The following is a 64,090-nucleotide window of genomic DNA, read 5'->3' on the forward strand; positions in this document are numbered from 1 at the left end:
TGCAAATAAGAGATACAGCAGTGACAGAAGTCATAAAGTAGATTTTGAATTCACACAATGTGCTTAAAAATCTTTCTGTATATTCATCTTGGATTACAGAGACAGTACAACAGGTAGGGTGCATGTCTTGCATGTGACATACCCAGGTTTGATCCCTCACACTCTCTATAGTCCCCCCAAGCTCTGACAGACGTGATCCCTGAGCACTGATCCAGGAGCAAGCCCTGAGCATCACTGGGTGTGAGCCAAACACCTCCAAAACCAACCAAACAAAAGCATATTCATCCTGCTTCCATATTTTGTTCACATTCTGTGTTGACATAGATATGGCCACTTCATGGTTTTGAGAAAAAAATCAATGATACATCATAATGCTCATTTTCTGTGCTAGAAATACAGAAGAAAGAGAGTAACTTTTAAGCCACCTGTAAAAAGAAGACTATTCAAGTCTGACATAAATTATGTGGTTATTTTTAATAACCAGTCACTGTGGATGGGCACATGTAAGGCAGAAAGCCTAAATTATCTTATAAATCTGGGAGTACTTGTGATATTATGGACAGTCTCATCATTATCATGAAAAAGTTTTACAAACTGCCACCAAAGAAGATTTAGGGGTAAACCAAATCAAGAAATGTTCACCATATCATGTATAAAGTACACAACAGAATTTCTCATAATGTTTACATTTCTCATAAGACATGGAGCTTTTAGTTTTGGGGTGTGTGTGTAAAATTTTAATTAAATCTGTGGATTTTACAGGAATATTATGAGCAATAGCAGAGCGGGTAGGGTATTTGCACAGATTCAATTCCTCTGCCCCTCTCAGAGAACCCAGCAAGCTACCGAGAGTATCTCGCCTGCACCACAAAGCCTGGCAAGCTACCCATGACGTATTCGATATGCTGAACACAGTAACAAGTCTCACAATGGAGACGTTACTGGGCCCGCTCGAGCAAATCGATTAACAATGGGAGGACAGTGCTACAGATTATATCAATGTTTATTTCCTGACCTGAAATATTCAATATTTCTGGATAAAGAAGTTTCTGATGTTTTTCCAGGTGCAGGAAATAACTGAAGCATTTTCAAAATGAGGCAATGATAGTTTACAAATATATAAATGTTCACATATTTTAGGGATACAGTATTCCACGACACCACATCCACTACCAAACTGTTAATTTCTCTTCATGCCTTCCATGGGAACTCTTACCATTCATTCCCTTCAGTCCAGCCTTGGTAAACTTGATCCTGTCATCAGACTCTAAGAATTTGTTTTATTAGACATTGTCTATTCCCTTGATCGTTATTTTTTAAAAGCCCTTTTTCCCCAATATAGCACATATGAGTAAAATAATCTTGTTTCCAGTAGGAAGAATTCATAATTATTTTCCAATTTAAACATAAATAGCAGATGTGTATACAAAGTACATTAACACTTTATAAAGGTGTTTCTTTACAGACTCATCATACCTGCTTAAATAGGTGGAAAAGCTTTTGTTACATATTGCTGAAATGCCTAATTCCCATGTACATAGTTAAGTTAAGTGAATTTGATAGTTTTAATTTAATCTGTAGCATAGAACTGTGCATTGTTCTCCTGTTGTTCATCGATTTGCTTGAGCAGGCCCAGTAATGTCTCCATTGTGAGACTTGTTACTGTGTTTGGCATATTGAATACTTCACGGGTAGCTTGCCAGTCTTTGTCATGTGAACCAGATACTCTCAGTAGTTTGCCAGTCTCTCTGAGAGGGGCGGAGGAATAGAACCCAGGTCGCCTGGGTAGGCCACGTGCAAGGCAAATGCACTACCCGCCGTACTATCTATATAAATTATAATTATTGTGGCCAGAGATTAAGTACAGTGGTCAGGACATATGCTTGTGTGTTAGGGTACATGCATCCCAGGTAATACATACTTTCCTGAGCATCAACAGGTATAGCACTAGAAGCTCCTAGCAATGCAGAGGTGACCCTGGTAGAACTCTGTTCTTCATGGCCTGAGCCAACCCTCTTTTTCAGGATCTAGCACTAAACAATTGGCCAATTTGGTCAAGTATTGCCAGGAGGATCCCTATCACTTTACTTGAGAGCAATCCCAAATAAATAAATTTTAAACATATGAAAATTGTAACTATCCTAGGGCTGGATCGATAGCACAGTGGGTAGGACATTTGCCTTGCACGTGGCCAACCTGGTCTACCTGGCCAACCCAGGTTCAATTCCTTCGCCCCTCTCGGAGAGCCCAGCAAGGTACGGAGAGTATCTCGCCTGCACAGCAAAGCCTGGCAAGCTACCCTTGATGTATTCATAAGCCAAACACAGTAACAAGTGTCACAATGGAGATGTTACTGGGCCTGCTCGAGCAAATCGATGAACAACGGGAGGACAGTGACAGATAACTATCCTGAATTAAATATTAAATTTTAAATGTATTTGTAAATTATTCAAAATTGATAGACAGATTTATGTTTTAGAACATCACAGTTTAATTTATTTTTTTCTTCTCTTTGGAAATTTGGTTTGAAATTGAAAACACACATCTAGGTTTTGATTAATTTTATCAAGGATTATTTGCTTGGTTTCCTATTATTTTATTGGAAAAATGTGTCCTGTCATGACTTTTATTTTGTGTCAGTTATTATCCAAAATAAAGACGTCAAGTACTGTATTCATTTCATTGAACATCAATGTTATTTTTGACAAACAAGACAATTCTACTTGCACTATAAGACATCCTTCATCCTGATTAAATTCATTATTTGGATCAGTACAACCAAAACTTTACTTTGGTTCTTACAACAATGTTAAATATGCATTTTGCTAAATTTTTGTTCATTTTGTTGAAGAGTTGAGTATACACACTAGGTAAAGATATTACTCAAAACTGCTGGGTGAAGCCATAAGTTTGATCTTTTAAAAAACAAAAAAGAATAGCTGAAAACTAGAATTTTCACAAGATGTTATGTCTTACAGGAAAGAGGAATTTTAAAGAATTTCAGTAAGAAAGAATAGTCTAAATTGAGCTAATTTAAAGGGTAATAAGGCAATATAATTTCTGGGAAAACTATTCTCTTTTTTTCATTTGACTACATGGTTTAATAGGTTATTTTGAGTCCCCAAAAAGGTGAAAGTAAGACACAGAAAAAAATTCCAAAGTCTTCTATCTCTAGTTTACTGGTTAAAAATTTTATTTGTGGACTGGTATGCATCATGAATTTTCTTTTATATTAAATCTTTTCTTTTCTTTCTTTCTTTTTTTTATTGAATCACCATGAGCTACAGTTACAAAACTTTCATGTTTGTGTTTCAGTCATACAATGATTGAACACCCATCCCTCCACCAGTGTACATTTTCCACCACCAATGCCCCAGTATCCCTCCATACCCCTACATCTCCCCTGCCTCTATGACAGATAATTGACTGTACTCATTTGTGGTATATAAAATATTGTAATATGAGACTAACGTCCAAGGACAGTAGAGACAAGATCCAGTGTAGGATAACTAGCATTAAGATGTTGATAGAGTTATTGGACTGAGGAAAGGAGAAAAACACCTTAAAAAGTATTTTTGCCCTTGAGTAGTCAGGAAGAGCTTTGGAATACCTTTTAGGTGGTGTTCCCTTTGAACTTGGTGAGCCCTCAGGAAGGGCTTTCTTTCTTTTTTTTTTAAATTTTTATTAGTGAAACACCATGAGGTACAGTTGTAGACTTACACATTTTTGTGCTTGGGTTTCAGTTATGCAGTGATCGAGTACCCATCCCTCCACCAGTGCCCATTCTCCACCACCACTAATCCTAGTATCCCTCCCACCCCTCTTATCCCCCCCAATCCCACCATGCCTCTGTGGCAAGGCATTCTCTTTTGTTGTCTCTCTCCCTTTCAGTGCTGTGGTTTGCAAAAGAGACATTGGATGACAATCATATTCGGTCTATAGTCTACTTTCAGCATGCAACTCCCATCCTGGGAGGATCCTCCCAATACCCTTTATTTGGTGCTCCCTTCTCTATCTGAGCTGCCTTTTCCCCTAGCGTGTGTGGCTGGCCTCCAAGCTGTGGAGTACACCTCCTGGTACTTATCTCAGCTATTCTTGGGTGTTAGTCTTCTACTTTGTTACTTTATATTCCCCATATGAAGCACTGTTTACAATAGCTAGAATCTGGAAAAAACCTGAGTGTGGGAGAATGGATGACTGGTTGAAGAAACTTTGGTACATCTACACAATAGAGTACTATGTAGCTGTTAGAAAAGAGGAGAGGCTTTCTTATGTTGATTTTGCTACCAGACTGGGAGCTGTGTCAGCCCAGAGTGCTGGAGGAAGGAAGACAGGGGGATGAGAGAGAGATCAGAGCAGCAAGATGGACAGCGGAGAGACTAGTTATTTTTCTATGGACACAGTAAGAGATACACTGAGGCTTGCAGGGCAGCTCTCCTGGGATCATCTTACCACAGACTCAGACTACAGAGCTCAGACCAGATCAATCTTTCTTTACCCTAGCAGGGTACAAATCTAGTTATTACTTTTTGGATCATGACAGCATTTATCCATTACCAAGGTCTTAACTTATAGTTAAGCATTAGTCATTTTGGCCAGGCCAATCTCGATGCCAGGTTAGCACATAGCTTACAGCTTGCCCTGGTTCCATCTGGTTCCTTCTCAGAAACCTGCTTTGGGGGGCTCTAGGAAGTAAGAGCAGCTAAGAACAGATGCCCAGGAGAAAATAAAACTGAGAATCACATTACAAAAGCATACCATATACAGTCTTCTTTTGTCCATACAAAAAGGACATTGTTCTGAATAACCTATGCAAAGGATTTAGGGAGAAGAGAAAAACAATATTTACAAGTCAATGGAACAAAGAAAGAAGTTACAAATAAACACAGAGGAATGGAAACACTGATGGGAGCAACCCAATAAACCTAAGCTACCTGTGGCTATGGGCTGGAGCGATATAAGGCCTTTGCCTTACAGGTGGCCGACCCAGGTTTGATCCCTCCACCCCTCTCAAAAGCCTCGCAAACTACCAAGAGTATCTTGCCCACGCAAAGCCTGGCAAGCTCCCTGTGACATATCTGCTATGCCAAAAACACTAACAACAAATCTCACAATTTGTTGTTAGACATTACTTGTGCCTACTATAGGAAATCAATGAACAACAAGATGACAGTGCTACAGTGTACCCGAGGCTATGCAGAAAGGACAAAACAGTGTTATCCTAGAGTCCATGAAGATCACTCCACTGTTGGAAGCCTGTCTTATGAGCTGGGGGAGAAAGAAACTGGAATAGAGAAGGGATCACTAAGTCAATGATGGTTGGAAACATCGCTCAGGATGGGAGATGTTTGCTGAAAATTATTCCTTAGATGAGTAGTTATGAGTTGGTCAACTGAAACATACTAAGAAAGGTGAGGTGGAAGAGGCAGATTCTAACATCACATTCAAGAAGGAAAGGAAACAGTAGACACAAATACAAACATACACAAGGCCACAATGAAAAACAAATATATTTCATGTTCTCTTGTAATTCTAATATATTTTATGGACTATTCAGACAGTGCCCTCCACATCCAAGTAATCATAATAGTTAATACCACTTTAGAATCCATTATTTATTATTTTATATCCACTTCAAGGGTTTTTTTAATAACTTTTTACCCATCCTATGAATTTGCATAGTGAAACTCAGAAATTGGACATATTTTCATTTTTACTATTATTTCAAAAAGGGATAAATCCATAAGAAACAACAAAATATGAAAATTGTAGGAAAAAAGGTATTAGTATGAGAACTAGTTATGCTGTTAGCTCATATTTAGTTAAAATCACAAAGCAAGACTTGAAAGCAAAGACATAAAAACTGAATTCCAAAAAGAATTTATTCTCTCAAGTTACCAAAAAAAGTGTTTGTTCTTAAGTCAGTTTTTTTTGTTTCTCTGATATCCTGTATCATTGATTCATTCTCTCAGTGTGAATATAAATCTAGAGGCATCTGAACTTTACTTTCTTGCCCCATTTATTTGCAAATAAAAAACAAAAACAATTTGTACACTTCAAAATTTTACTCCCTCCTATTAGATCTTCCCTTTCTACAGTGTTGACCTCAATTCAATATCTCAGGACTTCTCCTCGATTGTCTCCTGACCTTCATTATCAGTTGTGTTTCATCACTACTGGCAAAAACTGAGGATGAAAAATAAAGGCTTTAGCATGATACTTTCGCCTATGGGATATAAAGTATAAGAATGATAGTCGAACACCCAAGAATAGTTGAGATAAGTATGAGGAGGTTTGCTCCACGGCTTGAAGCCAGCAGCACATGCTGTGGGAAAAGGTAGCTCAGAGAGAGAAGGGAACACCAAGTAAAGGGTATTTGGAGGATCCGCTTGGGATGGAGATGCGTGCTGAAAGTAGATTATGGACTGAACACGATGGCCACTCAATATGTCTATTGCAAACCACAACACCCTAAAGAAAAGAGGGAGAAAATGGGAACGCCCTGCCACAGAAGCGGGGTAGGGTGGAGGGGACGGGGTGGAGGTGGTGGGTGGGATGCTAGGATCATTGGTAGTGGAAAATGATGGGTACTGGAGCATTGTATGCTGAAACACAAGCACCAAAGTTTGTAGTCTGTAACTGTACCTCACTAATAATGAATAAAAAAAAAAAAAAGAAAGAAAAGGTCTTGCGTAACCTTACCTAATCCACATAATATACATTGCCAGCCCCATTTCTTACTCCCCCGCACAAGTTTTCAACATTTTCTTAGTATTTACTTGAACCAGACTATTCCTTGAACTTGTTGTTTATATAGCTTAGTGTTATCATTTTCAGATAATAGGTAATATTCTCAATTTTACGATGGCAAGAAGACAAATTCAGTGAAAGGAATATTCAAGAATAAGTAATTTATTGAGTTAAATTTGATAAAAATCTCTTAGTCATCTTTATTCGTGTGATACTTTAATGAAAAGTTTTCATTTTATTGTTTAATAATTTTCAAGAAATTTAAATTCTTATCACAATACAAAATATTTTTCCTCTTTATTTCTATGTTTTCAACAGAGAGTAAATCAATAGTAAAGAAGAAAGTGGGTCTGTTAATATGAAACTCCAGAGAACATAATTGATTTTTACAATTTCGACATATTTCCTAAATATATACTTGAGCATCATTATCAACAGTCTTTTAAAATTTTTCCCCCTTTTTTAGGAATGTTTATTGAGAAACCTTGAGTTACAAAGATTTTCATAAGAAAGTTGTTGAGGCATAGAACATTTCAGCATCAATCTCAACACCATGTCCCCACGTTTCCAACCACCCCCCTTGGCAAGCATGTGACAAATTTATTTCATATTACTTTGCCAAAGGGCTGGAGTGATAGCACAGTGGATAGGGTGTTTGCCTTGCATGCTGCCCACGCGGCCGACCTGAGTTCGATTCCTCTGCCCCTCTCGGAGAGTCTGGCATTCTACCGAAAGTATCTTGCCTGCACCGCAAAGCCTGGCAAGCTACCCATGATGTATTCGATATGCCACAGTAACAAGTCTCACGATGGAGACGTTACTGGGTCCGCTTGAACAAATCGATGAACAATGGGAGGACAGTGCAGTGCTACTTTGTCCAATAAAACTTGAAGGAATGGCAGATAAAATTATCAGCAAATAAATCAATAAAAGTAAACTTGAGATGATGAATTGCTGTAACCTTTCTTTATCTAGAGAGAACACTTATATGGGCCATCAATAAGTGCCATACTCAATGCTGCATAATGGAAAGTTTCTCTTGTTCTTTAAAGGAGTTCTATAAACACTTGTTTCAAGACTATGAATTCCTTAAGTTGTTGTCTATCCATGAAGCTCTGTATAGTTGCTTCAAATCTAAATGAAAATGTAACTTCTTAGTGAGGTGTTATTTAGTTCAGTTTTTGTACCATATCCTCTATATTCTCATGATTTATAGAGTTTCATTTGATAAATTTGCTGTATATTTAATGGAATTTTCTTTATATATTAGCTCCTTTTTTATATTTTGGCATTCAACATTATTTTTCTGTCTTGAATTTTGTTATCTTGAGTATGATGTGTCAGGGAATTTTCCTAATTGGTTTTATTTTTACCGGGACCCTTTGGGCTTTTTGGATTTCAGGGCCTATAATCCTCAACTCTGTGGGAAGCTTTTATTGATTTCTTTGATTATTCTTTGTCACCTTTGCTGTCCTCTTCTTCCAGAACTCTGACGATTCTTAGATCGTTCTCTTGAGCTCATTCCATAGTGCTCTGGTATGCCGTTGATTGCTTTTCAGCCAACTTTACAACTTCTACTGTTTCCTAGTGGTTTCCTTCTTCTCATCTTGGAAATTCTTGATCTTTTTCTCAATTTCTGTTTTTATGCTGCTCAGAGCTTCTATTGATTTATTTTTTATATCACCCATCATGTTCTTCTTTTCTGTCATTTTTGATTGTAGTAGTGGTTTGTTTTTTAGCCCAGCAGTAGGCCGTTTGCCTTGTGTGCAGCCAACCTGGCCGAGACTGGTTCGATTCCCCCTCCCCTCTCGCAGAGGCTGGCAAGCTACCAAGAGTATTCAATATGCCAAGCACAGTAACAAGAAGTCTCTCAATGGAGATGTTACTGGGCCTGCTTGAGCAAATCGATGAACAACGGGAGGACAGTGTTTGTTTGTTTGTTTGTTTGTTTTATACTTTCTGGCATTTTACTGACTACCTGTGCTATTGGTTCTTTGAACTCACTGAACATCTTCATCATAGTGTCCCTAAAAACACTGTCTGAGGATTTACTGATGATGTTTATTTCTTCAGTGATAACATTTTCACTCACTAAATTTGGTGGGCTTCTAAGTGCCATTTCCTTTGGCATTTGTTTCTGTTGGCCTGGGGAAGAGTGTTTGTAGTTAAACCTCTGCTGGAAGATTTTAATTCCTATTGTGGGATTAATTCAGAGATTACTCTTTGTCTTCTCTGCCTAACCTCTCAGAATGACAAAGGTGACTGTGAGCAGATGGAGAATTCTTGAGCAAACCTATTACTGAGCCAAGCAAGTGGTTATGTGCCTCAGAAACTGTGGTTTGAGCCCTTCATAGGAAGATCAGGTGTGGACGCTGCTGGGACCCTCCTGGTAGGGTGGGCTCTGCCTCCTGTTCCAGAATAAACCCAGTGATACCTGCTGGAGACAAGCCTCACCCAGGGTCAGGCAGGAACTGTGATGTGGGCTATCAACATTGTTAAGTGCTTTCTTCTATTAAGCATAGTACAATTTATGTGAATTAGTCTTCCAAATTTTCTGAGCTAAGCTTTGTCTATTCCCAAATATAAATTCCTTAACCCTTAAAAGTATCACTACCCAGATCTAAGAGTTTCTGAAATTCCTTGAAAAATTTCTTCTTCTTCTTTTTCTTCTTCTTCTTCTTCTTCTTCTTCTTCTTCTTCTTCTTCTTCTTCTTCTTCTTCTTCTTCTTCTTCTTCTTCTTCTTCCTCTTCCTCTTCTTCCTCTTCTTCCTCTTCTTCCTCTTCCTCTTCCTCCTCTTCCCCCTCCTCCTCCTCCTCTTCCTCCTCCTTCTTCTTTCTTCTTTCTTCTTCTTCTCCTCCTCGTCCCCCTCCTCTCCCTCGTCCCCCTCCTCCTCCGCCTCATCCTCCCCCTTTTCCTTCTCTTGTTCTTCCCATCTCATACTGCATGCAATGGTTAAAAGTGCTGTGACTACTTATCATGCTCAATTCTTTTGCACATATTTTATTTTAGTCCTGAAAAAAGTTGCTTATCTGTGGAATTTTTCATTTCCGATCTATTAATGAACCTTTTTTTTTTTTTGCTTTTTGGGTCACACCCGGCGATGCTCAGGGGTTACTCCTGGCTCATCACTCAGGAATTACTCCTGGCAGTGCTCGGGGGAACATATGGGATGCTGGGAATCGAACCCGGGTCGGCCATATTGGCTGCGTGCAAGGCAAACACCATACCCACTGTGCTATTGCTCCAGCCCCTAATAAACCTTTTTAACTGTTGGTTGTCTTTTTTTTGTGACATTCCCTGAAAATATTCCTTGTCTGCAATTTCTCACTTAATTGTAGAATGTTGTTTTTTTTTTGCTTTGTAACTCACTATTCTATTTCTTCAAATTTCACCCACTGTAAAATATATTTTTTCTTCTAAAATGACTAAGCCTCTGCATTTAGCATAAAAGTAGGCAAAGGAATATGTGGAGAAGAGAGTTATGCCAACAATTACCAGAATATTTAAAGCTTACAATTATGTTAATATTTATCATATTAGCACAATGTGATACTTATCACATTAGCATTCATGTCAAACAAAATAATAAAGCATTTATAAATGTGTATGAGTAAACATAAAAGGAAAATAAGTGACTGTCTTTAAGCCAAATTGATTTACAAGTCACAAAACCTGCATAGTTAACCTAAAATCTGTCCCATGATATCTCTATGGGGCAGGGATGGGGGGGGGGGGAGGGAATGGATGTTTAATACCTAAGAAGAGAATCAAAAGTAAGAAAAAAATTATGGTATGAAGAAAAGCGTCCTAGGTTTTCAAGAGAGGAAGGGTTGGAAGAAAAAAAAAAGAAAAGAAATAAATGTTAATTTAAATTAGAAGAAAACTATTATTTTGTCCTTTTCCTATTTATTTTATTGGTGTGTTATATTACATCACTATGTATTTAAAACTTAGTGTTTTCTGGTCTAAACACTTCTCTCACTCCAGAAAGAAAAACAACCTCATTTATTTTCCCCATTAACTTAGTTCTTTATATTCTTTTTATTTCTTGGTATATCTATAATCTGGTGCATAATTATGTGTCTTCAAACTACTATAACTAAAACACTAATTATTTTTCTAGAAAATCATTATAATAAGTTATAAAGAAGTGATAAAGGTGACAATAACTGAGTGAAAACAATCCTAAACAACAAAAAAAAACACATTTCTTTTTTTGTTTTTAGGTTATTTTCTACACAGGAAACTAAGTACTTTCAGTTCAATGGATACAATTTGCTACAAATGATTAACATTCCAAAATGATGCCCGTCTAAGGGTTAGTGTGAATCAAAGGATAGTTCAGACTTTTGACTTGAAAATAGTTTAATAAAGGTAATTTTAGATTGCTCAATTTAGGATGCCTGGCTACCAATTATCCTTTTTAAAGAATGTGAACCTACATTTGAGCTATTATTTACTTGAAAGGAATATTTATTCCCCACACAGTTTATAAAAGTCTTTAAACACTTGGCATAAGAAATAATTATGTCTCTTCCAAATTCAATTATAATCATATTTTTAAGGATATGTACAGAAGAAACAACAAAATATTGTACAAAATATTGTACATACAGTGCCCACTAAGTTATTTATTTTCTTTTTTGGGGGGTTAAGGGGGCTTTTTGGGTCACACCTGTCGATACACAGGGGTTGCTCCTGACTTTTTACTCAGGAATTACTCCTGGCAGTGCTCAGGGGACAATATGGGATGCTGGGGATGGAACCCAGGTCGGCCGTGTGCAAGGCAAATGCCTTACCCCCTGTACTACCGTTCCAGGCCCACTAAGTTATTTCTTAACCTTCATGCTAATCTAGAATGGGCATTTACTTGACATATATATGATTATATATATATATGTGTGTGTGTGTGTGTGTGTATCTGTTATTTGTTGTGAGAACATGAATTAGTATCTTAAAGCCAGGACTGACATTTCTTTTTTTTTTTTTTTTCTTTTTTTTTCCCCCTTTATTTTATTTTATTTTTTTTAAAGTTGTAGATTTACAATTTTTTGTGCTTTGGTTTCAATTATACAATGATCAGATACCCATCCCTCCACCAGTGCCCATTTTCCACCACCATGGATAATATCCCTCCCACCCCCATCCCCCCATCCCCCCGAGGACTGACATTTCTTATGATCAGTGGAACATGAAACAAGTTGATTTTGGTTTGGGGTTTTGTTAGATAAAAATACAATCTTCAGCTGACATACAGTGAAGTAAATGTAATGGAAATGAGCTAAAATGTACTGAGCTAAAATCAAATAGAAATTATCTAGCTACTCATTTCAATACAGTGTAAAGCAGTCAAGAAAAATGATTTACTTTGTTTCCTCACTGAATGTCAGAACAGGATTTTTAAAAAATCCAACATAATTTAAATGTAGTCATTGTTTCCAAAATGTTTTATAAAGCACAGCTGATCCTCTTTAATGTAACAGAAAAAAAAAAGTCATCAACCTAGTAAATTTAGGCTTCATTTTCATAAGCTAATCAGGTTTCTTTTTATTTCTATTTTAGTTTATTGTGTATTTTTTTTTCTTAACACATTTTTAGTTTTTGTTGCTGTTGTTTGTTTTGGGGGAGATGATCGGGAACACACCCAATGTTCATGCTCTTGATTCTGCACTCATGTTCCACTTCTAGCGAGCTGTGGGGGACCATATATGCTGACAGGGGATCAAACCCTACAGAACTGGTAAAAGGTAAATGCCAGGCCCGCTGTGCTACTGCTTCATCCCCACATTCTCAGTTCTTTTAATGTTCCGATATACATTGTATGTATCTAGTAATAGACGGTAAAATACAATATCTTTTTTAAAAAATGGTCTCAGAACTAATTACACCATTCTTTTTTACAAGAGAGCTAGTTAATATTTTATCAGTTTGTAAGGAAATGTAAAACATCAGAAACTATTTTCCCTAAATTCTTAGAATCATGGTTTTCATAGCTTCTATGAAAATTTTCTAAATGATGTCTCTAAACTCTTTAATTTCAGTGATCTTTACTCTTCCAACTTCTTATTCCTCAAAGCTCATTGGCACTCATGTCTGCAACTTAATTTTAAACTTTGGAATGTTTTTCTTTTTTTCACCTCATTTCTACTTTTCCCATTTCTTTACTTGACAGAATTAATTCCAAATTGCTGACATTGCAGTCAACAGTTCAACTCTCTTCTTGCATTTTCATTGGTATTACTAATGTAACCAATTAGAACTCTAGGTTTCCTCATTTAGATAATATACTTACTCCTCCTATAAAATCTCTTAGGATCTTCTGGCTTCTTACTCTTTTCTGCTTTTCAATTTTTTCATATTTGTAACTCAGAGGCATAGTAAATTTCCACAAACATATCATTATCTAACTTATTTCAGTTTAAAGTCTTCACTTAATCTTAGCCAAAAGGCCGAGAAGCAATGAAGTGGAAAGTCTTATGTAAAGATGTCTCAAAACTGTTAATAAGATTTCCTACAGATTTGTTTTACACTTCCATTGTCTCTGTGGTCACTGTGTGTTTGTGTACGCGTGTGTATTTGTGTGTGTGTGTGTGTGTTGATAACATTATCTATATTACTATATTTACACATACATGCCTTTCTACACTGCTTTTTTGTTTGGGGTCCACAACTGGCTGTGCTCAAGGGCTTACTCCTGGTTCTGTTTACAGCAATCACTCCAAGTGGTCTTCAGGGACCAATGATGGTAATGGCAATACAACTGGGGCCCCCCTTATGTGAGACATGTATTTTACTCTCTGTACTATCTCACCCATCCAACTTCATTCTTTCACTATCACAGATATCCAGATCACCTTGAAACTCTAAAAAAAGATCTTGTGTCCTAATTTTCAGAGAACCTAGTTATTTCTTTATTCATTCATTTTGTAATATCAAAGTTTCTCTACTTGCCATGGACTGCAACAATTTTGCATCTTATTGCTTCTAAAGCAGCGGGTGATATAATTGAATTTGGAAGTCATGGAATATTTGACTACAGTAAAAAGTTTTCTGAGCATGTACAAACTTGAAATCAATTCAAAATCAACAGAGTTATGAGTCTAAAGGGTGTCCAGCAACATATGCTGGAATTGCATTTGTTGGGTAAAAAGTAATCAAAGTGGAAAAATTTTATGAAGTTATTTATATTTCTGTATTCCAAAAATTTATCAAAATTATACTTCCTTACTTCAGTTTAAAATGCTCTTTGGCATACTATAATGCAAATTATTATTTTTCCTTTTTTTTGCTCCCAGACTACTTTTTTCCAAAGACCAGGTTTTATTAATATTTTTATAACATCTTGAAAAATTGTAACATGACATTTTCTGCATTCCACAAAATAATCCTTCTAGAAGAAAGTAAATTTTAACCAATAATCTCAAATCTATTTTATCCTTGTCTGAATTGTGTCTGAACAACTGACCAATTATCTTCTTAAATGATATCTATTTTAGTAAGCATTTTGAATTTTTTACTATTTGTCCACTTTTTCTAGTCCATTTGCAACCTTTCCTCTCTCAGAATTCTGTGATCTTTTACTCATCCATTCCCACAAGTTTTAAATTTAACCCTCTATGTCAATGCTTCTCAAATTTAGCTGTATATTTAACCTATTTTTAAATATTAAATACTTTATTTTTATATTTTTAAATATGTGCCCAATCATTATCATTATAACTAATATCCAATATTAATATTCCTAAACTCTGAATTTTGCCTTAGTTATGTGAACTAGTTATCTATCTTCAATTGGGTGTAAAATCAGTAAATGAGAATATTTACTATAAATTTACTAAAGCTTCCTAGATAATTAAATATTTGGTTGTTGGGTGGGGAGAAGTGCCCATCGCATTGGACAATACTTGTCTGTACTCAAGGTTTATTCTTGGCTCTTTGCCAAGGTTTAATTCCTGGCAGAGCTTAGGGAACCATATAAGGCCGAGGTCAGATTATGGTTTGCAACACACAAGGCAAGAGCCTTACTTTAAAATCTCTCCAACTAAATATTTAGATATTTTCATCTGTAATTAAGATTTTTTACTTAGGGCCGGAGCAATAGTACAGTGGGTAGGGTATCTGCCTTGCATGCGCTGACCTGGTTTGGATCCCTGGCACCCCATATGTCCCCTGAGTGCCACCAGGAGTAATTTCTGAGTACAGAGCTAGGAGTAACTCCCAAGCATCACCAGGTGTGACCCCAAAACAAAACAACAACAACAAAATATATACTATTTTCATTGCACTAAATACATTCAATTTACGATTTTATTTATCTTAAGCTTTCATTTAAGTTTTAAAGACCTATATCTATAAAGAATACTACCATTAGATATATTGAAAATATCCAAATCTGTGTATCTTTCTAGATTTGCAAAAATATTTAATTTATTCATCTATTTTTTTGTCAGTCGCAGGTATTTATATATCCCTGATTATATTCGTATCTTTTTCCTCTTCTGGATTTTGATAAATATGCTACCTCATATTCAATACTATCTCATTCATTTTCCTAATCTACTTATACATAATCATATATCAGATTGTATGCATTACTGTTCATATTAAAGCACAGGATGCATTTATTATAATTAGATTATAGTGAAGTCAATTAAATATGATGATGGTTACTGGGAGAGTGTAAATAAACAAATTGTCACCTTGGGTGAACTTTTTCATGCTGTTTCTGGGGAGTGGCAGAAAATATAAGATGCTAGGGACTAGAATATTAACTGTTAAATAGTGACTGAGATTCTACAGAATAGTGTCACAAATAACTACTGGGAGGATTCTGTGCCAATTTAGTTTTTCTCAAGGATAAAAAGCACTGACAAAACTGAGAAAATCTGACAACATTACTTGAGGAAATAAGAAGATAAAACAATATTATTGTTGCAAATCCAGTAAAGAGGAAGTCTCTTTCCTAGCTGTCACAAGTATGGGATCTATAAATGTACTTATTGAGGAAAAATTAAGTTATTACACATTTTTAGTTAAGAATTTATTTTATTTTATTGGGGGAACAAACTCAGCAGTTTTCAAGTGTAATTCCAGAATTACATTTAGGGTTCACTCCTTGCGGTACACAGCAGACCATCTGAGTTGCCAAGGATTGAATCCTGGCCAGACACTTGCAATGCTGTGGAAACTATGGTGACTTTCCTTTCCTCTCATAGATTTGTCACCATCACTGTCACTGTCCTCCCGCTGTGCATCGATTTGCTAGAGCAGGCCCAGTAATGTCTCCATTGTGACACTTGTTACTGTGTTTGGCATATTGAACATGCCACAGGTAGCTTGCCAGGCTTTGCCGTGCAGGCAAGATATTCTTGGTAGCTTGCCAGGCTCTCCGAGAGGAGTGGAGGAACAGAACCCGGTCGGCCGGGTTGGCTGTGTGCAAGGCAACATCCTACCCCTGTGCTATCTCTCTGTGCCCCCCCCCACCAAAACAATTGAAATATATGCAATTGTAAATATGTACAAATGTCTAATTAGGCAAATACTTTTAATTGACCTCAATCAGTGTTCACAAAATATGTGCTATATCTAGACATTTTTCTATGCAATGAAAAATGGAAAGATAAACAGATGCTGCACCTAGCTAGCCAATGATTACTTTCATAGATAGGTGATGAAAGTAATGAAAGGATTTTATTTTAGGTGGTACCTCTTTTCGGGCTATATGATAAGTTTTGCAATCACTTCTGTTTGGTTATGGATTTTTAAGTTATGAAATGATGCTAAAGAAAGTTGAGACTTATTTAAAATACTAGAATTGATCTCAAAAATTTGATCTCAAAAATCAAGTCTGAAAATAAGAATCATATCAAATATCTTTTTAGACTATAATTCCATAAATATAGAAATTATTCATAAAAATAAAATAGGGGTATGAAAGAGATAGTACAGTGGGTAGGGCACTTGCCTTGCAAATGATTGCCTTGAGTTCAATCTCTAGCACTCCTTGTGGTCCCCTAAGTACTACCACGAATAATCCCTGAGCAGAGAGCCAGGAGTAAGTCCTGAGCACTAAGTCTGTGTAAACCTAAAACAAAATATAAGAAATAGAGGGGATTAAAAATTTGGAAGTTGAATAACACACTACTAATAATTACTGTATGAAAGAAGAAATTAATGGGATATTGAAATTATCCATCAAAATAAACAAGAATGAAGACAAACCATTAGAACATATGAGCACAACAAAAGTAGTACTATGGAGGAAGTTCATAACAATACAGGAACACCTCAAGAAAGAATACAATGTTCAAATCATGACCTAATCACACAGCTGAAGAAACTAGAAAAAGAATACAAATGTATCTCAAAGTCAGCATGAGAAAGGAAATGACAAAAATGGTATGAAAATCAAGTAAACAATTCCAAGGGTCAAAGAAACCAGGACCTGGTTCTTTGATACATGAATCAAGATCAACAAACCCTTAGCCTGATTCACTAGGGGAAAAAAAAGAGAAAATCCAAATAAATAGGATCAGAGATGAGAGGGGTGAAATCACAATAGGCATCTCAAGCACAGGGTTGGTGCTAAAGTAGGTAACTGTATGAAATAAAATCATAACTGCCAATTTAACAAATAATGGGTTGAGGGGTAGTCCCAATAATTGAGTATTGGGCTGATGTGATATAAGAATGGGTGGAGGGCCATTGGGCACTTTGGTAATGAGGATATGTAGTAACTTTGTACATCAATACCAGATATTTGAACCCTTATAACCCCTTTACTTAAACTGTAATTAAAAAAAATAATAAAGTAGCTAATAGAATTGGAATGACAAAGAGTAAACATTGACAAAGAGCACATGGGGAATCTGCTTTCAAAAAGGCAACGTGGGAAAGAGAAAAGATTGCTTTATTGGGAATTAATTCAACGCCTAAGTCTCAGTCTTAGTTCCACTTTTAATTCTCTATAAAACTTTAGCTCTCTGGGCCTCTGTTTGCTCTTGCAATATGAGAGACTTGGACATTTTGAACACAGCCATCAAAATAGCTATGATAAAAGGTATGATAGGATTTTGAGATAGATTTGGTAGTAAAATAATAGGACTTGGAGACAGACAGTGAGTATGAAGATACAAAAGATTGATTTTCCAAATAGATGCTGAAAATTAAAATTTAGATAACTTATATTCAGGAAGAAGTTTTAGAGAATGAGTTAAATAAAACTCCTTTAAAATAAAAGCAAAGAAGAAAGCAGCAGCAAGGATGATTCATTTATTTGACAATTGAGCACTGATTGCCTGGGAATTCATTGACCACTTTTTTCCTGACTTGTATATTCTTGTTCTAGCCAGTTAGAAAAATTCCCCTTGCATTATGCATAAAAACTCATTACTCATTTAGAAGGGAGAAAGCATACACTCTTCAAGCCTAATTTAATTTGTATCATAAGGAATGGTAAATACTAAGTATGGGCTCTAATTATGATATTAAGATTGTGGGGTAGAGCATGAGCTAGTGACCACACATGTTCCCAGTTAATGGTGGTATTAAGCAAAATAAAGTGGAGACAGAGAGCCAGTTTCAGTTGAGCTCCATGGTAATGGAGGCCTACACAAAAGTACAATAAATGACTATTGCATCTCTGAATCAAGAATTTAAATATATAGCTGGTGTAGCATATCCCAATTCCATTATATAAAAAATTGTAACAAATATATGCCTGTTATTTATATTTTTGAAAGAATTCATCAAAATAAACAAGTAATTTTAGATTTCCACAGTGATTTAATAAGTCTTCACTCATTCATTGTAGGTGATGTTTTACACATATATTGTGACAGGCAATTTGTTTCTATAATATTTTATCACATCTTTAATATATTGGTTGCTAATTCTAAAAAATGTGACATTTGATAAAGGTCAGATCTCTTTCATTTGTACTGCATCCATCATAAAATTCTTTACATTTTTTAATAGAAAGTTTACTCTAGTTTTGTTCATTTGAAATAAAATACTATTAGACGATGGTGAACATTCCTGTTTCTTTTATGAATTGGGATCTTGGTACTGTCTTTTTTGGTGTCATAATGTATTTGTCATAATAGAGAATACACTAGAGTTGTAATGATGCATATTTGCTCAGTAGCAGTTCTTAAATAAAAAAATACATGCTATAATATTGTTAGTCAACAGTTGTGTCTTTTTTTCTCCATTATAACAGGAATTTAAGCATTGTTAAAATCTACTGGCTAACACATATATAACATTTTGTTATTTGTAACAAACATTTGTTAATATGATCTTATTTTGAAAAAGACTAGGGAGAAACCTGGATGACATCCAGTGGTGTGGAGGGATGCAAATGTGGACTTATGCAATACCATGGGCCCCTCCACAAATGGTATTTAAACTAAACTATTTTAGTTTAATATCAGAATTCAGTAAAATCTGTGACTTTTTTTTTCTTTTTGTGATGCTCAGGGATTACACCTGGCTCTTCACTCAAAAATTACTCCTGGCAATGCATGGGGGACCATATGGGATGCCAAAGATTGAACTGATGAAGGCAGCATGGAAGGCAAATGACCTATCCCCTGTTCTTTGGTCCCAACATGAATTTTTTATGCTATGTTGCAAATGATATACCCAGTTAAAATGAATACCCAGCTGTAGACAAATATTGTATGTTTATTTTCCCCTAGATGCACCATAATCTACTATTTAAGATAGCAAACATTTAATTTTTGGAAAAAAAATTATACAGCTACTTTTATTACCATTAGCATATTAAAAGCATTATATCAAGGAAAATTATAATAATAATAGCTGCTACAATATTAGAACCTACTAATATTGCCAAGTGCAATGTATGCCAAGTATAATCCTATGTATTTTTCTTGGCACATGCACCTCTTATCTTGAAAAAATTTCCAAAATTCTGACATTTTTAATTATTTCCAGTAAAAGTATGTAGTCACAAAATTCATAATTTGAATTGTTTTATAGGTAACAAAAGCTGGGACCAAATTGGAACTAAAACTACATAGTTTCTTAAATGAGAATGTTCTTAGTTTATTACAGGGGAAAATTACCTTTAATTTATGCTAAGAAAGCAAATGACTTTTTGAGAAACTTGTGGGGAGGTATTGGGTGGAGGAAAAGTTATTGCCGAAAAAAGTGCTCAGTTTCTACAACTACCTTGTCATTTTCTCTACCTCTTCCCGTAAGATATCCTTGTGAAACCTAAGACCAGACCCCAATTCAAAGGACCAGTGTGTGTGTGTGTGTGTGTGTGTGTGTGTGTGTATGTGTCTGTCTGTCTGTCTGTGTCTGTGTGTGTGTCTGTGTGTGTGTCTGTGTGTCTGTGTGTGTAACAGGTGTTGCTACTAAAGATTTGGAACTAATCTTGTCCATGAGGTTTACCAACAGTCTGTGGGCTATGATAGACCATGAGGAATGCTGTAGACTCTGAGGTGCCCTGTTATAGCACAACCCATTGCTCACCAGGCATGAGTAAGACAGGAAGGGATCAGTTTCTTGCCTTCGTCCAAGAATTTTTATCCAAATACTTTCACATCTACCATATAAGCATAATGCACCTTACCTTTCCCCTCCACCAACGGACGAGGATTCATTTGACACCTTTCAGTGGATCCTAGCTTCCTGTGTCCCAACACAGGTAGTCCCTTTATGTACAATCTCTTCTGTACAATTCAGAAGCAGACTAGTAGACAAAGTCATGACAGTGGAACTGAGTCTGGCAGGAATGCTCTGAAAGTTCATAGGAAGCTTTGTATTTTAGAAGAGCTATCTGAGTGCAGAGCAACTAACTTTGATAGATTCTGACCACTCTGTCAAGAGTATTTCAAGCAGATATTAGATACTCATCTCTTAGAGATATTGGATGAGCCATAAGGCAGCTATAAAATGACCTATAAAATCTATTTTTAAAATTACAGTTGGCTTCAGAAACCAGAACCATTTATATCTTTTAAATGTCAATGAACCTTTTGGTCATCTTGAGAATTCTTGGCCTTCACATACTTTTATTTATACTCTATGTTCAATAATGGACTGGAGCGATATCACAGCGGGTAAGGCGTTTGCCTTGCATGTGGCCAACCCGGGTTTGATTCCTCCACCCTCTCAGAGAACCCAACAAGCTACCGAGAGTATCTCGCCCGCACTGCAAAGCCTGGCAAGCTCCCTGTGACGTATTCGAATAAAATCAGTTAGCAACAAGTCTCACAATTTGTTGTGAGATGTTACTGGTGTCCTCTTGAGCAAATCGATGGACAACGGGAAGGCAGTTCAATAATGTCTTTTGTTACTCTAGCTTTCTTTGAATTAGTAAACTACACTTGAATGCCATTGATTTAGAACCATTCAGTTATTTATTTTAAAACACAAAAGATGGGGCCATAATCCAGACTTTTCAATTAAATCCTCTGGGGAGAACTTCAAGAATCTGAACTTCTATCACATACTCTTTGTATTCTGTTGTGGCAACAGTTTGGAATTTACCATAGAAAGGTTGCTGATTCAGAGGGGCTTAAAAATTTAATTTGCAGCACAAGACATGTTCCTCCCTAACTTGTTATATGCCTGAATTAGAAATCCCAGTTAGCATTACTACCCCGTTTTCTGTGAAAATGCTGTGCTTCTGTTTGTGACATGCATATTTTATAATCTTTTGGTAAATAACATCAGAACTAGATGGAATGGATGGATGCTGCAAATGACCATATAATCTTCCTATTTATCTTTCCGATTTTTTTCCTGAAAAGTAATTTAGTTTTTGGTAAATGGTTTATATTTGAAAAGGAGAAAAAGCATGAATAGTCTCTATATCAAACACCTACACTTCTGGTGGAAAATGACTCATAAAAATTCCACAGACATGAAAAGTAATGCTTAGAAGGATTTCAAAATCTTAGTTATGGTTCTAAAAGGTATAAAATGTTCACTTTTTTCCTAGAGTATGATAAATGCTACTTAGAACAAAAACCTTTAGACAATAAGATTAATAGAAAAACCATATCATGAAAACTTACCTGTATGAATACCAGTGTACTTAAGCTGAAAGATAATTTCCAATTAACTTATAGGAGGGGTCAGTGGTATTTTTTAAAATAAAATGTTTAAAATAAACATATAAGCATATTTTACTCAAAGGAAAAATATAACTTCTCATTTATTGCCACAATATATCAAACTGAATCCTCAATTATTAATCAGTGATTGAATATGGATTCAGTGATTGAATATGGGTTATGTGCCACACGGAGCAGTGCTCGGGGATACTCTTCTCTCTGTAATCAGGGTCCTTCTCAATGTTGCTAGTGATACATGTTTCCTGCATGCAAAATGTATCTTCTGGTCTGTTGATATTTCTACCTGGCATTACAAATGAAATGATCTCTTAATAGAATTATTTGTAAGAAAAGTGAACAAGTCTCCTCATTATTAAAGAAAATTAAATTAAAGATAAATTTAAAGAATTATTTTACAAAATAAGTGTAGTTATAAACAATGGTATCAATAATTTACACCTGGATATTTTTATAATAAAATAAATTTCATTCTAGTCAACAATGGAATGGATTTCATTCCAGTAAGTAAGATATCAGCCCACAAAATGTATATATGTACAGATAATTTTTCATAAGAAAGTAGAAAAATAGCCATTAAACTCAATAAAAAGTTTTGTTAACTCTTATTCTTTATATATTTAGTAAATAATGAGATATTGGTATATTACATAAAATAATATCTGCTCTTGAATTTTGTGTTAGTTTAGCAATTATGTAATTGCAAGTGATATCAAATTTATTTTAAATGTGATTGAGTAACATACCCAGAAAGCCAAACAGTATTATATGAAAGCACATGGCTCCTCATTTTATTGTAAATTACATTTGAAGAAACTATATATATTTTATAGTTTTAGCATCAGTTTCTTTCAATAAGGCAGGGCGCATGAATGGTCTAGTATGTTTCAAAAATCTGTAACTGGATTAAAAAAGTTATTTCTTTTTATATGAAACAATAAGCCCACACGAATAGCTAAAGCAATTCTTGGGAAAAAGAAAATGGGAGAAATCAACCTCCGTAACTTCAAACTCTACTACAAAGCAGTAATAATTAAAACAGCATGGTACTGGAACAAAGGCAGAGCTGTAGACTAATGGAACCCGGTTGAATATACTGACATCTCCCCCCAAGCATACGCGCATCTAATCTTTGATAAGGGGGCAAGAAAAGTGAAGTGGAGCAAGGAAAGCCTCTTTAACAAATTGTGCTGGCAAAACTGGACGGTTACATGCAAAAAAGTAGGCTCAGATCTCTGTCTAAAGCCATGTATAAAGGTAAGATCAAAGTGGATTAAAGACCTCAACATCAGACTGGACTCTATAAGGTACATTGAAGAAAAAGTTGGCAAAATCCTCCATGACATTGAAGCTAATGGTATCTTCAAAGATGTCACGCCACTGGCCAAGCAAGTGAAAACAGAGATAGACAAATGGGACTATCTTAAACTAAGAAGCTTCTGCACCTCCACAGAAACAGTGACCAAAATACAAAGACAGTCTACAGAATCGGAAAGGATTTTCACCGAATACACATCCAACAAGGGTTGATATGAAAGATATACAAAGTACTGGTTGAACTCCACAAGAAGAAAACTTCCAACCCCATCAAAAAATTGGGCGATGAACTGAATAGAAACTTCCTCAAAGAAGAAATCCAAATGGCTAAAAGGCACATTAGAAAATGCTCCACATCATTAATCATCAGGGAGATGCAGATCAAAACCACAATGAGATATTATTTCACACCACAGAGACTGGCCCACATCCACAAGAACAAAAGCAAAAAGTGCTGGCGCAGATCTGGCGAGAAAGGGACCCTCCACTGCTGGTGGGAATGCCGACTGGTTCAGCCCTTTTGGAAAATAGTATGGACGATTCTCAAAAAATTAGAAATTGCGCTCCCATTTGACCCAGCAATACCACTCCTGGGAATATATCCCAGAGAGGCAAAAAGTATAGTCGAAATGACATCTGCACTTGTTTGTTAATTGCAGCACTCTTTACAATAGCCAGAATCTGGAAAAAAACTGAGTGCCTGAGAACAGATGACTGGTTAAAGAAACTTTGGTACATATACAATGGAGTACTATGTAGCTGTTAGAAAAGACAAAGTCATGAAATTTTCATACAAGTGGTACTACATGGAAAGTATCATGTTAAGCAAAATGACTCAGAAAGAAAGGGATAGACATAGAAAGATTTCATTCATCTGGGGAACATAAAGTAACGAAATAAGAGACTAATATCCAAGAATGGCCGAGATTAGTACCAGGAATTTTACTCCATGGCTTGGAGGCCAGCCACATATGCTAGGGGAAAAAGGAGCTCAGATAGATAGATAGGGAGATAGAGAAGGGAGCACCAAATAAAGGGTGTTGGGAGGATCCTCCCAGGATGGGAGAAGCATGCTGAAAGTAGACCATAGACCAAACATGATTGCCACCCATTGCCTCTTTTGCAAACCACAACACCGAATAGGAGAGAGAGAACAAAAGGGAATGCCCTGCCACAGAGACTGGGTGGGATGGGGGCTTAGGGGTTGGGAGGGATACTGGGATCCGTGGTGGTGGGAAATGGGCACTGGTGGAGGGATGGGTATTTGATCATTGTATAATTGAAACCCAAGCACAAAAATTTTGTAAGTCTTCAACTGTACCTCATGGTGTCTCACTGATAAAAATTTAGAAAAAGAATAAACATTTTTAAGTAAGTAAAAGTAAAGGTCCTCCCGTTGATCATCGATTTGCACGAGCGGGCCCAGTAACGCCTCCATTGGAGACTTTGTTGTTACTGTGTCTGGCATATCGAGTACGTCACGGGGGGCTTGCCAGGCTCTGCCGTGCGGGCGAGATACTCTCGGTAGCTTGCCGGGCTCTCCGAGAGGGGCGGAGGAATCGAACTCGGGTCGGCCATGTTGGCTGTGTGCAAGGCAAACGCCCTACCGCTGTGCTCCAGCCCCCAGGGCTGGACCGATAGTATCTCGCCCGCACGGCAGAGCCTGGCAAGCCACCCGTGACGTATTCGATATGCCAGACACAGTAACAACAAAATCTCCAATGGAGACGTTACTGGGCCCGCTCGAGCTCGAGCAAACATTTTTACAATTTAAAAATATTAACATAATGCAATAAATTCAATATTTAAAATACATTTGGAATGAAGTAATTGTACAGTGGATAGTGGATGTACACTTGCGTTTCTTGAAGCTTACTTGATTATGGTAGCCAACACCCTGGAGATAAACTAAAAATTATCCTTGGACACAGAGCCTCAGGAAGGCATCACCACTGCTGTAAATGGCCTAAAAAAGCGTGTATGTGTGCTTAATTTAAGTATAATGATAAAATGTCTCATGTTAACATGCCCTCAATAAAAGTTGCGATATGTTCAGTGGACTTTTATTTGAGAAATATATGGCAGAATTGTTTTACTATTATAAATACTACAGTGGGCATTATTTTGTTTGCCACTTCCTATCTATCTGTCATTACTTTTTTTTGGTTTTATAGCCCAGTGTATGAAGATGTTTTAAAAGTTAATTTGATCAAAGCATGTTTTTTAAATTAGAAAATTTTAATTTTCATTTCGGCCCCGGAACCCACGTGGATTTGTCCCTCTGCCAGTACCTTCAGGTGTGCGGAGAGTGGTCTCAGCATGGTGGTGGCTGGTCCTGGAGGTCTTCGGCTGCCGGAGCCCTGGTCAGGGTGGGGAGGAAAGCTCAACCCGCTCCTCTCCAACGGGCACCGGCGAGGAACAGCCAGGCACGGGGGCAGACTGCACTGTTCTCGTCCGGGAGTTGGATTTTATAGTCTCTGAGTCTTGGCCGTTGATGGGATAACACGGCGCCAGGGGGCCAGGTGGTGGGTGTGACCCCCGCCTACTGGAATTTGGAGGATCTGGGTGGAGGATGCTCGACTCCAATCCGAGTAGGCTGGGAGATCTCGGCCCCGGAGTCTGCCCCCGTGCCTGGCTGTTCCTCGCCGGTGCCCGTTGGAGAGGAGCGGGTTGAGCTTTCCTCCCCGCCCTGACCAGGGCTCCGGCAGCCGAAGACCTCCAGGACCAGCCACCACCATGCTGAGACCACTCTCCGCACACCTGAAGGTACTGGCAGAGGGACAAATCCACGCGGGTTCTGGGGCCGAGATCTCCCAGCCTACTCGGATTGGAGTCGAGCATCCTCCACCCAGATCCTCCAAATTCCAGTAGGCGGGGGTCACACCCACCACCTGGCCCCCTGGCGCCGTGTAATCCCATCAACGGCCAAGACTCAGAGACTATAAAATCCAGCTCCTGGAACCGTGCGGCCGCATTTGCGGCCACGCGAGATCTTATCAGGACATCTTTTATGACATCTTATTATCTCGTTCCTTCTTTGGACAAACTTGCAGGCTATCGAATGTAGCCTGCCCACAGGGCAGAGTCTGGCAAACTCCCCGTGGCATACCAAATATGCCAAATACCAGTAACAATGATGGGTCTCATTCTCCTAAAGAGCCTTGAATATAATCTCAGGGTTAGGATGAAAGAGACGTTACTGGGGCCTGCTCGAGGCAATCGACGAATAACAGGATGATGAAATGAAATGAAATGAAATTTTCATTTCTTCTCTGTGTAGAATATATTAATTAAAATTTGACAAGATAAAAAAGTTATTTCTCTTATCACCAAAATAAACAATTTTTCTACTTTGAGAATTTATAAAATGAAGCTACAGAAATATATTTTTTATTTATAGTGGATGTTTAAATTTATATAAAGATGAATTTTGATGGGATAGAATAGCTTCTACACAATACTGAGAACTTTTTCGTTTAAAAGAGAAAAGTATCCAGATTTGGGCTATTGTGAACAGTGCTGCAATGAACATATAGGTACATACGTAATTTCTACTGTGCTTTTTTGCATCCTCAGGATATATTCCAAGAAGTGGTATTGCGGGGTCATATGGAAGCTAAATTTGTAGTTTTTGAAGGACTGTCCATATTGTTTTCCAGAAAGGCTAGACTAGTGGGCATTTCCACCAACAGTGAAAGAATGTCCCTTTTTCCCCACATCCGCAGATAACTGGTTAAAGAAACTTTGCTACATCTACACAATGGGATACTATGCAGCTGTCAGGAGAGATGAAGTCATGAACTTTGCTTATAAATGGATAGACCTGGAGAGTATCATGCTAAGTGAAATGAGTCAGAAAGAGAGAGAAAGACATAGAAGGACTGCACTCATTTGTGGTGTATAAAATAACAACATGAGGCTGAAACCTAAGGATAGTAGATTGCCCCATAGCTGGAAGCCTGCCTCATGAGCAAAGGGGAGAGTGCAGCTGGAATGGAGAAGGGATCACTAAGAAAATCATGGCTTGAAGAATCAGGATGGGAGATGTGTGCAGAAAGTAGATAAAGGACCAAACATGATAACCTCTCAGTGTTTGTATTGCAAACCGTAATGCCCAAAAGTAGAGAGAGAATATTGTCTGCCATGGAGGCAGGGGGATGGTGGGGAAGGGAGTCTTATCGGGGATATTGGTGGTGGGGAATGTGCCCTGGTAGAGGGATGGGTGTTTGATCATTGTGTGATTGTAACCCAAACATAAAAGCTTGTAACTATCTCACGGTAATTCAATAAAATTTAAAAAATAATAATAAAAAGTAAAAGAGAAATGTATTTAATTTAGGGAATTACTGTTGTTTATATCTACTATGTAATCCAACAATGTGAAACCTTGTTTCCTCATAAGTACATAAGTAGAGAAAAATGCCCTCACTAAACCGTGAGGCAATAGTAAAATGACAATACTTATATTTTAAATCAGCATTTTTGTGAATAAAAATTGATACCACAATAAATTTTAGTTCATGATAGCATAAAGATTCAGTATCTTCCCCAAGAAATTTATAAGCTAAGCTATTGGTTAGATTTAAATTATAAAATGCATATTTATGCACTAAATACATTAATATAATTTACTATGTATTAATAACAACGAAAAGTATTATCTTGTAAAATTTTGCAATTTAATAAAACAAACTGAACAACAGTAGAGATTGTTTAGAGGGACTAAGGTGAACAAAGTAGTTGACAAAGTAAAAAAAAAAAGTCAATTAAACACACAATTTGGGAAAAGAAGACAGATAAATATATAAATAAATATAATCTATGTCAAATCTTCCTCTATTAGAAGTTAAGGTGCATTACTTGTAGAATCAGAGATAAGTATTACCATTTGCTGAATGAGTCTGTAAATGTTCTATAGAGGAGAAAATCTGTTAAGAAAAACTAAACTTGTATAGTATTTAAGCGTATCACATAGATTAAAAAAAAGTCATTCTATGAGGAATAAGGAATAAGGCTATAATAAGGTCTTTTGTGAAAATCTAGATCTTTTAAAAAGCTTTAGTTTTGTTCTGGTACTGTTGTTACATGACCATTTCAGAGTTAATCTGTGATGTTACTCAAGAACTTTGTAAACTATTTATTTATTTATTTATTTATTCTGGTTTTGGGGCCATACCCTGTGATGTTAATGACTTACTCCTCAAGCTCTAAGTTCAAAAATTACTTCCAGGCAAGGCTCCACAGTCCATAGACCACAAATGGTGCCAAGGATTAAACCTATATCGACCACTTGCAAGGCAAATGACTGACCCACTGTATTTGGCCCAAATACCTTTTATTTTAAAGTCTGTAAAGAACTAAAAGACTAATATTTCTATCAAGTTCTTTATAATTGTAATTCTCAATTTAATGAAGATTAGTTGAGTATGCAGAGATGAAGCCCGTACTTCAGTTCTCTATTTGCATTTCTATTCTCTAAATTATAACTTAACCATGAAAATTCGTGATTTATTATAATAAGGAATAAAAAGTATAGATGGACTGGAGCGATAGCACAGCAGTAGGGCGTTTGCCTTGCAAGCGACCAACATGGACAACCCAAGTTCGATCCCTCCGCCTCTCTCGGAGAGCCTGGCAAACTACCGAGAGTATCTCGCTCGCAAAGCAAAGCCTGGCAAGCTCCCCATGACATATCTGATATGCCAGACACAGTAACAATTGTCACAATGGAGCCATTACTGGGCCTTCTTGAGCAAATCAATGAACAACGGGAGGACAGTGACAGTGACAAAAAGTACAGATAAATGTTTTCCGCTAAAGAGCAAAACAGCATTTTAAAATGACTTTAGAGTTAGGAATGTGATTTGGTGACAGAACACTTGCTCTGCCTGGGTGAGATCCTATATTTATTGTATACTATAAAAATTATTTACGTTTGGGGCCAGAGAAATAGTAAAACAGGTAGGATGCTTGTAATACACAGAGTCAACACATGTTCAAAGCCTGGTATCCCATATGGTCCCTAGAGCACCGCCAAAAATGATTCCTGAGTGCAAAGCCAGGAGTAACTCTTGAGAATCTCTGGCATGGCCCACATTTTTTAAAAAAAATACATTATTTACTGTAGTTAAATAAGTTTAATTTGAATGTTCACTGTAAATTTATTAGAATAGTCCTAGAGTGCATTACTGTGCTTAACTGCAGGAAAGCAGAAGTTAGTTCCAAACCTACTAAAATAGAATTTATCTAAGCTAGATTCAGTAACCTTCCAAATACTGCCCAGTGAGCCCTAAAGTAAAAAAACTAGAAAGAAAACAAAACAAAACAAAACCCAGGGCCTGAGAGATGATATAGTAAGGCTAAGCATTTGCCTTTATGAACCCTATAGCATTGCTGAGTCTCTCCAGGAGTGATCCCTGAGTTAGAGCCAGGAAAAAGACTTACACTGCTGGGTGTGGCCCCCAAACCAAAACCAACCCAAAATAAAACAAAACATGCATTATTATATAGTATGTGAGAACAAAAGGACAGAAAGGAAGAAATGAGAACAACTGGGACATTAAAATATTATCCACTCCTTAAACTAATCAAGTAAAATGTCTGTTTATGTGCAGGGATTTAAAGAGTGCAGTCAAGGAAGAAACTAAACTGTAGTAGAATTCAGTTAACAATGTAATATAGCAGTAACATCACTTTCTAATGATTTGATTAAATGTGGACTGACAGGAAGCAAGAAGTTGAAGGGCAAGATGCGAAAGAAACTCCCGAAAGCCAAGCAGAGTGTGGCAGTCTAGTTGTAAATTCAGACAGAATCTCAACAAGATGTTCAATTTATTAGATATTTGCTAACACTTTTTAGGAGTAGAGTTAAATGTGTTTTTTGGTTTGAAATTTGAACTGCTACAAAATATATCTGAATTATATTAGAGCTGAATAAAATGCAGCAAAATAAGAAAAAAAAAGTTTATCCATGTGAGTTCTGTTCAACATTCAGACAGTGGAGGTAATGCCCAGCAAGCATGAGATCTGGAATTCAATCCTCAGCTGTGTAGATGGGGCTGAGAACAGAAGAATCAGGCCTAAAGACTATCATTTACCCTATCCTAAATTATTTCCCCTTTGCTTTTAGACAAGGTATAAACTGGATCATGCCCTATCTTTTGCTGTGTAAGGGCCGTTAGCTTGCTCTGAAGATTTGCTTTGTCAGTGCTTAGAAAAGCGATTGAGCAGGAGAGGACAGGCTCTCATATATGTAAGGCCTTGGTTTTAATCTCTGGCAACAAATGCACTCACATCCAGGCAGAATTTCATTGTCAGAGAAAACCCATGCATAATTTGTAATAAGTTTAGTTTTTTAGAAGAATTTCAACTTTATGTAATGATGGCCTATCTTCACCCATACCTACTTATGATTCTGCCCTTCTTTGTGCATTTTCCAACAAGAGAGCTGGCTATCTCCTATCACTTAGCCCTAAAGAGGTAAGAGGGTTGAGAAAATGACAGAGATGATGTATTTTATGAATTAAAAGGACCAATATTTGTATTGCTATAGCTACAATAGTGTAGCTATCATGTAATTTCAGACTTGAAAAAATTCCAACAATAGACTTGACAAAAGGATATTACAGCATGTTTTAATTTGACAATTTTATGAGTACGTTTCAAGATATTGATTATATCACATTACAAATTCATTTAAAGTTTGTATAAATTATTTGTTATAGTTCTTCATGCTGTTGGCACTGCATTCCTAATAAATATTTCACCACTTAAACTGCTAACATTTAGATCACAGTGGAAAGCTCTAATCAAAAACCAACTTATACAAGTCTACGCTTTATTAAACCACTGAGTTTTTTTTCTTTTCTCCAGCATGGAGTATTTAAAATGAAACCATCCTATTAAATTAAACAAACTAAGCATTACAATAGATCAGCAAGAAGCCATGCAAGTTATGTTGACATGAGCACCACATCTCCTGCATTGATTTCTGAGTCCTGACTGTGGTTCGAGCTGATGCCCGTATCTGAGTCTGTGTCATTTGTGTACATGTGAAATACTCTTTGAGTAAAGGGAGCAACTTCTTCACTGCTGTTGGAAACCTCTGATTCCTTCCCCTGATTTTCTTTTACCTGGCACCCATCTTTGTTGCTAATATGAAAAGAACTGAATTCCTTGGCTAGAAGTTCATACTCTTTTGCTTTCATCTGAAGCAATGAGTCACTGTATTTAATCTCTTTCTGGATGCCACTCAAGTGAGAATGGATTTTTAAGCCAGCTTTCATGCTTTTCTCCAAATCACACTTAACACTTTCTAGGTTAGAGTCTTCAAGTTCACTTGCAGCTGCCCCTTTTTCATCTTCGTTTATCTCCATACAAACACTTTGTACCTCTTTTTCTATTTCAGCAGAGAGCTTGTCAATGAGCATTCTGTAATATGTGAGTCTTTCTTCTAGCTGTGAAATCCCATCATTCTCACTTAGTTCCTCGGGAATCTGGTTTTCATCAGGATGAAAGTCTAGCTTTTGCTCAAGTTCGCTAAAACTGGGCATTAAGTAGGCATCCTGGACATAATTTTCCCCATCATTTTCTACACGATCAAGATGGAACTTCGCTTCACACTTTTCAATTTCCAGATCCAGTTCTTTCATCCTCTTGACTTGCTGATGAATGGTATGGTCTTGGGAGATAATCAGGTGAACTAATGTTTCCATACTATCTCGGTCCTGGGAAGCTGTGTCCTGCTTAATTTTAGCCAGTTTCCGGAAAGTTTTTCTGACTATTCTCTTTTGTTTATCTGGTGGCAATGTCTTCATATAATTTGCTGGGCTGAGTTCCCACGACTTTTCTGTATTTTGCACCAGTTTGGCTTCTGCTGTTCTCCACAAAGGAACTGGAAGAAAAGCATCTGCTTTAACCAAAACAAACTGCATATTAGGCTGCTCATCACCCCATGCCTTCCAAAGCTTCAGTATTCTAGTTAGTGGAGGAAGAGCACGCTCTGATCCTCTCCACTTTTCTATGATGCAGTAATCACTGGGCTTCCCTAGAAGAAACCGTTTCTCTCCGAATGTAGTCTCATGTTCCTCAAGCAAAGCCTTGATGACATCAGCAGAGGTGGTGCGTTTAGTTAACCCACAGACAATCTTTTCTTCTTGGCAAACCCAAACCACAATTTCCTTCTCTTCTGAATCCATCTCTTTAGTTGGGGATCTGAAAGAAAAACAAAGTACATTATATCTCTGTCATCACCTATGTTAACTTAAGAAAAGATTAAACTTTAATACCATCTCTAGATTTTATCCTTAGTGAGAGATGCATTTTGAAGTTGAAACTATGTAATAATCACTTATATTGCAATAAAAGAAGGAACACTTTAAACTTTGAAAATATTTTACTCTCATGTTTGAAGAAGAATATAAAATATGAATATAAATATGACTATATATGAATACAAAATATGTTTGAACAGGAATGTAAAACATACATTCCTCCTAGGAGGCAGTGCTGAAGGAAGACCTCTAGAAGGACTGAACAGAAGTGCAGGTCATAAAATCTGTTACAGGGACAGAAATAGCATGAATGTTATTGGAAACATGGTCATGAAGTTAAGAGTTGTTGCCGATAAAAGAGAGGTCAAGGGACTGGAGCGACAGCACAGTGGGTAGGGTGTTTGCCTTGGATGTGACCAACCCAGGGTCGATTCCCAGCATCCCGTATCATCCCCGAGCACCACCAGGAGTAATTCCTGAGTACAGAGCCAGGAGTGACCCCTGTGCATCCCTGGGTGTGACCCAAAGAGAAAAAAGAAAAAGGAGAGGTCAAATCATAAAGCATTAGATGATGAAGTTTAACAGAGAAACAGTGTTAGCAGAATTAGAGGGGACACTTAGCGTTTGTTCCAGTTTAATGATAATGAACTGAGAAGCTTTAAGCAGAGGAAGAAGGAATATCAGGTAAGAGTTTAAATATGAAGTAAGAATGTGATAATCATTCCCTTTGTAAAATAGATGAATTATTATGGAAACACAATTCTGAAGGGAAAAAATGATAGAAAAAATGTCAGTAATTATGATTTCTGGGCCACACTGAATGGAGAAATTTTTTGTCATCGTATTTTTATGGTGACTATAAATCAAGTTGACTTTTTTTCCATAATGCCTCTTTAAAAATGCTATGAATCATATGCCATAAATTCAATCCATTATAATTTATGGAGACATAAGTGATTATCTTGTTGGAAAGATTCAGTTAAAAATCATGAAACCCAGAGTTTAACTTCATAAAGCACATACCAAAGACATTTTCCCTATGTTCTAGGATCTGAATACAAAGAAGTGGAATATCCTTATGTTTTAGTAGCAGTGGTAGTTAATTTTCAGCATAATTTTTATTTTAAATGACCTTCAACTCTGATTGTCCTGAGGTCATAAACTGCTTTCAAGGGTTAAAAGAACAAATCATTACTATCAAAAAGCATAGCTTTAGTTCCTAGAATTCCCAATCCACTCTAAATATTCAGCTGTACTAAGTAAAATTTTATAAACTGATATTCAGAAATTCTGGTTCAGTTCTCACTATTCTCTTCAGAACTATTTTATAACTAATGACTCAGTTATGGAAAATGGGAAATGTGAAATTTTGAAATAAATATATTCATAATTCACCAATTACTCATTCTTAGAAATAAAACATGGGTCAGGATTTAGAATAAAACAATTATTTTTCATATGTATCAGTACAGAATTACTGGGCCCACTCGAGCAAATTGATGAACAACGGGAGGACAGTGACAGAATTAACATACAAAAACATTTTTAACAAAATTTTTGCAGAGCACAAATTTTCTACAAGTTAAATCTTACCTTGATTTGTTTTAATATGTAAATTAAACATACTCTTTTTTGTACTTGCAATAAGTTTACTTAGTAACTTTAATAATTTAAACAGTAAACCACACTAAATACGTTTATTATTATATATTGAATAGTAATTAGTTTCAATATTAACTTTATTGGGGCTGGAGCGATAGCACAGCAGGTAGGGCGTTTGCCTTACACACAACCAACATGGCTGACCCGTGTTCGATTCCTTCACCCCTCTCGGAGAGCCTGGCAAGCTACCGAGATTATCTTGCCCACACGGCAAAGCCTGACAAGCTACCCGTGACATATTCAATATGCCAAACACAGTAACAAGTCTCACAATGTTACTGGGCCTGCTCGAGCAAATCGATGAACAACAGGAGGACTGTGACTGTGATTAACTTTTGAAGAATAATGAAATAGAAGGATTTAATAGTAATTTTATTTATCATATTCATGAAATGACATTTACATATACTATGCTAAATCTAAAGACATTTTTGTTTTGTACTTTTAAATGTTTCTAATCTACTACATACAAAAATATTGATAAAGATAATAATTATCATTAGAACAAAACTTAAGTATTGTTATAAATCCTTGATTATATTAACTCATTTAGGTACATTTCTATAAGGTCATTCATAACAATATAGGTTTTTTGTTTCATTCTGTTTGGGGTAACCATACCCATAGGTGCTCAGAGCTTATTCCTGGCTCAGTGCTCAGGGATCACTCTGATGAGGGTTGGGGAGCCATAAAGAGCCTGGGGATTGAACCTGGGTCAGCGCATGCAAGGCAAGGACCCTACCTCCTATACTATCCCTCCAACCCTTTTCTTTCTCTCCTCCATCTCTCACTCCTTTCATCCTTCCTTCCTACTTATCTTCCCTCCCCTACATATTATCTGTCTATGCCTCTATTATTATCCCCTCATATTGGCCTCCATGTCCTGTTCCCTGCTATACTGTCTGGTAGAGAAACATCAGTTTTAGATCTGTGGCTAAGGAAAGCGCATGACCATTCTTCAGTCCTAGAGACCAGATGAAAAGAAAATCAAGAAGCAAAGACAATGACTTTGTATAGTTGAGTAATGATGATGATGATGATGTACATGAAATTATGCAGTAGTTCTATGATTCTTTTTTGTCATGAAACCCTTCTTGAAGAATCACATTTTTATATTCAATGACTTAGAGTCTGCTAGCTTCTAGCTGATACAAATATGTAATACTAATGGTCACAATGTACAATCAGGAAAGATCTTATTTTCACATTACATAAGAGAAAACATGAAATTGTATTAATAGTCTCATAGTCTGACTAGTTGCAAACCTTCTTTTAAAAAGTTCTAAATGTTCTGTCTAAATGTTCTTGTATTTTCCGAGGTCAGGTATTTCTAAATATTTTGAGTCATTTTTACAACCGTAATCAAAACAAATAATTTAAAAAAATTCAGCCACTTGACTGAACATGTTTAAGAATAATAACCATTCATGACTGAACTTCGGTAATAAATCTTCCATATCTTGTATAATCTTCATCATACTTAAATTCTACTTTGTGAAAGGCTTAAGTTGTTGAAATCTACTGACATTCTATTCATTCATTTGACAAACCTTTTCTAAAATATCTCATCTATGATTTGCAGTGTCATGAAAATGTGGATGAAATAAAGAGATACAATGTTAATGTGGGAAATAGTGTTGGGGTGAGAACAGAACACTCTTCCCCTTTTTGAAATGTCGTTTCAATAATATTCAATTCAAAATTTATGTTTCAGGCTCATGTTTTTGATGTGCCACACCAATCACCCAGGTGCCAATATTCTCCACCTCTATCACTACATCCCTTTACTTCTGCCCCTCCCTTCCTTTTTTCATCTTCCGCCCCCAAAATTCCTTTATTTTTTGGGGGGGTGGAGTGGAAGAGAAAGTTTGGGGCCATATTTAGCAGTTCTCAGGAGCTACTTTTGGCTGATTGAGCGTTGCACCTGGTAGAACTTGGAGAATGACTTGGGGATAGGAACTGAACTGAGGTCAGCCACACACCAAGTAAATGCCTTAGATTTCCCTGGTCCCAGTTGCTAAGATTCTCACTATGTCAGGGGTTCTTAATAGCTGATGAGTAGGCAATGTTTCATAACATAATATAGAAAGGGTATCACATAATTATTCTTCAAAATTAAAGCAGCTAAAAATTTGTAAGAAATAGTGGTTTTTCACTTGGTCACATACCCATGTGAACATATTATCTGGGCATGAATATACAATTTGACAATGAAAATGGGGCTAAAATGTTTCCTTCCCAACCGCTAAAAAATTTCTATTTAGTAAGATCTAGGACATCTTTATCCAAGAAATAGTTAAATGTACAAATATAAAATTGCTTTGTCATATAATGTAACAAATAGTTCTTGCGTAATGATTGAGATAAAGAATTGAGAAATATAACCTTAACCTTAATGCAATGAAGTGTCATTTCAAAATAAAAATACATACAACCATTACGTTTGAGTGTTTGTTTTATTTCATTTTGCTTTTGTGTATGTTTATTGAGGGTAGAAGCTAAAGAAATGTATTGAACTTACCATACTATTGTCATTAAAAAACTAAAAAATCATAGTTTTAATTTATAAATTCCTTTATCTCAATAATTTAATAATTTATCTTTAATTTCTTTCTTCCCCTCTACTTTCTTCCTATCTTTTGTTTAGTTTCTTTTATTTTGTTTGAGGACCACACCCAGTGCTGCTCAGGACTTATTCCTACTGGTACTCTGGGGACTATATTTGGTGCCAAGGTTTTAGCCAGAATTGATCACATGCAAGACGCGTGCTTTAACTACTATACTATCTCTCTAACTGTATTTTGTATTTTTATCTTAGTGCTTTAGTTCCAATAATAAACAATATGCTCAGAGCTTTCTCCTACCTCTGTGCTCAAGGTTCACTCCTGTAGGTGTTCAAAGGTCATCCGGTACCAGGGGGTTTACCAGGGTTGACCACAGGAATTCCATCCCCAGTACTATCTTTCCCATCATATATTTTATTTGTATCACAGCGTTTTAAGTTCAATAGAAAGCAATCTTATTACCAATGTCATTGATGTTGCTTTTATTCATGTCTTTTCACCTCCCAATGCCTTCCCCTTGCTTATGCAATGATCAAGAACAAATTTAGTTTTTCCCGTGCATTGGAAATATGTCCATTGTTCTATATTCAATTTGACCAAACTACTTTTATTTTAGGTGTTTCTTGACTTGCAACATCTTTGATTTTAAAAACACTCATTTTACAAATATGGAAACTGTGATAAAGAGAGTGTACCTATTGTCTGAAATTGCACAGCTTGATAATGAAAGTGCTTTTGTTTTAGTTTAATTCTGTTTAAATTTGTCTTTAAGCAGCTATTAAGATTATACGCCAGAGACTAAGTTTTGTATTAATTCCTAGAAATAAATTACAATAGCCATTATAATTAACAACCAAATCCCATTTTATAAACTGGTAACACATCAAATTAATTTTAAATAATTACCTGAAACTAAATACATTTTCTTATAAAATGGAGTAAAGAAAACTTCTGGTTTGAGTGTTTTTAGGTAAAAGATATATTTTCCTTTTATCAGTCTATTCTTTCATTTTAACATTTAGTATAATGGAACCTATGGAGACTGACCCATGTATTTAAGTCTGACATATGAAGTAGCAGAGGCAAAAAATTTGAGAGAAAATAGTTAAGATTAATGTGGAATGGGGTTAGAGCGATAGCACAGCGGTAGGGCGTTTGCCTTACAAGCAGCCAACATGGCTGACCCGAGTTCAATTCTTCAGCCCCTCTCGGAGAGCCCAGCAAGCTACCGAGTGTATCTTGCCTGCACGGCTGAACCTGGCAAGCTCCCCGTGACGTATTCGACATGCCAAACACAGTAACAACAAGTCCCATGATGGAGACGTTATTGGGCCCGCTTGAGCAAATCGATGAACAACAGGGGGACTGGACCGGTGGATGGGATTAATTCAAATATCTAAAATTACAAGAATTGTTCATCCCTTGAAAGAAGCAAGCAACAGATGAATTTCTAATCAGATCTATATAGGAACATGTCAGGCTCTTCCTATGTCATAATTTTGAATTTTGATAAATGACTTTTTCTATTTATATATACCCTTCACTTACTCATATTTTTCACAGGTTGCTACAAAAATCAAATAAGATATACACATTTTGGGGGGGAACTACATTGTGTATAATATTTCTTTATTTGAGTTATTCAGAAACACTCTGGAATTTAATACCACACTGAAATCAACAGTCACAGCTCGAGTGGGCCTAGTAACGTCTCCATTGGAGACTTTGTTGTTACTGTGTTTGGCATACCGAAATTAACACTTTTCAAATAAACTGACATAAAGCAATTAATGAATATTAGCTTTCTTTGCCTGTAGTTGTAATAGTTGCAAAGGTAGAATGATGTTAATATTCCAATAGTGGAAGGCTATTGATATTCTGGTGGTGGGTGTGGTGCAACAGAATTCTCAGAAGAAGTAATAGTATTAATGCTTTTGTAAATCATTATTCCTCAAAAATGTACAATTTCTCTTTGTAAATGCTATAAAACATCAATTTGATTTCAGATTTAAATTGCATGTCACAGCTATTGTCAAACCAAAAGATCATACTTTCATATTTAAAAGCACCTTTATCTAATGATCAATATTATCTCAGTACAACAATATTTCTCTAAAGAATTTTTAGCTTTCCCTTTATTATATAAGATAAACTTTATTTTTTTTTAAATTTTGTTGGGGTGACTGTTTTTTGAGAGAAAGAGAGATATAGCACAAAAAATTCAGTGATGGGTCAAGATAAAAATAAATCCTTAGATTTTTTAAAAATTATATTTCAGGGGCTGGAGCGATAGCACAGCAGGTAGGGCGTTTGCCTTGCCCATGGCCAACCTGGGTTCGATTCCCAGCATCCCATATGGTCCCCTGAGCACCGCCAGGGATAATTCCTGAGTGCAGAGCCAGGAGTAACCCCTGTGCATCTCCAGGTGTGACCCAAAAAGCAAAAAATAATAATAGTTATTATTTTTCAATCCATTCTAAATTAAGCTGGAAATTATTTATTTTCGATTGAAATATTTAGGGACAATAAAAATAATTTTATACTTTGCTTCAATATTCATTTGTTAGTAGGAATATAGTTTTAGCAATTGTGAGTAAATATTAAAGATAAAAAGATAAAGATGTGATGACTTTGATGTTCAGGAACTTGTCATATACGTAGGAAAAAAAGGATACAGTTAGTGAACTAGATTTAAAAACTGTTAAGAACACCTTGGACATTATTGGAAAATAGGAGATACATTTCTACAAATGTACTACCAAATTAAAGCAGCGAATATTTAAATTTAATATTTAAGAAATAATTAGAAGGCAATGCAATTAATGTCAAAGTCTTCATTCTCAACTTTCATAACTACTTGTGGAATTCAAAATTAAGTTAAAAAAGTCTTACCAAAATTATTTTGGGACTCAAGCTGCTTTGGGGAGGATTTAACAAGATTATGTTACAGGAAAAATAATTGAGGGCTAGTCAGCTACTGATAAAATTGTACAGCAACTAGGGAAACAGTGGGCTGTGTGAAAAGCTACAGTGGATAATAATAGAACCCATTTATGAATACTTAGCATACAAGAGGCATTGTTCTAAGTGTTTTATACATATGACCTCATTGAAGTTTCTCCACAACCTTATCAGATAGGACCTATTTAAATGCAGATAAGAAAACTCACAAAAGATTACAAAAATAATGTTCAGTAGTACCCTCGTCTAATAAGTAGGGAAAAGCAGGTTTAAATAGATGAGCTAGAATTGAATCAGATCATTGATCATTCCTAATATAAAGATCAACATAGATTAAAAGGTATTCCCTCTTAAAACAAGACACCAAACCTTACATTGTTTATCAATGTAATGCACAGTTATTGGATCACTTGGAAATCTTGAGGCTGTCATTTCATAATTATTTTAACTGATTAATAAGCAGTTGTAAAATATTGTGTAGTCCTATGGTACATTCCTGGAAAATTTTTTAATTACATATTCAATTTGCATTTTAAACAATTTTAAAAATTGGTTCAAACTTTACCTCTCCAAGAGGTAAAGTCTACACATTCTTATCATACTGTGAAACACACAAAAAAGTATTGTGAAAAAAAATTTTTTTAAAAAGTATTGTGTAGTAAAATATAAGGAATTAGATATGCACATAGGTTTGATTACTATTTTTACCAATACTAAGAAAATAGTATTTTAAAACATGTTAAAATATATTTAACAATTTTTATTATATTTATCCCCAAAATTAGCAAAATAGAGTTCAGATAAAATTATAAATTATCCCAATCCCTACAATTATTAATATTTTAATAACTCCACTACCACATTCTTCTAAGTTATTAGAAATTTTACACTATTACTTGCAAATAGTGTATTTACAATAGTGTATTGTAAATACACTATTTTACAAGTAATATTAACAATGGCAGCATTGAATGGGTGTTTACCATGTGCGAGATCTTATTATAAAAGGTTTTATAAGCTTTAATTTACTTTATTTTTTATCCCAGACCAGGTAATTTGGTTATTCCCATTTCTCAATAGGTAAAGACTATTATTCATAACCTCTATTTTTTTGGTGGCAGACAGATAGATAGTTTGCAAGCAGCAAATCTGATTTTTAACCCAGGACAACATGGTCCCCCTGACTGACATGGGTGCAACTTTAGTGGTCCCCAAGAACTACTACTGTGAGACTGAAGACTCCTCAATACTGCAAGGGTGGTCCAGGTCATCCCTTCACCCCAGGTCTGGTGCAGCAGCACATCCTTGACCCTTGAATTTAATTGTAGGCCTAGTTGACTGAAAATCACTAGCTTGGGCTCTGAGACCCCTGAGTACCATTTGGGATGCCCCTTCTCTTACCCCTTCCCTTCATTGCACCTGCCACACTCTGCCAAAAAAAGCCTCTATTTTGTTGTTGTTGTTGTTGTTGCTGCTGCTGTCTGGGGGCCATGTCTTAATAATTGTTAACAATTGAATAATTTACCTTTTACCTAGGGCATTAGTATTCCAGTATCACATTCTGTTGCATAGATGGAGTGTCACTAAATTTTATTAGAGAAGTTTTTAAGTATATAATCATTTCAGTGTTCTGGATACCAACTACAGAGTTTATAATACGTATTAAATAAGATAATTTAGGAAATTTCCTAAGCCAGTAATGAGAATATATAGAGAATTTTGCATTTGTCTAGTTGTCTGCTGCTCTAGAAAGACCAAAAAAGAGAGAGAGCAATGTGATCATAGGAAAATCACTGGAAATAGCTGAATTTTTCTTTGTAAACATCTACACATTATGTATATTTTTAAATGAACAAAGCTAAATGCCACAACTTGTTTGGTAACTAAAATGGAAAAATAAAAAAAAACCTGGTTCTGTTCTATTTCTATATGTATTTAGACTTGTCAGCTCAGCAATTCAGTTGTGACAAGTCAGTATTTTTATGGTCAAATAAATTGGGAAAACATCTGGCTAACGTAGGACTGGTAAATTACAGGCACTTGTCATGTCCAGCCCTATTTGTTTCAGGATAGCCCAAGGATCAAATGGGATTTTTATATTTTTCTTTTTAAATAAAAAGCAGGACAATTTTTTATGGCATAAAACTTATATGATTCAAATTTAGGTTCCATCAAGTTTTATTGAAACATGGTCATGTTTTCTTATTTGCACATTCTCTGTGGCTTGTTCCTGCCGTAGCAGCTAAATTCAGTAGTTGGGAAAGAGCTTTTGCTCACAAGTCCTCTGCTCCCTCTCAAAAAAAAAAAAAAGTCTAGCCAATGCATGTGTGAGGCCCTGGCGTCAAGTCCCAGTAATGTATGCCTGTCTGAATAAGGCCTACAGGTACAGTCCTAGTGAACAACCAATGCTGGCCCAGAAGAGCATCACTTGAGTGGTTCTGCTATCCCTCACTACTGAATATGGTGGCCATGAACATATTCTACGTGTGTTAGTAAATAATGATAAAGTATGTCATCCTAGGAACTGTAGCAATAGTACAACGGGTAGAGCATTTGCCTTGCACGTGGCTGACCCGGGTTTGATTTCCAGCATTCCATATGGTCCCCAGAGCACCGCTAAGAGTGATTCCTGAGTACAAAGCCAGGAGTAACTCTCCTGATCATCAAAAAAAAGCAAAAAAAAAAGTGTGTCGTCCTACAAAGAAGGAAAAAATTCTAACATATAGTATTTCCTAAAATCATTTAACATGCCATGACCACTCACCAAATTCACAAATTTCAGGAAATATATGCAATGCTAAAATTGACTTATTTTCCTTTCTATAGAAAATAAAACATCATTTTTTCTCATAAGAAGAAGTTGGAAGAATTATAATCCTATAAAACATGCTAATCGCCTTCTCATAAAAGGCATCATAAAATTTGAAAGAATACACATCAAATAACCTGGGAGAGAAGTATAATGCTCCTTTAAGTCTTAGAGAATTCCCTCTGACTTTGTTTCTGTTTAAGGGTCAACAGAGCAGTATTCAGGGGTCACTCCTGGAAATGAGCAGGAGACTGGAGGTATGTGGTGCCAGGTATCAAACCCAGACAGGCCAGTGTAAGGCAAACTTCCTGACTTCTCTGTTATCTCTCTGGTCCAATTTATAGCTCATATAACAAAATGAGAATAGTTAGATGTTTTCCTCCTCATTCATTATTCCTCTAAAACTTATATTGAAAATTTAAACCTATTTTGTTTTGGTGATCTCCCAAAAAATAATAATCCTGGGAAAAATTGAACATAAATATGCAATTAATGGGATTCAGGACAGATTATCTTAAACTGGTGCCTTTTCATAGTGAATATTTTAGACTTAATAGTTTAGCAGAAATAGGAAGGTGGTTGGATCTTTCACTGTACTTCTCTCCTGAAACAGGACATAAAACAGTCAAGTGAGAAAACATTTCCATGCATATTAAAAAAAATTCTCAGTTCTGAAGACAAAGACTGAGAAGAATCAGAACAGATGACCTTGCTAAATTTCTCCCATTTTTCACAATTAACGCATTGAATCTCCTATATTTCTCCTTGGCAATTCACATTTGATCAAAGTCAGATTTTAAAATACTTGTATGATTCCTTAGTTCCTGTCACATAACAACCACACCTGAACTTTATGATGGCTTTGGTGAGTTCTCTATAGAGAGGCTTTTGTCTGGCTCTGTGAAATTCCTCAATACTGACAATTAGAAATGAATCAATAAAAATGGGCAGAAAAATGACAACAACGTGAATAAAAATCACTCTGAAAATTAAAAATATAGATACATGCAAATATCTTTATATATCCATGTAGGGAAATGATTAACTTTGTGCTATTTTATGTTAGTTTGATTTTCTTGTGTGTAATAATTAAAGACAATCATCTAAGGGAAGAAAATCCTCAGACATTTCTTAACCGTAGGGTAGCTATAGTACATAATTCCCATAAGCAAAGAAAAGGGAAGGGAATGTGTAAAGAATGTGTACTGGAGACTTACCGGGGTTAAGTAAACTAAGCTCATAGTTCAGATTCCGGAAATAGATTATTATCAAAATGTAAATATTTAACAACTAGTATTTACGAGATAAAATGGTGAGAAAATAGCCAATCTCATTAAAAACTCTGGAGCTGATTTCCTAGTGCTACCTGTGACTGGTAAATATCTAAAATTTCCTTATTGATTTGTACTTTGTAGAGAAACATTTCATAGCAACAAAGCAAAAGTATATTTACTAAAGGAACATTACCTTGCCTGAATATTTAATTTAATAATAGCTGTAGTTATGTCCATTATTAGCATTACTTACCCATTTGGCAGCTAAGTCCATAATTGGTTTTGCTCTCTTAGTGAAAGATATTTCCTAATGATGGTGATTTTAAGCTTGTACCTGCCTGTAGCCACCTACTCTGCCCTGCCTAATGCATTCTGAGACACAATGGCATGTTTGAATGGCACTCAGACTCGCTAAGAATTTTAATATGTAGTAGAATAGTTGACATTTCTGGTTTTCATTTCCTAAACATATGCTATAGCTATAATAAGGTGTGACTTTCACTTGGAAGTTTCATCTACAGTAATAAGATCTTCACATGCCACAAATAAATTACTTAAAAAGCAGTAACAAATGATTTGTAGAACTGAGAACATACTAGACCTTGTCATGCTAACTTGCTATAGAAGACAACTATATATATTCAGAAGAGGAAAACAGTGACCAGCTATAACTAAAGTATGGTATGTCTATTTTCTTTCCTAAAGTTTTAAACTCTTTTTTTTTTTTGCTTTTTGCTTTTTGGGTCACACCACACCTGACAATGCACATGGGTTACTCCTGGCTCTGCACTCAGGAGTTACTCCTGGCGGTGCTTAGGGGACCATATGGGATGCTGGGAATCAAATCCAGGTCCGGCGCGTGCAAGGCAAATGCCCTACCTGCTGTGCTATAGATCCAGCCCCTCACCCCAAAGTTTTAAACGCTTTATGCCCTGAATTTTACTGGCTTTGCCTCTTCTTAGAATCTGCTTCATTCTTTATACCTTCTTCGCTTTGTTTAATATTCTAGCTTTACTTGATCCTTCCCACCGTCCTATCACACTATAACAACCATGCTCTGACCACATAGTCACTAACACTATATTTTCTTCACAAAACCCAAACAGGAATCACGGTCATTCTATCTATCCGATAACTGTCAAGGAAGTATCAAGGGCCATTTCATGGCTTGCACCTTCACCCTCATGCACAGGCATATTTCATAGGTTTCCCAAAGTTCTCCTAACTGGCAAGGCCAGTACCAGCTACTAGAACAGATCTTACTTGGCCTCATAGTAACTTTATATGCTATGAACTTTCTTATATGATATCTTTACCTTTCTAGGTACTCTTCAGCCCTTTCAGGGACTTCCTCCTCTGCATACTCAATAAATATAGGAGTCCACTCCGGGTGACCAAAAACTTCTCGAGAGAATTAATTTCTTCCTCTGTGAAGAACTTGGTATGGTCAACTGAATGTTGAAAACCATGCTGTACAGATGTTGCAGGTTGCAGAATCCAGACTTCAAGAAGACTGGCACACTCCATTTATTTGTTTTAGCCTGCTGGTCTGAGACTGTATTTGATGATAAACTAGATGGAATCAAGACACTGCCCTCACACTGAGCATCTGAGCCTACTTCTCAGTATGCAAGAAAGCCCAATGAAACCACAGATGAACCACACCAATTGCCTCAATGACTCATGGTAAATAAATTATTCTTTTCAACTCATTTTCTTTAACATGTTTTATTATGCAGTTATTGATTATCAATGCAACAGTATACCCAGATTATTGCCTCTCTCTCTCTCTCTCTCTCTATATATATATATATATATATATGTATAGTAGTTGATACATTCTTATCCCTCCAGCTTGACAGCAGGTAGGGCGTTTGCCTTACATGCGGCCTACCTGGGTTCAATTCCTCTGTCCTTCTCGGAGAGCCTGACAAGCTACTGGGAATATCTCATCTGCACGACAAAGCCTGGCAAGATACCCATGATGTACTTAATATACCAAAAACAGTAAAAATGTCTCACAATTTGTTGTGGGACAAATTTTTCCACTCGAGAAAATCTATGAACAACGAGAGGACAATGCTACAGTGCTGAACATTCTTATAGGTAAACAAAGTCATCAATTGATGATACAGCATTATTTGACATTATTTCCTTATAAAATAATAACTTTTAGTTCCATGTTTGTTCCAGTTATTTATATCTTTATTAAATTATTATTCAAGAAAATGGTTTGTTCCATGAAGTTTTACTTAATGTGGCAATTTTCAAGACACTATCAATGACATTAGGTGAGGACATATTGTTGTTTCTAAATTGAATTATTTGCCTTTGGGCTCTACACTCAGGTTCCTCCCACTCCCATTTTTTCATTTTTAGTTGATGTTTTTACTTGGATAAGACAAAGACATCTCATATCTGAGTCATCACCACTATTCCAGGTCAGACCATCTATAGTTCTATAATAGGTTGCTATCTAGTAAGCTACCACACAGTGTATTACAAACTCTGGCCCAATTTACATCTAAGCTCTGCAGTGTTGTCAGCCCTCGTCTTTTGAAGTTGCAAACTTAATTTGTGTATCTCACTCGAATAAAATCTTTAAACAGGGTCAGAAATGAAGGTCAGTAGAGTGTTCTTTGTATGTATGAAATTCTGGGTTTATTAATAATACAATGGTACTAAAATCAAATATTTAAATAGTTCCCAAGTCTTTAATTTTTAAATAGTTTTGCCTCTTTCTCTTTATTTTTCTCTCTAATTTTCTCTTCTCTCTTTCTTCCAATATCCTAGCTCTCTCACCCTCCCCACCCTTCACTAGCTCCTAATTTTAATCTTCTATCTTGAGATCTAAAAGACAAATGTAGTAAATGTTAAGTTTTTCTTTAATTTTCTGAAGCACAAGATAAAGAAAACTTAGGAGAGACAAGTTGCCCTTTCAAAACATTAGCTATGTATTTACTCATCAAAACAATAGATACTAGTGGATGTTTAACTACACCGCCTTCCTTTTTTTCAAAATTTAATCACCAGAATGTATAGTTTTATAATACTGTCAATGACAGTATTTCACAAATACAGCATCCAAGACCACACCTGTTTCATAATGTCCTTCTCCCTCCACTATTATGTCAGGGTTCCTCCTTAACTCCTTCCAAACACCTCAATACCTCTAGCCCTTACCCCTACATTCTCATCGCACTGTCATGTTAGGATCAGTTTTGGAAAACTGGTTTTTAAAATTCTGTAGCTTTTCACTTTTCATTATTCCCCTACTACACACATCCTCATAAACCACATATAAAAGAGATCACTCTGTGTCCATCTCTTCTGGCTGACTTCACTTGGAATGTTATTATCCAGTACTATCCATATGATTTGCTCAAGCGGGCCCAGTAACGTCTCCATTGGAGACTTTGTTGTTACTGTGTCTGGCATATCGAATACTCTCGGTAGCTTGCCGGACACAGTAACAACAAAGTCTCCAATGGAGACGTTACTGGGCCCGCTCGAGCAAATCGAAATCCATATAACAGCAAGTTGAAAATAGCTATTTTCTTATAGCCAAGTAATATACAATAGTTTATTTATCCAGTCATCTGTTATTGAATTCTTGTGTCCTTTCCAGAATCGGGCTATTGTAAATAGTGTTGCAATAAATATAGGAGCTCAAATGTCTTTTTTTGATTGTAATTTTAGTGCCCTTGGGGTAGACACCCAGAAATGAAATTGCTGGATCATTGCTGAGTCACATGTAAGCTTAATTCTTAATTTTTTGAGGAGTGTCCATCAATATTCCTAGCAGCAGTATGTGAGGGCATCTTTCTGCCCAAAGCTATGTCAATACTGGATAATTTTGTTCTTGTAATGTGTTCCAGTCTCTCAGAAGTGAAATGATACCTCATTGTCATTTTAATCTGCATTTCCCTGATGGTAAATGATATGGAGCATTTCCCCCCATATATTTATTGGCCAAATGTATGTGTCCTTTGGAAGATAATGGTGTTGGGAAAGCTGATTGGTCACATGTAAAAATGAGAACTCAGATACTATTCTCATATCATACGCAAAACTCATTTAAAATAGATGATATCAGACTTGACTCCATAAAGCACATTGAGAAAATTGTAGACCAATTCTTGCATCAAATCTAGAGGTATCTTCAATGATGTAATATCATTGATCAATCAAATGAGATTACAAAAAATTAAGAAGATCTGCGCTTCCAAAAAAAAAAAACTGACCAGGATCTAAAGATACCCCCACAGACAGGGAGAACATATTTACACACCACTCTTGTGATAATGGTCACCACTCTTCTAATAAAGTTTCAATATTTAACATAAATAAAATATTTGTAAATCTAAACAGGTGAAAAATAATCCCATCAAAAAACAGAAGAGATGAAGTTAAGGAAAATATTTTTAGTCAACTAGGGTGGTAATAAATCATATTTTTGTAAATGATACTTTGTTGGAATATAATCAAGTCCATTTAAGTATGTATTGCTTATGAGTGTTTTCATATATTGATAAGACTTGTACTTGTAATGTTATGTCTCCCTAAAACTAAAATATTAATTGAGTGACCCACTACACCACAAAAATTTTTCTAACTCCTGATATTAATGATATATCTACACCCCAAATCTAGGTTCTATTTCAATAAAACATTTTTTAATTTCAATATGTACACAAAAATTCTTTATAAGATAGCAAGCCAAATGAATGTATTATTTAAACAAAATAAATTTGAATCCAACAATAACCACTTTTGGAAATGCTTTGAACCAAAGATAATGATTAAAGGACCACTAAAAGGATGGCAGCTGAATGTTTTATAGAGATTGAGTGGGTTTAACACAGGCTTAGTCAGCTCTGAAGGGGAACCTGTATGCTCTACCTTCAAAGTTTCATTCCAGGTGCAGTGTGTTCCATATTAATCAGTCCCAGAGGTTGTCAAAAAGGGTGAGAGTAGGTTGGATGAAAGACTTCTTTCAGAGTTCCATCTCAGATTCAATGTACCCAAACACCAGGTGTTGTTTGAAGGTGGAATATTTGGAAACATTTAAATGACATCTTGATTTATTTACCTTTCCTCTTATCTGACCGCTCCAAAAATTATTTCTGTTAATTTTCCTCTATTATGATTGATATATAATTACCAATTATTCAGACCCCAAATGGTCATCATCAAAAATATCATGGAAACACTCTAATGCTTTCTGCTTTCACAGTTCATTCAATTTTGAATTCCTATAAATTCTGACTTTATAGAGAATCTCAAATCTATCTACCTTTTTATATGTGATTTCTCAAATTCTCCCTTAAATTTTCCACTCAGTTTCTTTCTCTACTTACTTCAATGTTTCATATACATTTCCTACAGACTAATCTTTATGTTATATAAAAATTATGTAATTTTCTTGCTCATAGTCCATTAATCCCTCCTACTCTCTCCCAAATAAAGGATAAATAAAATCTGCTTATCCTTTCACAGACTACATTGTTGTCATCAGGACAAATATTTTGCTCATTCTCTTGTTTCTTCTACCTCTGCAATGTTTCTTTTTTTCTCACAAGTATTTTTAAGGTATGTTTCTCCTTTTAGGACAGAGTTCAACTGTTGTGCTATAAAATTCAGATACCTGCTCTCTCTTCACCTGATGTAACACTCTCCTATATCTTTTGTCCTGAGTTGGTTACATCAATATACTACAGAACACTTTTACCTGGTTGTTTAATAAGCATTTGTAACTTAACAAGGCCACAGCAGAAACATAAACTTGCCACAAACTATTAATCTCCAGTTATTCAGCATTTCTTCTACAAATGTCTCCATTTCTACAGTTGCAACTACTATTCACATTTACTCAGTCCTAAAACTTTAAAAACTTTCTTCATTTTCCTTCTTCTTTTGCTCAAAATTAGAAAACCCATTAAGTTCTAGTTCCAACATGCATTCCTTTTTGTCACTTGACATTTTTTATTATGGCAAATTTTGGCTTAGGTTTCAGATGAATGTTCTGCTTCTATTCAGTATTATTTCAATTACTTCTTCATATCATAGCTAGGCAACATAAAAACAAAACACAGAAATAAAATGATGTAATTCCCCTGCTTGATGATCTTATAAGGGGTTCCCTTAGATTCAAGAACAATGAATATCTGTGTCTAGAGAGATAGTACATGAGAAAAAGGCACTTGCTTTACATACAATCTGCTTGGGTTCAATCCCTAGCAGCATATATAGTGTCCTGAATACAGTTAGGAGTGATTCCTGACCATAGAGCCAGAAGAAAGCACTAAGTACAGTTATATGTGCTCACGCCTAAAAGAAAAGCAACAATTATCTTATAATCCACAGTATCTGACATTTCTTTTTTTTTCTTTTTAGTTCACACTCAGCGATGCACAGGGGTTACTCCTGGCTCTGCACTCAGGAACTACTCCTTGCGGTGCTCAGGGGACCATATGCGATGCTGGGAATCGAACCCGGGTCGGCTGCATGCAGGGCAAACACTCTACCCGCTGTGCTATCGCTCCAGCCCCCTATTTCTTATCTACTTACTGTATATTCAGTTGTTTCATTAAGTGCCCAATGGTACAAAACTCTATTCAGACAAAGCTGAAGTTATACATCTTTCTCATGGATACCTCCATCATTTTTTAATAGAATCTCTCAAAGCTTATAGGCAAAAGCAAGGTCTTACATGCACAACTAAAACTAGCTATCCTCTGCTTCAGTTTTGGAGTACTGTGTTCTCCCTCAGTGACTGTTCTGCTACTAGTTCCTAAATTCCTTAACAATAACTTAAGGGAATTTCAATGAGTTTGAAAACTGTCATAGTAAATGAGTAACATTAAAGTACCAAAATATGTTAATGGTGACTATAGTGCATACTAATCTTTGGTTGAGAACAATAAGCATACATTGTATAGAGCAACAATAAACCTCAGACGTTTTAACTGCTATTAATTATCCACCACAATTAATGAGCATGAAGTTGAAGTACAGCTACTGTCTGTACTAATTAAGTCAAAATATAAAAGTCACAAATAGAATTATTCACTTTTATGAGTGGAAAACTATGTTATCACAATTTCTATAGTAAACTATTATTAACTTAAAATATCAAGTGTTAACATATAAACACATACTAATTTTTCTCTATAGATTTACTTACTATATAGTATTGCTTTCAATCAAGCCATTCAAGATTATGGAGTCTTGCCATATTCCTGCATGATTCCTGATTCTTTGCATTACCCTGAGTCAGTCTAAGGTTTTGGGTGATTCAGCCCCTTCCTACATCTTCTGTATTTCTTATTGTATTCCCTGCTCTTGTCCAAGCCTGTCACCTAACTGTGGGAGTTTAATAGACACTATCTAATTACAACGATGCCTCTCTTGTTTTTCTTTAACTCCATTTACTCCTCTCATGTACTTGTACTTAGAGTCTATCAAAAATATTTATTAAGAACCTACTCACTGAAAAATTACCTTCTTCCACCCCAATGTATTATACTCCCATTTCTCTTTTTTTATGGTTTTCTTTATCATATACAAGATAGTTTTCATGCAAGAATAGTTTTTAATGCACTTGCATGGCATATGTGAATACAGACATTTTTTTCTCAGTTAGAGAATTTAATTTCTAGGAGAAAGATCGTGTTTATGAATATCTAATACAGTAACAAATGCAGAGTTTACAATTCCTGGTGAAATAAGCTTAAAGGATATTCATAATATCCATAAGCCTGTATTATTATACGTAGAGTTGGGTTCAACAAATTATAAACATTCAACAATATTTAGGTATTAAATTTTAAACAAATAGCAATGTTTTATAAATATAAATAAGTACATTTGACATTAATCACTCAAGAAAGTTAATTTTTCTTGGAAATTTTTGGCAGTGTATCATGATTCATGTAAAACAAAATTATAAAAAAATGATAGTTCTATGTTTATCTTGTGAAATTAATCAAGCTGTACAAAAGAAATAAATTATAGACATTTGAGGATAAAAGAATGGTAAAAAAATGAACATGAATGGGAAATTAACTGGTTAAAGATCTCTAAATAATACTAAGATGATTAAAATAATTAAATTATGTCTTTTTCTTTTCAGTTTTTGGTCATGCCCAATGATGTCCAAGGCCTACAGCTTTGTGCCAAGGTGTCAGACCTAGACGTCCTCAGGGAACCATGAAGCTCTGGCAAAACCAGAGATAATTCTGTTTTCTGCCTGCAAAGCCTTCTTTCCTGACTGTTGTGCTATCTCTTCATGCTTTATTTTTGTCAAAATTATATAAAATTATTAGGAGATATTTAAATTATTCTATGTTATACATGACAAAATCATGATTAGCCTCATAATCTGACTCAAAAGTGGCATAAGACTAAACTAGAAACTGTCAGAATTCAAATATTTTACAAAGGAACAAGGATATTTCTTTTTTTAAAAAAAACACTTGTAATCATATTCTGTAATTTACAACCTACCTCCTTGTTTCTAGGTAGGAGGAAAAAATAGTGGTAAAATGGAAGTTGACTTTGAAACCAAAATAATGAACCATGTTAAAATATTAAAAACTTACATATTCTTCAATATTTTGCATCTATTAGACTTGAATAGGTAAGAATCATTTTTTGAACATTCATAATATCCTAGTATTGTGTTTTTCTATAAAATCATATTTGTTAAAATAGTTCATAATTTATCATTAACTCTTTTATTTGATTCATTTATTTATTTTGGCTTTTTTGGGGGGCTCACCCCCGGCGATGCACAGGGATTACTCCTACCTTTGCACTCAGGAATCCCTCCTAGCAGTGCTCGGGGGACCATATGGAATGCTGGGAATTGAACCCAGGTCAGCCTCTTGCAAGGCAAACATCCTACCCTCTGTGTTATCACCCCAGCCCATTTAACTCTATTTCAGAGATGAGAATATGTATCCCAAAGTAATAAGCCATGAAGAGTAATGTTTAGGAGCATGGTTTTAAATAATATTTCTGCTACTTATTAATTATTGTAGTGTTCTATGACATAGCTCCCTCATACTAAATATGAAAATAGTGGTATATTCTTTAGATCATGAACCAAATCACTTACAACATATTTATATTTAGTACAATAAGACATGTGTTTAAAAGTAATGCAATGCAAAAGAACTGTCTCTTTGGATGACTTTCAAAGTCTCAGAATGTCTTTATAATTTTTTAAAATTAATAATTTTATGTTTTCATATAAAGATCAGCTCCCATTCTTCTAACAAACAAATTGGTTATTGCATTGCTGCTGTTATACTTGAAATTATTCATTCTGTGGTACACAATTAGTAATGTCTAAAAGTTCATGTGGGTAAAGAATCAAAAATTCTGAATGACATTTTTCTGCATACTTCTGATAGTTTCCTGTATTTTATAAACTGTAATAGAATTTCAAGTAAGCAAAAAAAAAGTTTATGTTAAAAAGAGCAAACAAGTATTTGCCGATAATACTTTCCTTTTGCCTAAAAGAAGGAAAGCATGTTCCATATCTAGTTATCTAGTTTGGGGTTTATTGAAGCCATCCAACATTAAACATTATTTTCCAAATCTCTCTCATACACATATATATATACAAACACATATATATATATATATATATATATATATATACACATTGTGTTCAAAGGACAAGAAAGGAAGAGCATCCTTACTGAACAAAGAGGTATCCTGCTTCTTTGTTTTCCCTTTGAAGCCCAATAAAAAATAAATAAAAGCATAAAGTACATGGTAAACAGACACAATTTGAAAGCAAGCAAGATTTAAGTCCAGGAATAGAGATGATAATAAGTCACTTGGTTTTTTGGATTTGTTCACTAAATTACCTATGCACACATTTTACACAAAATACTCTACACACTGATGCAAATATTGTATAGGTTTTGGATATATTTGAAGAATGTATGTTGAGTCCATTTATTTAATATCAAATATTTATTGAGTACAAATTTACTGATTTATCTAAGAACAAAGATCAGTACTGCTTTTACATAGCTTAAATCTAGTGAGAATTTTTATAGATATATTATCTCATTTATTAAAACAGAATATTCTAGCCTGATGGTATAATCCTTGGAGGATTATTTCCTTGGTTTTCAGCACATTTAATATCCACTGATCATTTGTATTCTTGAAATATGACACTTCTTGCTGCTAGAGTTACTAAAGTCTAGGTAATATGTTTCTCTAGAAATATAAAATACTTTTTTCCCATTTATATCAGTCAATGCTTTAAACTATGATCAACAGATATGAAAATTTAGGACAGGCTCCACATGAGTGGAAGCACAATTTAGTAAAAGAAAAGTAAATGATTGACTCTTAAGAAATCAATGTTGTATGTGTAATGTGTATTCTGCCAAAAAGTTGTCATTAAAATTTAAAATATAATGTCATTAAAAATATACATTAAAATGTATTAGAGGGCCTTGCACGAGGCCGACCTGGGTTCGATTCCCAACATCCCATATCGTTCCCTGAGCACCGACAGGGTTAATTCCTGAGCGCAGAGCCAGGAGTAACCCCTTTGCATTGCTGGGTGTGACCCAAAAAAAGGGAAAAAAAAAGAATTATTTTTTAAAAAATGTATTAGAACACAGAAGCATGTTGGGGTTTTTACTTCCATATACAGAGTACATGTAACTTATAATTCATTGGCTAACTTTAGGAAACAAATGTTTTAGAGATAAGATGCTTTGTCAAGGATTGCTTTGAACCAGTGCCTGGTAGAGCTAACACATTCCACTTATCAGTTCAGAACATATGTGTATTTCATTTTCTTTTTTTTTTAAATTAGATCATCATGAGATACACAGCTATAAATTTTTCATGCCTGGGGTTCAGTCATACAATATCTATCTTTTGAGCAGTGTACATTTCTCACCACTAATGTCCCCAGTTTTCCTCCTTAACCCTCCCACCTCCAGTCTGCCTCTGCCTCTACAGCAGGCTCTCTCTCTCTCTCTCTCTCTCTCTCTCCCTCCCTCCCTCTCTCTCTCTCTCTCTCCATCCCTCCCTCTCTCTCTCTCTCTCAGCATATTATTTTTCAGTACAGGTACTGAAAGGTTATAATGTATATGATTTACCTACTTTCAGCATTTGTTTGAGCAATTATTCAAGATTTTACATAGAGGTCAATTTCACCATTGTCATAGATTATTGCATACGATTTAGCCAGAGCTAAATCATTCCGGTCCTTATTCTTCATGAGCTATCTGCTACCAACTTATAAATACTTAAATTACCAAGTATCATCAGAGAAAATCTCTTTAAGGAATTCCTTGTAACTAAGAAGATATACGCACCCAAATCTCTTACATTTCTCAAGAGAATTTGAATATTTATTGAAATTTTGACCAGAGTAGGAGACAAATATTCAATTGATAGAATTCATAAATTATCATACACACATCTATAAGGAATACATATTCATTTAACTAGCAACTTTTACCCTAATATCCATACTTAATTTTTTCTACTGAAGACCCATCCTTGGCACATAAATGAATAACATAAAGCACTTTGCTTTAATAAATTGGCCAGGATCCAGGGAGATATTTCAGGTATTAGGGTGCATGCTTACATGAGGCCAACCTGTTTTGATGAACAACACCATAAATATGGTCCCCTGAAAAAAAAATATATGGTCCCCTGAACATCCCTCAGTAAGATCCCCAAATCCTAAAAAATATATGGAAATTAAAAGTGAGTAGTCATAGATTAAAAATATAAATTTACTACATATGTTCTAGTTAATAAAAAATAAATCCTACCTAAATTTTTATGTATTGATTAAAAAAGAGATCTGTATTGCTACATATAATATTTGAATATTTGAATATTGAATATTTGAATATTTGAAGATGTACCTTCAGTGATAGAACTGCAGGTAGGGCGTTTGCCTTACACGCAGCCAACCCGGGTTCAATTACTCCACCTCTCTCAGAGAGCCAGGCAAGCTACTGAGACTATCCCGCCTGCATGGCAGAGACTGGCAAGCTCCCCGAGGCATATTCGATATGGCAAAAACAGTAACAACAAGTCTCAGAATGGAGACATTATTGGTGCCCGCTCGAGCAAATCGATCAACAACGGGAGGACAGTGCTACAGGACAGAGCTACAGGAAAGTGCTACAGTGCTAATATTTGAATTATAAATATATTGTCAAAGTATTTCCATTAAATTTTATATTATAACAATATCTGTTTTCAACAATTATATGTATGTGTATATATATATATAGTTACTGGTTTTGGCATACCAACTGGATTCCACGGGATGTCAAAAGACCGCGTGGCCGCCCACCTACCAGATGGTCAGACTTCTTCGTCAAGATCATGAACGATCGGTTTGAGGCCCTTCATGTTCCCGGAGCGAACAGATGCCATTGGGCTACACTAGCACGCGACAGGGACAAATGGAGACGTTACTGGCGCCCGCTCGAGCAAATCGACGACTAACGGGAAGTTAAGTGATTAAGTGATTAAGTGATATATATATATATATACATGTATATATGCCAAACACAGTAACAACAAAGTCTCCAATGGAGACGTTACTGAGCCCGCTCGAGATTTGCTCCTTTCATATTCATTGTTAATTTTCAAATTTCTTGCAACACACCAAAATGAACAATTCTAATTGTACATTTTTTGATACATATACAGCATTCTGTCTGATTATTGCATAGTCTGCTTCTAGTAAGGTTTAGTAAAACGTTCAATCAATCCTTTGATTTAAAATTTTATTAAAACACCAAGAAATCATAATTCATGAGTAAATGCCCCAATATTTGTAATTATCAGTCCAGAACTTTTAACAAGTATATACTGCCATATACTTTTAAAATAACTAGCTTTTAAAATAACATTGAATTGAAAATTGAATGTATTAAAAATATAATCACATTCACAAATGGAAACCAGTGCTGCAAAAATGGCACAAAATAATTAATAGAGAATAAAATAATTACTATATTCTTAGTTTGAGTACAAACTATAATTTTAGTTTACATAATTATATAAACAATTGTATTCTAATTCCATCAAATGCCAGACACTGTCATAGACCTAAGGACACAAAGTATCTATGAGATAAAGCACTGTCCTCACTCCTTTACAGTTGTGCTTTTCTAAAATATCATAAGTTGAAATTTCATTTGTGTCCCATTTAACTGAAAGCTCTCAAATGCCCTTGTATTATGAAAGTATTTTCAGAACTAGCTCACGAAGTTCAATTTTGAGTGGGTAAAATAAATAATAGTGAGTGATACTCTAAATATAGAAAATAATATGTAGGAAAGTTCTGCAAAAAAAAGGATTCTCAAACTTTTATGATATCAAATTTACAATATTTTTTCTAACAACCCATACTTTTTTGCTAATAAAAATATAATTATCTGAAATCACTGTTATATAAATTATATGGCACAAGGTATACACGTACATTACTTAAATTCCTCTTTTCCATTCTATAAATAAGTTTATGCTATATATTTGAGGAATGTGTTGACTCATCAGATAACTGTTTTATCATCAATCACATTAGGAACCAACCCTGCAAGCAAAAGATAAACTTAATCCTGCAAATACCACCTGCAGTTTCACCTTTGACATGTAAAATGACTTAAATTAGAACAAAAATACCTGATTTAAAATAAATCAAATGCTAAAAAATTGAAATGTAGTTTAATTATATTTCAATACACCGTGTGTGTGTGTGTGTGTGTGTGTGTGTGTGTTTACTTCTAGTTAGAATAAACCCATTTTTAAGTACTTAGTCACTTACAGTGGCTTACATTTTACTTGAGATGGGAAAAATACCAGTCTAAAAGGGAATTTTGAGTTAGTATAACAACTCTCAAATATTCTTATGGTTACCACTTTGCCAATTTTTTCTTTAATCCTACTGAAAAAAATGTCTGTATCCTCACTTTCTTGAATGAAAATCACTTACCTAGGCAGAAGAGTTGTGAAAGCAGCAAAATCCATGTAATAAAAGTTAACCAAGTGCTCTCTTGTGAGGAAAGTTCCCAGGAGTGCACAGACAGTTTAACTACACTCTTTGCTATACAGATGACAGAATTTTGGAACTGAACACACCAACCCAAGTACATGCCCAATGCTACCAAGATGGAGGAGACCAACAACAGCACTACAAACATCACCACCTTGAACTGTAAGTGCTAACGTTCAGAATCATCAGATGCACTAATGTATTTGGAAGGGGGGACATTTCAGTACATGTACTTTAAAAAATAAGTTAATTGAATATTCATTTAAATAGTACTAAGAATTTGACCTGCGGGACATCTTTTACCCCATACATTGACATCACTCAAATATGAACTATTTTAAATCTTCATCATTAACGATTATTTGTAAAGAAAATGAGGCTGTTTTACTATAGGTACCCAGAGATTTCAGATGTGTGGTATGATTATCAAGTTAGTTCACTACCCATCCCCCATGGCTTGGAATGTCTTACAGTATTTGCTACTACTGTTTTAAGTCTTGAAAGTAACTGCAAACCAAATTATGAATGCATTTAGAGAGACTAAAGTAGAATTTTCAAGTAGACATTGACTCAGAAAATTCAGTTGAATTTTATACCTAAAATTGAATCACTATAGTGTTGTGAAGATGATTTTAAATAATTGTATCATTTCCTACCATATAATTGTATGCTTTTAAAGTTGTACTAAGTAAATTATGACAAGTCCAAACAGGAATAATTAAGAGAAAGGCTTTTGCAGAAAAGACCCTTTTTTCAAAATTAATACAATAAAGAGGAAAGTCCGTGTTTTAGAATACGTACATGTTTTAAGTATTCGTTTTGGGCACAGAATTTAACGATGTAGCATTGGAGATGTTAATGAAATATTTAATAGTTATGAAATATACAGGTTGGCTCAAAAAATTGAGTGTGTGCGTGTGTGTGTGTGTGTGTGTGTGTGTGTGTGTGTAAAGTAAACGGGAACAGAGTGAGAGAAGGAAAAATACATTTATTTACATTATAGCATTAGAGACTAAAATAGTAGCACAAATCAAAGTAAATCAAGACAACAAACATTTGAAGGAAGAAGACTCTATCAATACTCCTTTGGTGCCTGAAACCATTTAAAAGTTATCAAAGATATTCAAAAGGATTAGTTCACAAAAGGCTCTAAGGCAATATTTTCCCTATGGAAACTTTCCAGGTTTCAGGAATGCCCGCTGTTAATGGGGTCAAAGCCTTGTTTTTCGGATTGTATTGGAAGTTGTGTTTTTCGTGGAATCAGTAGCTAATAAATTCACTTTTGCCTTCATCAGTCTCCAGCTCTTTCTGTAATATACTTTGATTCTGTTTATCATGAAGTGCAAAGTGCCATCCCCCTACCCTGAAACAGACAGAAAAATATAAAGAGAGATCATAGTGATATTAGTTTCAGAAAGAGGACTTGCCACTGTGGGGTGAGGATGGGGTTTCCTTAGCGTCCGAGGTCCCTCAATTGACCACAACAATCAACATTATTGGAACAATAGCTTCATCAACAAACAGTCATCAAAGACCCAACTCCCCGGGACTTTGTGCCCCGAGAGCAATTTGCATCTGAATCCAACTGCCAGGAGACACATTCTTTCACAGAGTCGCCCGAGTATGCGCTTGACTTTACCTGCTTTTTTGTCGAGTCTTCAACAAGTTTCTTCCAAAGGGAGCCATGGTCCTCCGGGCTGTGGCAAAGGGCTGGGGCAGGATCTCCAAGCTATCTATCTGGGGTGGGGATGGGGGTGGGGATTTCGGGATCGCTGGGGTAAGATTGAGAAGATCTGGAAACTTCCTCTTCACCTCCTCTGATGTGCCTGGCGTTCAGCTCTTGAGCAGCCGGCTAGGAGAGTTACTGGAAGTTGTGCAACTGCTGCTTTAACTTTGAACTGCAGGATTGTTGTGGCTGCTGCACCTTTGGAGACCTGCCCAGTTCCAGCCTCCAAGAAGGCGTTTGGAAGAGAGAGAGAGAGAGAGAGAGAGAGAGAGAGAGAGAGAGAGAGAGAGAGAGGGGGGGGGGGGGAAGGGAGGGGGACTCTATTGTGTTCTGTAGTTATTTGCAGAACTTGCTAAACTTTAAGAGCTGCCAACCCCACGGGCAGGGTAATACCCTTGGAATGGGAATTTCACTCCTATTGGAAACCCCCAACCCCCCTCCCTCCCACACCCCGCCACTTTCCACACCCAACCACACACTAGGTGAACTGAATACACATAAAGGGATGAAGAGTAAATACCCCCACCTCCCAGCCAGGCCGAAAGTAATCTGATCGCCGAGGTCGCAGCGGGAGTGAGGGCCAAACTCTGCCAACAGACTCTACTCTTGCAAAAATCCCCTGCCCGGGGGGAGTCGGCGCTGGAAAATACCTCCGGGAGGAGGGAAGCCTCAGACTCCACTCTGAAGGAGTTAACCTGCGCTTGGGCAGCTGAGCCCCAGAGCTGCTGGCCCTAAGATTAGGAACCTCGCACCCAAATCTCTCTTCTGCACACTTTCTAGGAGTGCAGTTCCAGAAACGCTTCCAGAAGTTGAAGGTTCAGGGGGCTGATCACCTGGGCATGGGGATTGTGTCTCTCTCCGCGGCGTTTGGCACCCACCGTGGCCAGGGTGCCTTCCCCGGGCCTATAGGGCTCAGGGATTTTGGAGCAGAGCGCAAGTTCGCTCCCCACTCCCGAAGGTAAAGTGAGCTGGGAGATGCCAGGAGGATTTTGTGCAATGAGAAGCTTGCTCCAGAGACCCGCAGGAAAGCGTTGTTCTGGAGCGGGGACTGACAGAATTTCCCCCACCCCCACGTTGCCATTTCTAGGATTTCACCCTCCTCCCCTTACCCCGCCACAGCTTCCTCGGCCTCAGCAAAAAAGAGTGAAGGAGGCAAAAACCGCAGGGCCATGCAACACCCTGAATCACGCTTCAGGCTGGTCAATCTCCAGGCCTTGGCAGGGAATGTGAGCCACTCACACTTTCACCAACCACAGCCAGGAAATAAGTGATCCGGAAAGTTTCTGTCATTTCCATACACACTAATCTATATTGCATCCTACAAGACTGAAAAAAAATATATATATATATATATATTTCGTATGCATGGATGTCTTCATGTGTAGGTATATCTCCTACATCCATAAACTAGAAAACATTACATCAGCCGGTGCTTAGTTTTCTCTTTTCTTTCTAGAAAATAGGTGATTTTAAAAAGATATATCCTTTTAAAATGGATAGATAGATCATTGAAAGGCACCAGAGAAAACATTTAAGTACCCCTTTACATAGTGAAGACATATTTTGTTTTATGTTTATATTTAGATAGCTATCTATGTATATATCTCTCTATAATGTACTGATATACACACTTTACAGAGCACATAAATGATATCATCTTGGCTATACTTCAGTTTCAGTTCTTGATTTTATTTTGAAAGCACATCACTCACACAGAAAAAAAAATAAAAGCTGTTATGGAACATTGCCCAATCATTCTAAATTTTTCAAAATATAATCCCCTAAAGCAATGCTGCTTACTTACTAATGCAGTTACTGCAGTCAATTCAGACACAAAATTTTACATTAACAAATGCCCCTAGGTCTCCTGAAGTTTCGGTTCTCCACCCTTATTGGCATTACTTGTACATGTAGTTTTTATATAAAACATTTTTCAATAAAATGTTTTAATAGAGAAAGAGGAAACAACATTACATCTTTATTAGCATAATCTTATGCTGAGTTTCAAGTTAACATAAGTGAGTCTCATTTAGGATGTTGTTATTCCTCACATAAAATATTAATACTATTCATTACAAACTCTTTGATGTACAAGACAAAGGGTTAATGTCCCTAGGATATTAAAAGCTCAAAGGAGTAAAATAAATGGATGTTCTTATATTAGAAAAACAAATGATTTTTAAAAATATAAAACTATTATATGTCAACTTCACTTATAACTAGATATTTGCTCGAGCGGGCCCAGTAACGTCTCCATTGGAGACTTTGTTGTTACTGTGTTTGGCATATGGGATACTCTGGGTAGCTTGCCAGGCTCTCCGAGAGGGGCGGAGGAATCGAACTCGGGTCGGCCATGTTAGCCGCTTGTAAGGCGAACGCCCTACCGCTGTGCTATAACTAGATATTGTGTAAATAAATTGAACACTTTATTTATGTATGAATTATTTATTTGTTTTTGGAATTTGAGCCACATGCAGCAGAGCTCAGGGCCTATCTTGACTGAATTCAGGGATCACACCTGGCAGATCAAACCAAATGAGTAAATCAAACCTAATGAGTAAAATGAGGGCTGGAGCGATAGCACAGTGGGTAGGGCGTTCGCCTTACAAGCGGCCAACATGGCCGACCCGAGTTCGATTCCTCCGCCCCTCTCGGAGAGCCCGGCAAGCTACCGAGAGTATTCGATATGCCAGACACAGTAACAACAAAGTCTCCAATGGAGACGTTACTGGGCCCGCTCGAGCAAATCGACGATCAACGGGAGGGCCTTTACCTTTACCTTTACCAATGAGTAAAATGTAAGACAATGCCTTACCCACAGTATAAACTCTTTGTCCCAAAAACTGAAAATTTTATACCCACCAAAATAGTTTATTTTAATGTCATAATGTCTAGCCCTATCAATGTGTTTGTCAGAATGGACTGCTTATAAGTAGTGAAGGCTGGCATATCCCTTTGTAGATATGAATTTAGCTATGTATCGTATACCTTCAAATACTCTATTTCTTTCATACAAATTGAGATTCATAAGATACTTTTCCCAATAAAATGAGCAGAAATTTATAATCAGGAGTGGTGCAATAGTACAATACATAGAACACTTGCTTTGCCTGCAGCTGACTTCAGTGTGATGTCTGTCAATAGGTGTGGGCCCTGAGTCCCACCAAAAGTGATCCCTGAGCATAGGAACAGTGGTAAGACTTGAACACCTTCACAATAAATTCATAATCAGCCTATGTTTATTGATAATACACTGAGAACAAAATAAAATATTTTTTCTAAGTATTGATACAATATTACAAGAAAAAGTACTTTTGTTAACAGAAAGAGTAGTATCAGATAATTTATTTCATCTCAAAATAAGGCAAATGGATGTTTGTGAGTCATTTCAGTGTTATAGTGCATAATTATCTAATAGAATCCCAATAATTAAGTGGTCTGTAGAAAAATGGACTTTTATATAATTCTATACTATTGATTAGGCATCAATTGTTTTAAATTAGATGCTTTATTATAAAAAATAAGTGTAATTAGCAAATTTTGGCTAGTAGAAAGATAATTCAAGATTCTTTTATTTATTGCCTTATAGGGCAAAATTATATCTAACTCAAGTTAAATTTTAAATCAAATTCAATTAGCAAATTTTGGCTAGTAGAAAGATAATTCAAGATTCTTTTATTTATTGCCTTATAGGGCAAAATTATATCTAACTCAAGTTAAATTTTAAATCAAATTCAATTTTGTTTTAGTATTTTTTTTTAAGTCATGATACACAGCAGTGTTTTCTACCCTCTTTTGTATCCATCTTTAAATTCTACCAGATCATTCTTTATGAGTTAAGTAAATATATATCATTGACACACTAGCCATATTTGTGTATGATTCCATATCACTGTATCACTGTCATCCCGTTATTCATTGATTTACTTGAGTGGGCACCATTCATCCCAGTCCTGAGATTTTAGCATCCTCTCCTTACGCGTCTTTCCCAATTCTGTCATATTGGAGGCTCTTTCAGGGTCAGGGGAATGAGACCTGTTATTGTTACTGGTTTTGGCATATCAAATACACCACAGGGAGCTTGCCACGCTCTGCTGTGCAGGTGGGATACTCTCGGTAGCTTGCCAGGCATATATATATATATATATATATATATATATATATATATATATTATATAGGTAAAGGTAAAGACCCTCCCATTGTTCATCGATTTGCTCGAGCGGGCCCAGTAACATCTCCATTGGAGACTTTGTTGTTACTGTGTTTGGCATATCAAATACGTCACGGGGAGCTTGCCAGACTCTGCCGTGCGGGCGAGATACTCTCGGTAGCTTTCTGGGCTCTCCAAGAGGGGTGGAGGAATTGAACTCGGGTCGGCCAAGTTGGCTGCGTGCAAGGCAAACACCCTACCGCTGTGCTATATATTATATATATATATATATTATATATATATAAAGGTAAAAAGGTAAAGGCCCTCCCGTTGATCGTCGATTTGCTCGAGCGGGCCCAGTAACGTCTCCATTGGAGACTTTGTTGTTACTGTGTCTGGCATATCGACTACTCTCGGTAGCT

At 36.0% G+C, this 64,090-nt stretch overlaps 1 protein-coding gene across 1 annotated transcript; it reads right to left on the reverse strand.

Moving 5' to 3' along the window:
* Positions 1-30,956: 30,956 nt before the first annotated feature.
* Positions 30,957-60,395, reverse strand: RASSF9 (Ras association domain family member 9). Its single transcript, XM_056118040.1, has 3 exons — positions 60,351-60,395; positions 59,431-59,524; positions 30,957-32,391 (listed from the first exon to the last, which is right to left on the reverse strand). Exons 2-3 carry the CDS (start codon positions 59,475-59,477, stop codon positions 31,131-31,133), a joined length of 1,308 nt encoding a protein of 435 aa, XP_055974015.1. The 5' UTR covers positions 59,478-59,524; positions 60,351-60,395; the 3' UTR covers positions 30,957-31,130.
* Between the last annotated feature and the right edge of the window lie 3,695 nt (positions 60,396-64,090).

The sequence above is a fragment of the Sorex fumeus genome, unplaced genomic scaffold (genome assembly GCF_029834395.1).
Source record: "Sorex fumeus unplaced genomic scaffold, SorFum_2.1 ptg000003l, whole genome shotgun sequence".
Lineage (NCBI taxonomy): Eukaryota > Metazoa > Chordata > Mammalia > Eulipotyphla > Soricidae > Sorex > Sorex fumeus.

Bases quoted from the DNA above. Each gene is read 5' to 3' on its own strand.
- RASSF9 (XM_056118040.1), bottom strand. From the start codon at position 59,477: ATGGCTCCCTTTGGAAGAAACTTGTTGAAGACTCGACAAAAAAGCAG. The intron at 32,392-59,430 runs GTAAAGTCAAGC...TTTTTCTTTCAG, and splicing joins AAGACTCGACAAAAAAGCAG to ATCCCCAACTAAAGAGATGG.